The sequence below is a fragment of the Sceloporus occidentalis genome, unplaced genomic scaffold (genome assembly GCF_023333645.1).
Source record: "Sceloporus occidentalis isolate IW3139 unplaced genomic scaffold, rSceOcc1.0.p SCAF_15, whole genome shotgun sequence".
Lineage (NCBI taxonomy): Eukaryota > Metazoa > Chordata > Lepidosauria > Squamata > Phrynosomatidae > Sceloporus > Sceloporus occidentalis.
In genome coordinates, this window is record NW_028316995.1 from 1,265,844 (window position 1) to 1,337,932 (window position 72,089).

Sequence of the window (72,089 nt, forward strand, 5' to 3'; positions counted from 1 at the left end):
GCTCCTGGTATACGTCACTGTCTAACATCCTAATATCTATTCAGCAACATCTTTTACAGTGATACCACCCATGCATGAGTGTTTGGGGGCTAAAAGGGCACATTTGGGAAATGCGCTCCCCCCATTTTGGTCAGTCTGTGCCTATGCCCTATCTTTGAGCCCGGCCACTACAAGTTACCCCAAAAAACCATTCATTTTTTTTTTCATTCTAAGCCTGTTTAATGAAATGATGTGCCGTTGGACGTTAAGGGGCTAAATATACTTGTCTCCTTTATCGTGTTGATTCCATTTATGTATTTAAATGTTTCTATCATATCCCCCCTGTCACATCTTTCTTTCAAGCTATACATGCCAAGATCCTTTTTAACCTTTCCTAGTAAGTTTGATCCTGTAATCCAGTTTAGTAGCCGTTCTCTGCCATTTCTCCAACACATCTATATCCTTCTGGGGATCTGGTCTCCGGTTCTGTACACAATACTTCAAGTGAGGTCTCACCAGTGATCTGTACAACGGCATGAGCTCTTCCCTCTATCTACTACTAATACCTCTTGCTATACAACCAAGCATTCTGCTCGGGTTACCTGCTGCTCTGCTGCATTGTCTGCCTACCTTTAAATCCTCAGAAATAATTACCCCTAAATCCCTTTCCTCGCACGTTGAAGTTAGGACGGTATCAGATATTCTATACTCTGCCTGTGGGTGTTTATGCTCTAGGTGCATTACTTTGAGATGCTAAATGCAACATTTTTGTCTTTTACTATTTTGGCCGCTTCTGCGGAGTACCACAGTGTTTTCTTCGTTTCTTTGCACTTACTGACAAGCGTAATACAGTTGGCATTCAGTAATTCAGCTTTTAAATAATCCCTTTTCTCCTGGACTCCGTTTGAACGGCTCAAGACTGATAATTACTCCTTTGCACGTATTCTATTTTTTTTAATTTTTTTTTAAATCTCAAACTTTTGTTTTAGCTGGAATCCAGCGCAGGCTCTGCTGAACGCTGCATGCCGGGGTCTTTTAGCAAAGGGTCCCCATTGCTTTGAATAGGAGTACATTTCTGCCACTGATTGGCTGCTTAAAATGTCAATCAGTGACATGAACATGCTAGCACTGATCTCTCTGAGAGCTTAAGCTCTTCGTAGAGGAAGGAAGGTTATTTTTTGTTGTTGGAAGAATGTATATTAAAAAACGCTTAGCGTTACTCACAGAGTACTTCAATATGCACTCTTATATAGTAGGGGTGTCAGGGACATTAAACTGTCCCTTTTAAAGAAAATGCAATTTGGAATTGGCAATTAAAAAAAAAAAAAAATGCCGCTTACATGAAATATATATTTTTCTTTTAGGTAACAAGGTCTGCAAGCCTAGTGTTCTTTCTATGTTCCAACTAAACTCTTATCATAATGAGCGACCTGCCTTCGTGTGAAGATGGGGTGGCTTCTCAACTGAAAGGACATCAATTTTATTAAAGGTCTGGGATACAAGGTACTTTTTGCAATAAATATCACATGAAAACGGTTATTTGTATTTCTGTTTTAATGCTAGTAGCGCAGCATTATTGGCACGAGCCCAGCTTGTAACTAATGAAATCACGAGATTTGTTGTCTTACGTGCTTGGAAAATGTTGCACATAATTCAGTGTATGCGGTGTGTCTAAATTCATTGGCAAGTGGCACTTTTAACCAAAGAATTTGTATGATTAATTTGCCTGCATTTACCTTCACACGCTAAACGTATGATAAAGCAAAGTATGTTTTCTACGCAGAAGACATGGATGATGATGACGACTCCGGACTCTTTGATTTTATCGGGTGAGTTTTAAGCTATTGCAGTAAGTACGGTTTTCCTAATTGCGTTGTGATAATACCATTAAATTATGAATTAATGGTTGGGTATACTATCAATAAATAATAACAATGTGTTAATTACAATAATATATTGTTCTTTAATTGATTCAGTTTACAAATATAGGAAAGGACACTGATACAGTATATGAATTAATGAATGTTACGGTGTTCAGTCTATTCTATAACCCCTGAAGCTAGCCCATGAGGCAAACTAGTGGCAGTTTGTGGGTTCCCTGGGTTTTGGGGTTTATAGTAAGATCTTATTATTGTATATAATACAATTATAATGGAAGAATTGTGCAGCTGCCCAAAGCCTTACTAAATTGTTGGAAAGGATAGGCAAAAGGAGCAAAGTTGGAGGAAGTAAAAAAGAAAGGCTGATGTGCTGGCGGGAGGGTTACTGAGAAGATGGGGGCCAAGGAATTGGGAGCCTAGAGGTTGGGGCACTTGGTGTACTTGGGCGCCCCTGATTCAAGGCCATCTTGTATATTGGTTTTCTTATGTGGAAATATCCCAAAACTAAAAGCATGTCTTCTCCTATAGAAGTGACCCACAAGCATTGAATTTCTACCTACATGGACCTGGCAGTAAATCTGTAAGTTTTTTTTTGTGCTACTGCTTCTCTTCCAATGAACCTTCTGTTGTTGTTGGTTTTGCTCTCCTGCTTTCTTTTGCATTTGAGTTAATTATATTGTTAATGTACATTTTACACGCCATAGTTACGAACATGTTGATTTGTCCAGTATTCGCACTTATTGTCATATGATACCTGATGTGCCATGAGTAAAAAATGCTTAGCATGTAGTTAACCGGTATGTGAAGATCTGAATATTTATACCCATCATTCGGTTTGGATCCCTTAGCAGTTTCATCACATTTTATTATTTGCGCCTTACGTATTATAATTGCTGTACTGTGTGCCTCAAGTAAATGATTATTCTATACTTTCCAGGCCAACAATGAATTAACCAGCCCAAGTTTCCCTTCATCTAACTCAAATTCCATATTTGCCAATGCCAGTGTGAGTATCAATCCACGGCGTTTATTTTATAGTTTTTGTTGGATTTTTAAAAAACTATTTCCAGCATGTCTTGTTACTTCTACAAGGAGTAAGAAAGAAGAAGTTAAAATACATGACTAGTGGTGTTATTATCAGCTTCTAGGGTTTACTAATAATGCAAACCTCTAATATATTGTATGCCTTTTCTGAGAAGATCTTTGGTACACATTGCAGAATCTCACATTTATTAATGCAGATTATACAGAGATAGTTTTTAGGAATTTTATGGATTAGATTCTTTTGCCTACTAAAACAGTTATTTTTTTTATCTTTTTAATCATAGATTTTTAACTTTTTTATTTAACCTACTATTCTTATTATCTCTTAATTATATAGCGATTCTATAACAATTTACACAGTGCCTCTTACAGTACATTCATTTAAAAGTTATAACAAAACTTGAATTGACAAACTAAGATGAAAAAGAAGTAAAGAGGGCCCTTGCTTGCAAGTTTACAATCTAGAGAGAATGGAGTATAGGAAAACATAAGATATTGAGAGAGAGTGGCAGAGAACGCCTAATTGAAAGCGGGTAGTGTATCAGTAGGATGGAAGTTCTAGCTGAATGGGTTGTACGCTTCACTGAAAAAAGTGGATTTTAAGTTTTTTTTTCTTGAATCTTGAGAGGAAGGGTTAAAGCTAGAGGTTAGGTGAGTTCCAGAGGTATGGGGCAGCACAAGTTAAGTCTTGTATGTGTTAAAAGGAAGAGGTAATGAAGGAGGAGGAGAGCGTTAACTCATGGGGAGAGAGTAAACTTTGTCATGGGGAGTTTTCTTATGAGGGCAAATATGTATGGGGAAGCAGTGCCATGGAAAGCATTGTATGTTGGTCTGAGGATTTTGAATTTAATCCTTGATGCAATAAGGAGCCAAAGGATTCACAAAGCTGGAAGCAGACGTACAGCATTGTTGTAAGGGAGAGCTATAATAGCAGCTTCTGATCCACTTAACTAGATAGAAAGATGTTAATAAAAAAGCATTCATATCTATTGATTTTATGTAATTGTACACTATGACAACATAAGTTTCAAAACGGCAAATTTCATGTATTTCATTGAATTTTGGGGGCTTAAAAAATAATTTGGGTGTATTTTAAACGCGCTAATATTTTATGTGCTCTAATCCCTTAGCATGCTGATCCCAAATCGTCCATCAAAATTGTACACAATCAAATGGGGGAAACCTCCACCGATGGATTACAAATGTCAGATAGCCTTCAGTTCCTTCAAGAAGAACTTGAGTCTTCCTCTATGCCTGATCTCAATGAAGACATTCTGCAAAAATCACTAGACGAGGCCAATATTACAGAGCAGATTCTGGCAGAGGAGGCATATTTGGATGCCAGTATAGGCTCTGGCCAACAGTTTTCAAACGTTCCACTTCATCCACTTTCATCAGCATCCTTCACTCAGACAACAAACGTCCAAAATTACTCAGGTCAATCATTACATTCAGTAGGAGTGACCCATGGGCCAGTCGTACAGCAACAAGTGGGAACATCATTTCAAAGCAATACAGTAGGTGTACCGCACGGATTTATGCAACACGGGATTGTTCCTAACCAGCATGTATCTAACAGTAACCATAGTAGTTCCGGCCACATTCGTCTAATTAGCTCTATTAATAACCAAGCTCCAGTGATGACTATTAATAACTTGGATGGTTCTCAGATTATACTGAAAGGTGGACAGCAGGCAGCTTCAAATGCCGGCGGAGGACTGATGGGCCATCGGCAAACTCTCAACGGCAATACGGTGTTTGGAAGACCAAATCAAAGCCCAGGAGGACAAGTTACTGTACCGTTCAACAGCAGTAGCTTCCAGACATCTTTACCTGTCCATAACATTATTATCCACAGAGGATCGGCACCAAATGCTAACAAATCTCAAATTAACATTCAACCAAAGCCTATTCAGGTTGGACAGCAGGCTGCTTATAATGTTAATAATTATGGGATACAGCAGCATCATGTGCACCAAGGGGTTTCTTTTACCCATGGAAACCCTCCTCAGAGTTCAGTTTGCCAGCCAGTGGATTCTCATCAGCCAGACTCTCGAAAATCAGGCGGCCAGCAGCTAGGCGGCAGCATTGTGATCCAGTCTGCCATTGAGCAATCACACGGCCATTCAAACCAGTTCCTTATTCCTGCTGGCCTTTCTGTAAGTCCTGGTTCGGTCCAGCACATTCAGAACATGAACAATCCGCTTATTCAGACGCAGCTGTCCCACCTCAGTGGCCATCAGCTAGCGGCAGATCACTTAATGCAGAAGAGAAATGCAGCCGCCATGGTTAAACATTGTCAAACATACTCTGGGCAAATGCTAAACTGCCAAGGTACAGCTGTGCAGCTTATTCCTGGCCAGACATTCACAGGACCCGGAGGACAGGTCATTTTAAACCACGGACAAATGTCGCCTACAGTTTTACAGTTGTCTCCAGGCCAAGTAAATAACGCTCAAGGTAGATCAGCTTATCAGACTGGCTCCAGCATGCCTGCCCCCAACCGTTTCACAGTTGTAGGTTCTGGGACAGTTCTTCATAACATTGGATCATCATTCCAGACTTCTCCAGGTGGCGAACCTTGTATCGGCGACCAACAACAGCGCAGAATCCATACTGCAATGAGTCAGTCTCATGTTTCCAGCGCAAAATCTACCAGCATTTTCAGCAACGCTGCAGGCACTGAGAAGACGCACCTCTGCAGCCAGGTATGAAATATTAAGTTCTAAAGAAAGAAGTTGTGTGTTCATGTATGTTTATATGCTTTTGGAAGTTTATAATTCAGTGATTGTACAGAATATATAAATATATATATATATACTTATTTTGTTTTAATCCTCTGGTGACAGAAGAAAGTTATGAACCTTTCGCCAGTTTCCACCATGAAAACCCAGGATAGCCTGAGACAACCCCACATGCCAAGTATGATGAATAATGCATCAGGTAAGAAGTACACAAAACTGCTTTAATTTTAAATGTTAATACAATTTCAGAGTATGCACAGAAGTCACTTAAAGGTACATCCATACATTGTACCACCCGGATGTACTAGTAATGTATGGATTACAGGTTATTCTGTGTTTAAATTTGTACCTCGGTGGCATTTAGGAGATGGCATAAGGATAAAAAATTACAAGTATGACTGCCGGTACATGAGAGTCCACGCATTAACACGCACAAGTGCATATGTTACGTGACAGAACGGAGCGCTACCGTACAGCCCATTCAACAAATATAGAGTATTGATTATGCATTTACAGACAGCTATTCACAAATATATTAATTTGGTAATAAAAAAATCAAGAGGTCACTGCAGATGAGTGTAGCTAAGGTGCTGAGAGCAGTAAAAGGCAGGAGTGGACGGTTCGTAGTGAGCTGCAGTAATCCAAACAGGATATCCTACGGGAATGAGTTAGTGTTTTATGTGATGAAAGGACAAATTTTAGACATATTTCAAGGCTGCAGGATTTGATGAAGGGATATGAGGGGTAATGGAGGGTGGTGTAAAGTGTAATGCGAAGTAGCAAGCTCGGTCTGATGGGTAGATTGAGGAGTTCTCAACAGAGATGGAGATACCAGAAATTGTGAATAGAACCAGAATGTCAGTCTGTATATTATATAGCATCAGATAATGGGATATCTTCCAGGATGCCATTTCATAGAAACTTTTGGAAAGATAAGTTAGAAGCCAGACCTGGAGAAGTGAAGTAAATGAGCACAGTCAGAATTGAGATGGCACTGCAATCACAAAAAGTGATTAGTTTTTGAAGTAGTGTATGTAGGGAAGAGCGGCCCCAGAACTCAGCCTAGGCATTTACCAACAGAGAACAGCAAGGAAGATGAACAAGAGCCAGTGAGCAGTGAGGAGATCTTTAACCAGTTTGGTGAGAGTTGTCTCTGCTTATAGACTGAGGCAAGCTTGGAAAGCATCAAGCAGTGAGCTAAAGAAAAAGTAAGCGAGTCATCATTGTAGATTAAATGTCCCAGTAGTCTGATGGCCGGGACTGTAATTAGATGGAAGTGTATCAGTGGGAAAGGGTTAAGTAGATGGTTCAGTGTAAGTGTAAGGACACTAGAATAGGAGATGTAAGAGAATAGGGTCAAGTGGGCAGGTAATGAGGTGGGAGGTCAAGAGGACATCCAAGATGGACAGCAGAGATGTATAAACTGAGAATATTTTTTTGCATACATAATCTTTGGAGGTGGTGGGTCTGCTTGGAGTACAATAAAGGGGTAGAGAAGGTGGGGTTCAAGCGTTACATATGGGACTGAGGGTGGCGTGTGGTTGTACTGTGCTGTGACATCTGAGTAGGAGGCAGCAATGATATTAGAAAGTAGAGAAAGACAACGTCCGTTGGAGTGGGCCAATGTCACAAAACTCTCCGTAGGTTTGTCAAGTATAGAAAAAGACAACTAGATTTTAAACAATGCATATAAATATTTTCAAGCATTTCTTAAAATAGTTTGTTATCAGTTATATTTCTATTTTCTGCAGGTCCCAACTCTGGGAACAAGACACCTTTAGCTTCCACACAACAGGAATGTTTAATAGGATCTTCACTGCAGAATATGGAGGTTAGAACCCATTATCCACAATGTTTATAATAATGTACACCAGGGTAAAGTGCCGCGTTCAAGAGGTAAGCAGCACTCAATGGGGAAGAGTATGTATTGATACTGACGTTTCAGTGGCTGCTTTGCCCTTTAGACATCCACGACAGTAGCTTTCTATGGGAAACCCAAGGATGTGCGAGTGTCTGAGGTGCATGTAAAGTCTGCAGTGGATAATTTGCTAACCATAGTCAAAAAGATAAGAATTCATTGAAATATATCATCTTCTCCAGTATTGTTGACTAGATCTGCAGATATAATGAGAAATAATAAGTATAATTGTTTGTGGGGTAGAGCAGAATACCCCAATAATGTAAATGTAATAATAGATTGTAAGCTTGCGAGCAGGGCTCTCTCCACCAAATGTATCGGTTTGTCTTAGTCTGTCAATTCTTGTCTTGTCATATCCCTTGAATATATGTATTGTATCAAGCTCTGCGTAAACTGTTGGCGCTATATAAATAAAGGATAATAATAATAATAATAGTACAGATGCAGTTCACAAAACAAATGATAATCTAAAGATCAGTTAATGCGATTAGAAGCACATGCATCAATTACAATAATAATTTTTCCCTGTAAACGGAAATGAGGACTGATGAGGTCGCAACTAAATACCTTACAACAGTAATAATATAATTGTTGATAAATACGTAGGGTATTGTGGTAGTATTATTGGAACCCAGGAAACAAAATAAAGACTCTGTAAGTGTGTCTGTTATTAATTTTCTACTTTTGTTTAAATAGGCTGATGGAGTAGCAGCAGGACTGAGGAGGCCAGCAGTTCGACAGCTTTCAAAGGAAACCTTGTAGGTTTATGTTTGTTATCTAGTATGCAGTGAAATCAGTATATCATACAATGCCAAAATTCTACATATAATATTACTTGTGTAAATAACATTAATGCAATCGTCATATCGGTTTCTTATTGTAGAACTCTTCAGCATCTTCAGAAAGACCAGGAAGCGTGTGTGATGCCTGATAAATCTACGTTCAAGTCCTTAGATGATGCTGTTAAGAGACTTATCCCGTATCATTTGTTTAAAGGGTCACTACCAACTGATGATGATTTACAAAAAGGTACAGGGCACTGCTTGTTTCTTTCTGTACACATCCAGTATAGTTGGTTTAGGCTTACGCAGCTTTTTGTTAGCCATTTTGGTCATTTTTATGCTGTTCCTCATTTCAATTTCTAAACTGGGAGCTGTGTTTCTGGGTTGATTTAATAAACCATGGGTTTTGAGGGATGGGAATTTATCTATGTCCATATTTATTTGAGATCCTGTGTGTTGTATGTTTTATTTTTATTTCTCACTCAACCATTCTGCCTTTTTAATGGTCTGTCTGTTCTACTAAATTAATTATTCGATTAAAAGCTTGCTGTCTCCTCCTTTTTAGTGGACATTGAATTTGAAGCCATGGCCACACATCTTCTCAAGAAGACCCAGGCAATGTTTAATAAGTACCGCTTGCTCCTTTTGGATGATGCCATGGTTGGTAGCTAATGTGATTTCTTATTTTCTCTTTGAACAACCTTTTGATATTTATTGAGAACTGGATTGCATATTTGGAGAGCACGTGCTTCCATATAGCCACATTTACTTTTAATATTATCATTGGCACCAAGCAGTTATGTCATTCTCACTCGTCTGTCAAAGAACACAGAAGCTGGGAACTACATTTGCATTGTGATAATTGAAAAAGTAACACTCGTTTCAGCTGCAGAAGCAAGTGATGTTATAGTTTGTGTTATCGTAAATAATTTTTATCCTCACAGTTCACTAATTTTCCTTTAATTCACAATTTCTTCTGCTGGGGGATGTAGCATAATCTACTATTCTATTGTTGCTTTTATAACTAATGACAATCTGCAGCAATTTTTTTATTTTGCCTAAGCCTCAACTCAAAGCTTATTCTGCTAGACAACAATATAACAACACACAGTACGGGGCCAGCTTTTTAAAACTGATTCCTTACCCAGAGGTGTTGCTGGGTCTCAAAAACATCTGGGAGTAGAGCCCATGACAGATTTAAAAGAACTGGAGCAGCTCACATCCTTGGGTGGGCATGTAAAGGATATATATGATGCCAATGAGCATTGGGTATATAATATAAGCAATACATATATATAAAGGATGTATATGATGATGTCAGTGAGCAATCAGTATATACTATATGCAATGAAAAGTAACTTTATATGCAAAGCTTTATGCCTATAGAAATATCTAAAGGATGTATATGATGCCAATGATCCCCTGGATCTGCCACCCTAGGCCACAATGCGTTGTTGCATGAGACAGTTTAAAATGTAATATTCAAAGCAGTTTTTAATATCCATTGGACAATCTCTTTAAGAAATACAATGACGACATAAAAAGTAGGTGCATTTTTTAGATGTGGCTTCATGTGAGCTAGCAAGGCAGATCAACACAGAAATTTTTAAATGTTAATGTATTTAAATATAATGGATCTTAGACTCTGGTTACAGTGTTTTTGTTGTCTCGTATCAGCGGCTAGATCCTTCTGCAGAGATGGTGATGTTAGACCGAATGTTTAATCAGGATGAAAGAGCTGCTCTGACACGTGAAAAACGTATGTCGCTTGTTGATCCTGGTGAGTCCAAACATCTACACAAATTGCTAACAAAGATTTTTGTTACATATGGAGAATGAATGTCGGTGGAACGTTTAGGCTTGAGCTTCAAGTCCTTGTTTATTTGCTTTCAAAGTAATAAATTATATCTTCCAGATGGCTTCCTGACAGAATTTTGTTGCACCCCCAAATTCCAGGAAGAGTTTTCGAATGCAAACCTATCCAGAAGTTATGACATGGCCGATGCATCGGAAACGGTCGATATTCCTAAAGACCAAACGGATTTAACCGTGTCTCGAAATTCTGACACAAGTCGTGTAGTGCCTGATAAATGCGCAGCATCGCAGAAGCTCTCTGTGCACAGAGAAGGCCTTAATAAAGACGATCAGAAGAAAACAGGTTGTTTTCCAAGAAAACAGCAGGCAAGCCTTGATACGCAGAAATCCGAGAACCATGCTAAGTCCAGTGAATGTCCTTCGGAATTAGATATGAATTGTAAATCATCGAAGGACACGCAACATATCGCAAAGCCTCAGATCCCCACTGCTACCTTGAGGTCAAAACAGGAGACTGCAGATGTTAAACATCACCAGGAAATGTCCCCAGGTCCTTCAAGAAAACGTCAGGTCGAGCTGATGAACATTCCTGGAAGTCCTTGTAAGCGTTTCAAAGGTCAAAACGAATCTTTAAAAACAACAGTTAAAGACTCTTTGGAACTGAAATTAGGGGAAAAGCACTTACGAAAAGAGAACACTGGGAGCAGTTCTGAAAAATATTCACCAGCTGAATCAGAAGAACACTGTGCGGACAAAGCGGTTTCAGACGCTAGAGGAGGTCCAATGGAAACGGATTCTGTTTTAGAAGCAGCTGTGAATAGCATATTGGAGTGTTAAAGAAGAGAAGTTCTTCTATGTGACGTATATCATCAGTACCTTGGGAGCAATAGCGAAGGCTGTCTGACGAGAGACATAGGAAGATGGGAGTTTGGAGAAAACCTGCCATAGACAATCAGAACGGAGATTTTAAAAATATATTTTAGTTATATGTGGATTCAATACAAGTTGATTTAATGCAATGTTTGTCTTTAAGGGTGCAATCTTCTTTAAAACAAATATTTACTTGTCCGAGAACGGCAAAGATAAATTAAAGCAAATAGGTTTAGAGATTTTATTACAAAATAAAAAAGATTCCAATGAGCTTTTACCAACATCTAGGCATAGCGTTTGATACAAACATGTTAGTGTGCGAGAGGACAGCTTTCCTTAGCTTGACAATTGCCGTGTATCACCTATTAGAATTTAAGAATTCTATTTCAAAGTGAGATTGCACCTTCACTGAATTTATACCGACACCTAATGCTTTTGTTTAGAAAGTTGTTTTGGTCTCCAGAGCATGTGCAGTTAAAACTTTCACGTTCATATTCACAGTTAGAACTAACCCACTTACACAGCCCATTAAGCGTGCTTCTAGTGTTGTCACATGTTAGTTATTGTTAGTTATGTTGTGGCAGCGTGAAAGAGAACCAGCGCAGCTGTAAGCAATTCGTAGAACAAAAGATTCATAGTTAGGCGCCTAATGGGTTAAACTCAGCTGCCCATCAAAGTTACCAGATGAGAGAGGTGCAGTCATTTGGTCTGAATGAGGAGGAAGACCTAAATTGGCCAAAATATATATTTTTAACCATAGGACCTCATGTGCGTCAAAGGAATATTCAGCTCAGGACAAGCCCATGCAAGTGGCTCAGTAATAAAACAGCCCCAAAAAACCCTTTTGACAAAAAAATACACTCGGAGTTCACTATTCAGTCCTGTCAAACACTTATTCACCGGGTCGAATGCTTATTGTTTGCCCTCAAATTCTATATAACAATATAAAAGCATTCAAGGTCGAAATGATGCCTGAAGACAGTCAGATGTTCAAACCTGCTTGTAAAACGCACAATAGCTTTGAGGTGATGGCCCAAAACTCTTAAAATCAGAGCAGCCCAGGGAGAACTCTCTCTCTGACCCAAATTCCAGCCCTCCTATTGAGCAAAGGTTCCACTTGGCACAATTACTTCTATCTTCCCAACAATAAAGACACCATGGGGGACATTAACAACCCCATTCAGACATGACCATTTTAATCAACTGGCACCCTATGGAAGTACAAACTATGCCCCTGTAGGTATCCTGGTCCAACCATTCTGGTCTTCTGCTGTCAGAAACCTCAAATCCTAGTGCCTTCATTTGTCATCTCACATAAACGGGTTTTCTCTGGTCAGAAACGTACAAAGCCAGGCAGAAAATTGGTCCTTCATTCATGATCACTGTATGTGCACATAGTAACCATAAATATGTTGTCATTTTTTTTACCCAATTCTATTGTTTCCCGGTGACGTAAGATCCTATTGTCGTGATTCCGAACGTCGGCTCTAAAAGGCACATGTAACTGTAGATTTTTGAAGTTTACTGTGCTTGTGGAGCTCCTGGTTACAACACAGGCAGAAAAAAAAAAGTGCTTTAAATTTCCAAAAATGGGTCTAATAAACAAATCTATAATCGGAGTCGGAAGTAAATTCATGCCGCGTATGAGCCAATTCTTAACTGTCTGGTATGTGCTCATTTATTCAGTGGCTTGTGTAAAAAATACATTTGTGTAATGGGTACCCTGGTCAGGGCAGATGATATATTGTAAAAGGGACCGATGTGCTGTAACTGATTGAACACACAATATACGTAGACTTGAGCATATGTAGGCCCTAAATCTAGGCTAACCAGAAGTCTACTTTTTGTGAAGATGCTTATTGGAAATGTATATTCCGGGGCTGCCCTGTATAGTAAATGTTTTCTAAGCATGCCCAGGTAGAGGAGTCCTTTTGTTTATCTACTTATATTCCATAAATGTGTTTATACATCATGAATGACATCAAAGGGCCAGTAGTTGTGCATCATCGACTATGCCCATCGACTTGGATGTCTCATGATTTGCACCAAAGGCATTCTGATACAGCGAAGAGCATTCGAATCTAAAACCAACATTAAAAACGCATTCAATTGTGTCGAGTTTTGTAATGTGTAAGCTCCTTCTTGTGGTTTTAAAAGCATTCTTTGTTTTGAATGTCAAGAGGGTCCGCGTTGCGCACAATGACTATTCCCTGGGAAATGTTGCGATTTTCATGGCAACGTTTTGGGAATATTAAACCCTCAGCCAGTCCAAAAAAAAAAAAAAAAGGCACCCATTGATAAAAAAAAGCTCCCTAAATTATCATTACTGCATTTTCATGGAATAGAGAGTTTAGATTTATTTATGGTGGAATTACCCCGGCCTTCTTACCCTCCTTCTACTTTTAAGCGGTGAAGATAATTAACAAAATGTTACAGATTAAAATGTCAAGAATAGTTTAAAATCAGATAGTAGGAGGTTTAATTCTAGGAGCATCGGACGTGCTGTAGTAGGGTTTATTCTATCAGGAAAATAGTGATGTTTTTATTACTAGTCCCCATTCAACCTATACGATTATTCTAAATAATAGAAAAAAAAAGTTGAATCTTATTTGGAGAAGCACTTCTACATTTCAAGGGAGTCTGATTCCTACGTAATGTGCATATACATTGCGAGTAAATGCCTAATTTAACCCCTTGTGACACCCCCTAATGCATATTTAGTTCTACAAAAGCACATAAATATTTGCGTATGGTGTCGCACGGAGAAGAGTTGCTATATCTGTTTCTTTGCGATAGTTCTGGTGCAATTTCTTGGCATGTTCCACAGTCATGCATAAAGATAACGGCATAGAGTTCTACCACGTTAGCCGTAGAAGGTGAAACCTTTATTAGCCAATTGAAGTAAAATAGATTGCAAGCTTTTGAAACACTCTAGGCTTTGTTATTGTATAAATGTATGAGAAATTTCTGCTTAGAATGGATAATATGCCTGAAGAAGAGACCTTCTCTCCAAAGCTTGCAATCTATTACCAACCTGAAGTATAGTCTTAAGACTATCTAGGCTTTGTATAAATATACGAGCAAATTCTGCTTAGAATGTATATCTGTTATGTGTGTTAACTCCCCACTTAAATTGTACAGCGCTGTGTAATTCGTTGGCACTTAATACATAAAAGAATAATAATAATATGCCTGAAGAAGAGGCCTATTTAGTCTCCAAAGCTTGCAATCAAGTCACACATGAGAGTCCCTTTAACAACGCACATTCCATATATTCTATAGCATAACTGTAACATGCCATAGTTTCTTTTCTCTTGTTGTCATTGTCAGTGCTGTTGTGTGTTTAAGCCTAGACGCTATTCTATAATTTATTTTCTGTTGAACAGATTTGTACGGCTCTTTATATGTTTTATCTTCTTGATGTAGGCATTGGCAGTTCTTCCAGGTTACGAGGCATACGACGCTGATATTCCATATTATAGCTTAGAGTGTATCGGACACAGATATAGGAAATGTAAGTCCTGGCGGAAGCGTTTCGTTCACGATGTTAACACGCAAGGATAACCGACGTTTTGTTTTTATCGCCATCTTTTTGTTTGTGCCAATTTTAAATAGATCGCTGCATATTTGTACAAATTCAACATTCCTTTGTTTAAGAAAGTAATGCCAGTTTTAAATTTCTGTCCTATATTGAAGCACTTAAAGTCCATTCTTATCGCTTCTTGATGTTTTGTTAATACAGATGGGTTTGTTGGTTTATTTTACACAGAATTAAACAGTAATTATGGAAACCACTGCTTTTATTCTCTGGTTAATGGAGAGTTTGCTGTATCATTTTTTGCCCCTTCATTCAAATTGTTGGGATTTAAAACCTTTTAAACTCAAATTTTTAAAAAGTGCTCAGATTTTCACAAATCCTTTTCTTCTTTTATTACATTAAAGGGAAGTCATTTTAGGCGATGTAAGGAATCGTAGCACTGCGGACCCCGTACACTGTATTATGTATGGTCTTTGCCTTCAAGGCTCTGGATTCCTTTTAATACAAATCCATACTAGGAGCGTCTCAACGTTCTGGGTTATATTGTTATCGGGTAAACCTGTCTTTACAGCTCATCTCCCCCAGATCAGCGGGAATTTTGGGCATGCCCACCCCGTGTCAAATTAATAAAAACAGAAAGCACTTGGATCCGTTGCTGTTAATTACTAGAAGGTACTCCCCACCCCTCCATAAATGTTTGCCACCGATCATCATGGATATATTTTTAAACACCGTATACCTTTATTTTATTGCGGGCAGTGTAAATAATTTCCATTTTACAATCCATTTATTAAATTCAAGTTATCCATTTAAAACTCCTGTTTCCTTGGGCTGTATCGGTGTATAAACACTTTATACAATAAAAAAAACCCAATATATTTCCACCATATATCAATAATCAATGATCACCACATTCTCCAATAATATAAGATTACTGGAAAATCAATAAATACTTATTTCTTTCCTAAATGCAACATTAAGGCGATATGAAAAAATATCTCTGAAAACAGAAAGTTATACAGTTCGCCTTAATTTATTTGATGGCGTTTTGTGAAAATCATCCCAAACATTTCTATAGAAAGATAAACACTAAAAACGCCCTCTCACCCATCGTGTTATACTGAACTCTAACGGTTTTTCTTTTTGATTATCCTAAAATATGCCAGGCTTAAGCTTTTAATCCAAAAATAACCACACGGATGGTCTTTTTTTCCTATTGTTTTTGTAAATGTGTGTTTTCTACCATTTTGGTGTGTCTTATATACCATTATTCCAGAAAAAGTACTGAAATATATTCAAAAAATTGTATAGACGCACCCGCAGTTGAGGTCTAATAATTTTAGTTTCAGGACCCCCCCCTGCACATAATTATGTTACAGGATACATATGTTCTCCTACTGAAAGGATGGTTCATAGATATAGATCGGCTTGAAATTTTGTTTACTATCGTAAAATTCTTGACTAAAAGGAAAACCTTTTCATTTTTCATGATGGACTTTTTTTAACAAACAGCCACTGCCTTATACATTTTTATTTTTTATTTTCATCTGAATGTTCATCTTTCCTTGTTCTTCAGAATCCTTATTTTCATATAAATAGCAGATCATTTTATGTGCCCCTTTTTGTGTTTTCTAATGGTATAGTTCATGTTTTCAGACTATTTTATACTGCATATTTTTTCAAATTTTAATAAAAAATTTAAAACTGGCTATTACATTGATTTTAACTGGAGGGGGGCAACAGACGTTTGCAGTAGCCACAGCGGATTTTTTTTTTTCATAGTCACTTCTATAAAATGTATTTTATTTGCATAATTTGATTGATTTTGTTTTGCTGATATCCATTTGTTTGTATAGAGTATCTCACAAATTGCTTTGTATACATTTTGTAAAAAAATATTTATAAAATCTTTTTTGTAAAAAAACAAAACAAAAACGAAGAAATTGCTGTTTATTTTGTTATGTTGGGTGAAATACTGTTGAACGACGCAAACTGTAAATACATTGGTGAATCCGTTGTTAGAAAACTGTTTCGCTGTAAAATACACATTAAAATAATCATTGAAATACAAACCAAAGACTTGGGAAAAAGGTGCACCTGTGATATGTCTTCATTGAACCTGATGTAACGATCGAGGAGAGAAATATCAGCCGGGCTTTTGAAAAATCTAGAAGGGTTTCGGCTCGTTCCACAATAAAAAAAATAATAAAATATTTCTGTAAAAAGTTGAAAAGGATATCCACAAATGTATGAAACTTAACCCTTTGTATATTCAGCAAACTGGGAATTTTAGGGGAGTTTAACATTTCTACTCGCTCTGCGTCATAAAGGGACCCCATATAGGGTGCCTCTTCTGTGAGAAGGGCTGTGCAGACCCTGCCTAATGCATAGTTTAAGCAGGGTACATTTTTTACATTTTTTTTTTTTACTTAGATTTCCCCTTGATTTAATTATACATTGTACATTGTGAGCCCAGCTCGTCTTTCCTGGAAAGCTCACCGGCGATGGCCCTTCATGATACCTGGAGAAATCAGAAAGCTAGAATATTTAAGTCAGTTTGGTGAACTAAGTTGGCACGGGAGTATCTGACCAAAATGATTATTTTTGTTATAATTCCTTAATTTGTTATTCTTTTACCCCTTTTCAAATTACTTGGCTTTGATGTTTCCTGGAAGGAAGGCTGTGAAAATAGTAGCTCCCCATTTGTTGTTGAAGTGGAACATCCATGACTTTCGGCATTTGGTGTGGCACAGGGTTCGTAAAAACCCGTGGGAATTCAACACTAGTGCTATCTGTTGGCTGCCCCTTGGTCTGGTCATTTGCACGTAACTATAAAGCATTAGGCCAGGGTTGTTAATGGGATTATCTCAATCTGAATGGACAAGTCTACTACAAGAGAAGACCCTGGCTGGGGCTACCAAATACACAAACCATTCTGTGATTGACAGATAATTTATCCATTGTACTTGGTCTCTGCCAGACTTTCCCATTGATCTCATTGCTAGAGGAGAATGAAAAATCTGAAAGCATAGCACACTTGGCATTGCATTTTTTCAACACACACACACACTAAAATCTATTTTTTGGGTATTTCTAGGTCTAAACGATAATTTTCAGGGGACTATGCATCCCCTGATGACATTGTATAAACTGATAGCAGCTGGTTAGATCACTTTAACATTATATCAATGTTTATGATAGATTAATGTCCAAATCAAATTATTGGCCTCGATGTGACACCCCTTCCCATATGATCAACTCACACCCAGTATATGCTTTCACAGCCATATGTATTGCACTGGGACATGTGACTGCTGCGCGACTTAATGGTATATTTGGTGTTCTTTTGCTGCCATCTCATGGGGCAGTATGAAATGACATGCCCTGCTTGGTAGAGAAAATGCTTGATTGCATTATTATACATCAGGGGTGTCCAACCTGCGGCCCTCAAGCTGCTGCAGGACTACATCTCCCAAAATGCTCTTTCAGCTAAGTGGCTGGCAGAGGAGTATAGGAGATGTAGTCCTGCAGCAGCTGAAGGGCCGCAGGTTGGACACCCTTGTTATATATTGATACCTTTATGGAGCATCATCAGATTCCATAGCGCTATTACAACATGGCAGATTGAAAATTAGCATTTAAATGGACTGTACAGAAAATTATATATATACATGTTAAGATTTACTGGTACATGAGATGAGAACCCTTCACTTAGGAAGCTTACAGTATGTTATGAGGTTGAGGGGGAATGGGACAGATGATGAGGGGCTGCCTGGACAAGGCTATTTTAATAATGTAATGTGGAGATCTCAAAGGTTTAGAAACAGATTATTCTTTTCAGAATGCAGGTTTTTAGGATGAGGAGGTCAGAACGTGTGCTTTTCTGAATAGGTGGGTTGTTAATCAATGTTTAAAATAAGAATAAGTAGGTAAGAGCCTGACAGAATGAGGTAGGGAATTCCAGATATTAGAGGCAACATAGGGAAAGGCCTGGAGATGCAAGCATGAAGAAGCAAGACGAACAGAAGCAAGTTGTGAGGAGAGAGAGGAAGATGGTCAGGAGAGTATTTGGAGAAAACAACAGATTGAAAAAAAATAAACTCCTGATCCTTACCTATAGAACCCATAATATCTCTGCTGTCATCTCACTTGGGACAGCCGTGTTAGTCCAGTAGTGTAAAGGTGAGTACTCCAATATAAAGTATTGGACTAACGTTTTAAAGAAGAGCTTTCGAGCTCATGAAGCCAAAAGCAATGCTAACCACAAAGCATCTAAGCAAGACATGGGGTTAAGGTCAAAAATTAGTTTATCCAGTGTGAGAAGAATATTAAAGGGGTAAATTTAGTGAGAAGCATAAGTGGCTTCAGGATGCAAAATAGGATTTATAAATAAAATAGACATTTGGGTGGGTTAGTGCTTGGTTTCAGATGGTGGTCTGCAGAGGGCTTGGAATGTCTCAGAAAAGCTACAAGAGGGAAAGAGAGATGAATAAGAGAAGTTTTAAGTTAGAAAAAGGGACGAGGTTATGGCTGTAGGAGGCCAGAGGGAAGGGGTTAAGACAAAGGAATGCAACATTTGGCCAACAAAAAGAAACAATGTCCACAAAATCCATACTTGGTAGATATACAGGAAAAACATGCATAAAAATACAAAATATTAATTGGTAAACTTACAGATCGAGTAAGTAAAGTCCAAATGAGGTTGAATACGTTTTTGATTCTTTCAAGGGTCTCTCTTAGGATGTTTCAGGAAAGTTACAAGCGGAGAAGGATGTGACTGGAATCCTATGTCCATGTTTAGTCTGGTGTCCTTAGTGTTGAAATGGTTAATCATCTTTATTTAAAAAATATGTATATTTGTAAAACTGGATGCAATTATATCAAAGTGCAAAAAGATAAAGTGCAAAATAACATACCAAGTGACATACAAATAGTGCAAGGACAGCACAGGCAGACATCCAGGGTTCAATTCCCCAATGTTTCTACTCAGGACTACAAAATTTCCTCCAAAGATGCTCATCTGTTCAAATCACCTTTGAAGGCGGAAGGTCTGTTTAAACCAGCTCTTGCAGTAACATTATAGACCGTTGTATTGATGTATGCTTATTTTAGAGCCCCTGTTTTACAGTACTTCTTGTACAGTACACACCATATTTGACAGTGTTTGCCTTGTGACATTAATCTGACTTTTCTGTGAAAGGAACTGCTATACCTATCTTTGCTTTTTTCTTTTTAAAATTAATTATATAATAGGTATGTGCAAAATGGGCCAAAAATTATGGGACCCATCCATTTTCGGGCAACAACTTACATTCCCAGACAAATTTTTTGGATAAAAATTGGGGGGGGGAGGGATTTTTAATTCAAGAATGAAACTCGTTGCCCGGTACCCACATTCACTCTCATTCACACTCACTTTCTAAATGTTTTCCTAACTTTTCTGCCAACCTCTTCCGTACCTTATTGTTCTTCATCTTCTCTCTTCTTTCTACCTTCTGTGTTTCATCTTCTCTCCTTTATCTTTTATCTTCTATCTTTTTCCCCATCTCCGCGGAGATAACCTGGTGCGAACCTCCGGTTATGTCCTCTCTCCCAATCCTCCAATATACCACTGCCGTTGGTTGTAAGGAATATATATATGCAATATGTGTAGCAAAAAGTTGCGTATGTAATAAGTTTATAATTTATATTTATGTTTAACGTGTTTACTGACCTTCTTTTTTGCTTCATCTACAAAGTCCTACTTAACACAAGTTGCTCAATACCCTACTGACAATACAATAAATGTTACACAAATACATTGGGGCTCCCCCTTTAAAGACTCACTTAAGAAGAGGATGACTTTTTGAACAGATATTAGCTTCCCCAATCACATGGGAAAATCTAGAGACAATACGAAGCACAGATCTTCTTGCTTTTTTGTATGTTGTATTTTTGATTTCTATCTCGTTCTTTATTATAAGTAAACACACAGTTTATTGTTTTCTAGCGGCGTTTGACCTAGGAATGAACTCACATCTGCCGCCGGTTTATTTTTCTCTCTTTATCTCCTTCGCTTTTGTTATAGTGACCCGAGAGAAATGCGTATTTTTATTTTGATAACTTGGCTTGATTTTCCTATCCAAACACAAAAGGCCCCTATCTTGGTGACAGCGCCTCCTAATAACACCGAGACTCCTATTATCCCAATGTCACCGGGTGAACTCACAATCCTAAATACCATATTGTCTCTTAAAGGAACACGTGACCGACAACGAAATGCATGGATGTGCTTTTATATGTTATTAAAAACTTTCCCCGGAATACGAACATGACCTGGATCTCCCCCTAAAACTAATGTGCGGTTGCCAAAAGGCACAAGCAAGTAAAATAGGATCCAGAGGCCACCTGTTGGACCTTTTCCTCTGAATGAGAAGTGGGAGAAGCTACAAGAGAAAAAAAAGAGATGGGAAAAGACTCAGAAACACCAATCTAGCCAGACTATCAGGAAAACATTCTCCTTGTTGGAGGAGAGTATGGCAATTACTAGACCTTGCACTGTCTGTGTGCCTTGAGGAGTGGTTGAGAACCAAAAGGTTTCTCTTGTGGTGACGCAATAATGGTTCTTACAACGGTCTTTATAAAACCCTTTACCATCACCTCTATTCACGCAGGGATTTAACTCGTGATCTCACAGTGAAGATAGATGATTGGATATCATTACATCAGAGTAGATTACGATAGGGGTCAGGTGTAGGCTTTGTCACCGTAAGAACCTGCCCACTTACCTTCGAGACACTGCGATTTGGGTAAAAACTCTGAGAATCTGTTTCAGGTATGTAGGCGATACAGCTTTGGACTACCTATCACAATACCACATTGATTTGATCCATCAAAATAATACAGCAGGTGTTTTTTTTAACCCCTTAAGGACAATGGGCGGTCCCTAAACCCATTTAAAACAATGCATTTTGAGCCCGTACATGCACGGGCTTTGTCATTAAGGGGTTAAAAAAAGTGGCAAATTGAAACATTGGTGGAATATTCCTTTTAGTAATTAAAGGCTATCCTTTGAAAGCAGCAGCACTCCCTCCCTGACTTGCGAGTGAACTCTCTTTGCTTCCTGTTAAATATTAAACGCGACTTTTCGACAGACTGCTAAATATGAGAACAGCGTGATTCTTAATAGCATAAATAATTGAGTTGGGAGACATTTTAAGATGAAAGAACACTTCAAGGGATTGAGTGCCGGCAGCGGCCACGCCGCGAGGGGAGTCACACCAGAGCCATCGGTATGTGGCGGCAGATGTCATGTGTCGAGACCGTGAAAGACAACGCTGGGATGCCAAAGCACCATATGTGTCAGAGAATAAAAATAAAGAAAGTACGGGCCATCTCGCTGCCTGCACATTAACGCAAATGCCAGATTGGAATGTATTAAAGGGACACTCCAGGCATCACACACACTCTAATGCTTAAGAAAGCTCAGAGGTCTCTTTAGATTTCCGTGTTGTCGACCTTGCAAATGCATGGCGGAACTCTACGGAATCCATATTCATTTGAACCTTACAAAATGTATTCTCTTTGCAAACCAGGTCTCGTATGTCTATGGATTTTTTCTTTGAATAACAAAATTCTGTTATGTGACTGCTTAAAAAATAACTATTTTATGGCTTGGAGAAGGTGATAATACCTCGGTGAGACGGAGCAACTTCTGCAAAGACAGCGAAACCACAGAATGGGCTTAGTCCTCTTGTGAACGTTAGCCATATTTTCTCATAGCCCGGACTAAGTAGATATCTGGATTGGAACTCAAGAAAAATTAAATCACAATAAAAAACAAAAAAATGTCTCTCACCACACATTACATAATACTATTTATTTGAAGCATTTATTATTATTATTATTTATTGTTTTATATAACACCATCATATCCCGCTGTACAATGGGTATTTATTTTGAAAATCAATACACAGCTAAGAATTATCCTTGTGACACATTGTGTTCTACTAACTTAAATCTGACTTTCATACTGGATTACTTAGAAATATGTAAAATGACCTTATTATATATATATATATATTTCATATTTTCATAAATTCCATAAAAGGTTTTTTTTTTTCTATAGTCATCCTTGGAAAATTCTAGGAATGTTGGAAAATGGCATTTATCTCAGACAAAACAACCTTATAAAAGAAACATGTCGTTCAATATTGCCATTGGAAACATTTCATTAACTAGGTTGAAATGCTGAATCTGCAGACTATAGGGTTAAACGCTTCAAAGGGACAGAAGTATACATCTTTGAGAAAGCCCAAAATACTTATTCAGTAATAAGTCAGGTGGTCCGTCGGGTTAAGGTTTAATCCGACTGACCATACCTCACTCGCATGCTAACACTTGCAACGTAACTAGCAGATTTGGTGAGGAAAAAAAACCATGAAATAAACCAAAAAAGTAACAGGGCTCCTGAGGAACTTTATTTATGTAAAAAGTAAGTAAAAAATCATTAAAAAATTATAGCCTGGATGAGCGGATTGAATATTTTCTGCTGTAAAGTGTCTCTCTAGCATCTTATTCATGAGAACATATAGCTCGATTAAAACTTCTATAGGTATTTATAATCATGTATTTACATCAGGCACTGCTTTAGGCCTGAGCTGGGACAGAGCCCCCCAACCTCCCCATTTGTAGATGCTGGTCCACCATGGATGTGCCGCATCAGGTGAACGATGGATGTCGTGCCCTCAGTAGGGTAAATGGGCAAGTAGAGGAGATGACAGGACATCTCCCCTGTAACTGGCCCAGGGAGCTTGACTTCCCAATTGGGCCTCCATTTTGTCTGCCCTTTATCTAGTCAGTCTAGGCCACAGTATGCTGCTCTCTATATTTATGATGTTGGCTCTTACTCAGTGAATAAGACAACGGATTCGATTCAATGCTTTGAATGGAAATAGAAAAATATTGGATAAAACCAGAGACCCAGATCTATTACCCAAGATAAAATATATCACTTTTTTTTTTTAAATCACATTTTTTCCATTGTAATGTATTCGAGGATTGTTATTTTATTACTTGTGATAGATTTATCTCCAGCATTGAATCCAATAAGCATGATTTTATTACACCTCAAGGTATCAGTAGGCCACTTACAGAGATGTAAAAGTCATTTTTTTGAAGAGGAATTAGTACGTGATTTCCACAGCAGAACGGACGTATATATATATATATATATATATATATATATATATATATATATATATATAGCGGAGAGCTCAGGAAAGCAGCCAGGGTGGTTTTTATAGACACTCAAACATATGGCAATAAAAAAACCAATTCCCTCATGGTGAATAATGCTAGACCTCCATGAACTTAGAGAGAATTATTCTGTGGGATCGAATTCCATGGAATATCCTCATCACAGTTGTAGTAATCCTGCCTTTTCTGTTTCTGTCTTTTACAATGAAATCCATGTTTTATTGCTAAAGGGATCCTTTACTAACGGGATAGTAACGTTTCATGCAAGAAAGTTCAAATTAAATAATGCTATTGCCCTAAACGTAAGCAGGATTTCTTGGATGAAAAATAAATATATATATATATATATACATATATATATATATAAATATCACAAAATATGGACACTGTCATTGAGGAAAAGACTGGAATCAACAATCTACCCTGGCCCTTTAAACATCGTGGCCAATAAATGACAGGTGTGTGCCTTCTGGATACGTATAGCCACATGCTACACTTCATTGTATATAGAAATATAGCAGATGAAAGCCTATATGTCACAGATGGTCACATGCTGCATTATTACGTTGGTTGCCTTATCAAAAATATTGAAGTGGTCTAGGGAGGGTCATTGGGATCTGGACCTGCCTTGGTTCCTCTATGCCAAGGCAACAGAAGACCGAGCATCTCTTCTATGTCAGATTCTGAGAAGAACGCTCTTGATGTTGGGTGGGATGGCAGAGTGAAAGGATCTGAAATGTATGATTACGTAATATATCCAACCTTTCTTTTAGTGAACGCTACTTAGGGTTGATTGAACATTTGGACCTGTACTAAAAAACATGTTGGAAAAAAGAAATTAAGGTCTAGGAGTATCTTCAGGGGTGAACCCAGGGTAGTAGACTCTGGATTTGATACCCCCCCCCCAACTAAACACACGTGAAGAATAACATACAAACTCACTCTAACACCCAATGGGTGCATCCACTTTAATACACCTCTGTATATATTACGCTACTTCGAATGTAAATGTTTTTTTTAAAAAAGCCAACAAAATATTATGTAGATTTACCACTTTCTATGTATAATTGTGTGCCTTTTTGTTCTCGAATGTACCTTTTGCTGTTACTGTCACATTACAATTTTGACACAATACATTTTATCCCTTTTTGGCTTCCTTTAATACATTTATAAATTACACCCAATGAGTTTCATAAATAAAATAATAAAATAGATAACTACACTACTGAACTGGTCAATATCCGTGATTTACACTGAAAAATATTTAAAATCACAAAAAATGTTTGTTCGTGACATTTTCTCATAAAACTTTAGTAAGTCTTTCTTTTCAGCTAAACATTTTTTTTCCTTTAGCCAGGGGACTGGTAAGTCTCTTAGATTTCAGCAATAAAGCACATTTAAGGTCAAAGCTTTACATTTCAGATATGTTTCATATACGTGCGACTTTCCCCAAATCTTTTTCCAACAGCCAAGTCTATTTCTCACTGTCCAGAACATACTATGGTGTTTCCTACTAAAAAGTTACCAGATGTTATTTGGGATATATATATATATATAAGTTGAAACCTTACAATATTTCTACATCTAAATATATAAATTGTACCCATCTGAATTGTCCGTATTTGAATATGATGCAGTATTGTTACAAGTTCATACTTGAAGGTGTTTCTGACATAAATCACTGGTATTTATGTTCGGAAGCACTCATGATTTTGGCAGCGGTAGTTTGGAAAGATTGTAGCTTGTTCAATATTTGTTTAGTCTTGCCAGCGGATTCATCAGCAAACAAAGTACCACAGATGCAATTTATAATTTCCGTGACATTTTGTAATCTAAACTTTATTAGACCTGAGATAATGCTGTGATCAAACCAAGAGATTGCAAATCCAGATGCGGCTAATCAGTATATCAGAAAAGCACTTTATTCAAATAAATACTCAATTTATTATTATAGAATTATGTATGCATTATATTTTTAGCAGAGAAAGTTCTTCTTGGGTCATAACATTTTATTGGATGCAAACTTTTTTTAAAAAAAAATAAAAATGGAAACGTTACTTTAAAGCTGCTGTTCTATTCTGCAAATTTTTTATTTACATTTTTTTTAATTTTTATTTTATTTAAATTTTTTAATCTTATTTAAATTTTTTTATTTAAATTTTAATTTTACCTTAGTAAATAAACAAAAAAATAAAGAGGAATTTTTAAGGAAGGAATTTTGTGTTTTTCAGCGCTAGCCTATCATTGCCTGCTTTTATGTCACATGACAAATCATTATTCCCTGAAATTTCTGAATGAGGCATGTAGTTAAAAATTTACTTTTTGGAAGGGTTCTGGCTTTCAACATTATTAGGCATGATGCTTCTAATGCTGCATTTAGGTCTAAAAGTGTTTTTAAGTGGCATTAAAAGGGAAACTCCAGTCATCTTATTTATATTTTCATGGTGTCCCTTCTGCAAATGCATGGAGGGATTTGCCCCCCTATGAATTTGCCCCCCTATGAATTTGCCCATTGCCCTGCCCCCACAGCTATTATATGTGCAGATGTGTTTGTCCGAACGTATCTTCCTGAATGCGATAAACTTACCACCAACTCTGGCTCCAGTGCCAACTTTATGCTCGGGGGTCTGTTTAGACCCCCATGCACATGCATGGAATGTTTTCCCATGATTTCTATGGGAATGCTTTCCTGTCATTGATTGGCTGCTTCAAGCAGCCAATCAGTGGCAAGAATTGTCAAACAATGGAGTACTACGTATACTGTTATAATTATTATTATTAACGGAGTATAAAACCCGCCAATACGATGTATATTTTATATTAAAACTGCCAATAGGATGTGCAAAAACTGCCAATTTACGATGTGGTAGGATATATATATAATAATAGATTTCAGCCCTTTACTGAGAAGAATAAGGCACTTTGGGCATTCATCAAAACATCTAATTCCTTTTTTCTGCACTAGTTTAATATTTCACATGCCATTCAAAAGACAGGACCCATGTACGAACATGTGGGAATAGAGCATAATCACGTATGCACAGAAGCAAATTAGTATGATATGTTTTATGTCTCATGGGACCTATGAAAAAAAGAAGCACAAAAATCTCAAAAACTCTAGCATAGGAAAAAAAAATCTAATACAATGTTCATTTTTCAGTGGTTTTAAAAATATTTCTTTTGTGGTAAAAGGTCAAATTGAGTTATACATGTTTTTGTTGGAGTTTATGTTTGCCTTGATAAATATATTTGTAGCTGGATTACCAAAAAACAGTAGCCTACCACAAACACCGTCTGGTTTGGCAACGTGGAAGCAACACGAAATTGAAGTTTAACCCAGTGGTCTGTCCTTGGTTTGCTAATGTAACCTGACGTCTAGAAATTCAATGCTTTCAAGTCAAAAGGTCAATAACACTGCTCAGAGAATTTCTACTTCAATCCCTTCATACCACTAATTAGAAACAGTAACATTAACAGCTCCAAATTTGTGGTACAAAAAAATTATTTTCACCTTTTTCTCACAGTTCTGGAATCAGCGACAAACCATCACATTTCTGTAAACCATAATCCTCAGAATGTTTCATTGTTAACATCTTGTAATGTAGAGGAAATATATTAAAACATATTATTTTTGGAAAATATTCACATATATTTTTAAGGAAACATATTTTCTCTTTTTAAGAGGAAATATTATTTTTGGAAAACTTTCCTTTAACATTACATTGTGTTGAGATTTCCAGATGCAAATATTCCAAATTATATTAAACAACCGTTTCTCATAATATCTGTGCAGAGCTAACAGTGGCCACTAGGTGGCGAGAGAGGGTTGAAAATCTTTTAAGATGGCTCAAAGACTTAATTCCTTGTTTAGAATGTTCTGCGCTTCAGGCCTTTTCTTGCAGAAATCACGTTTTTAGGAAGTTGTAACTTTCCCTTTCCCTATTTAGCTGTAGAATGTTCTTTTCCCGAGCAATAAGCACACTCGAACATTTTTATAAGGCTCTCTGTCAATACATGGTTTCCAGGAAAATATGTAAATTTCTCAAGCTATTTCCTCCCGCACCGTATTAAAAAACGGCGGTAATACACACGCAACATTTTACGATAGAGGAAAGTATTTTAAAATGAAGTGCTGAAACTTAACTCAACTTCAATTAGATTGTATGGCTTATGAGATCAGTAATTAAATGAAATATTTTACGACCTAGAAAATTTAATGTTTCCAATATTACCATCCCTTCTGCATACTTCTCTTATTTGATGAAAATCTCATTATAACTCGTGTTTCTTTACATCCAGTTAAAGGTGATATTAAAGAAGTAAAATTTAAATAAAATGAGCAAAGGCATAAGAAAAAAAAAGATAAAAAAAATAAATGGAATAATAACAATAGTTTAGTTATTGTGTCCAATAAGGGAAACACCAATCTCCAAATGTTTGGTTAGAGCGTCCACTTAAAATGTTGAGATGTTAAAAAAGTAAAGACATAGGCTGGGACTTGTTGGGGGTTATATTTAAAATGTCTGAGTATGCCGCAGTATGAGGAATTTTCATGTATAAGGGACAAGGCTACTTCACATGATTCCCCTAAGGGGTGATGACCTTGGTCAGGCTTAAAGGTACGATGTCTCACTAACTACCCTTGTATTAAAGGGACTTTAAAATTGTAAAAAAAAGACTTGAGAGCTGCAGCTCTCTGCCACCCATGTGCTTGAAGCAGGCAATTAGTAGCTGGAAAGGGATCGTATTGAGCAGAGGGCTCAAAGTTAGACCCCTTGTGCCGTTTGCCAAGTCAGTGTTGGACCCGACTGGCAGTAAGTATATAATCTCAGTAGATATGTTCGGCCAAATGCATCTTATGTATGGACAATATGCAGAATCCCTCCATCCATTTGAAAGGGGGACACCATGTAAATTTAAAGGGATCTCTCATCATACGCATTCAAGTACATATTGTAAGCGTGCGAGCCGAGCCTCTCCACCTAATGTATTGTCTTGTCTTGTCAAACCCCTTGAATATATGTATTGTATTAAGCGCTGCATAAACTGTTGGTGCTATATAAATAAAAGATAATAATAATAATATGATGGCTGGAGTGTCCCTTTAAGTTGTTTCTTCTCTAAAACTCTACTTAATTGTCTACCAACAGTATCATCATTTTGTTGCTGCATGGCGGGCAGTATGTGGCAAGTATTTACGATTGTAAACTACGCCAACAATGTAAAATGTATGTTGTATGCAAGGAAATAACTATACGAAAGATACAGTTGTATAACACCATTACAATGATAAAGACTAAATAATAACCATTTTTAGAGAAGGAAAGGTGCATTAATTCCCAACACAAGGTGTTCCGGAGATCCTCATTACCTAGCAGTCCTGTGTAAATAAACGCTCTGTTGCCAATTATCACTTACATTTGATTTGCGCACACTTCAAAGAAGCCCCCATCTTTCAATTTAGTTATTTGACACAAGTATCTTTCCAGCCCAAGAATGACGGGAATGTGTTTATCCGGAATCATGATCTTGTTTTATATCGGTTACACATTACCGGGGGGCATGGATGCTTAAGAATATTTAAAAAAAAAAAAAAAAAAGAAAATCACCTCCTGTCATTTCTGATTGGTTATTTTTTTCATTGAAAAATATTTTATTTGAAGAAAATGAGTGCAGGACTGGGGGCTCATGCAAATTTCAACCAGGAGATCTTTTTATTAACAAATATGAACTTGATCTGCAGTAGCAGTAAAAGGACGTCTACTACCCTCTGCAGGGTAGAAGAGTGAGCCCTGCCACAGACATGGGCAGGGGTGAGGGATCAGCAGGGTGGTGATCTCTTTGAATGAAAAATACATATTCTGGAAGTCATTTAGAGTGGCAGAAGAAACGTTTACTTGAAAATTGATGACCCATCTATGGATATTCTTTTTCCATCTATGGATTTTCTTTAGCGATTGGAATGGGCTCACAGTGTGATACTGAAGCACTTTATGTTTTAATGTATGTGATAGAACACCTAGTGATTGTTTGATGTTGTCCAGGTACCAGGGTCAGTTGGAGTATCAAACATGGTCCCTTTAGATTCGTACGGCAGGTTAGGTTTCTATCTCCTCTTAATCCAATAAGAATCACATTAAGTTACACTAAACTCTTGATGGCCGCATTTTGGACCAGGACCACTAAAGCACTTCTGAAACAGGGAAGCTATGGGGGTTCCCTATGGCCTTTACTTATAAGACAGGCAAACTGGTGTTCCAGATGTTGTGGACTATCATTCCCACTGTAAATCACCAGTCATTCTCTTAGGGGTGTTTTGGTGAGCTCTGGCACTCCAGCTCTTCTGAATGAGAACTATCTTCATAATGAGCCAGCCAATCATTTTTGGGAATAAATAATATTATCGGCAATCAAATGTCAAATGTTAACTTTAATAAATTATTAATAAAAAAATATAAAATAAGCTTTTTAATAGAAGCTAAGAGGGTAGACAAGTTCTGCCATTTTGGCTGCAATGGATTACGACTTTCATGAAGTTTAACTATAGCTCTTAGTCATTTATTCTGCTTTGTTTTGTTATATATATATATATATATATATATATATATATATATATAACATTTATTTTTCTTCCATTTCTGTAATATATTTGGCAGACACCTCTGTTTTGGGGGGGCTACAATAAGAAAAACATATGTAGGAGATATATCTTCTTCCTCCGCATCTGCTATATGAACTTAAGACTTGTTTTACAAAGTAATTACTTAAGGTGATGGAGTTAAGGCACTTTGTCAAGTTATTAATTAATGTAAAAAAAAAAACTCAAACAGAAAAAATTTATGACACTTTGCAACAATGTTTGACAAATGAAAAGGTTCATACGATTATAATTAAGTCAGGTCCCCACATATGTGAAATTTTACACCAGATAAAGACATATAATACACACGTGTTAGCGCCGCACCTGGGCTGCTTTCTCGTCTCTGTTAGGGTCAAGAAAAGTATAACCGGTCTAAAGGAAGGTATTTTAGAAAACTACAGAGGTGCGTTTCGATCAGCTGTTCCTTACTTGTTGTCTTCTATTTTCCTTGCCGGCAGCTAGTATTGAATAATTAGATTTATTATTGATCAGTAAATTCCTTAAGATAATCATTTCAAATGATTACAATGCGATTGTTATGTACTATGATTTTCAGACGAACCCCTCGTTTTTTCTTTGAGTAATAAATACAGTGTTATATAGAGCTGTTTGGCTACTTCTTTTGTTCCAGTAAGCCTCCTTTATATGCAGATCTGTCACCAGATGTTAAACGTAGGATGGGTTTCCATCATCAAACACCACATGGAGACAATTCTTTATGGCAGTGCTACTGAAGTCCTACTTGTACAAAATCCTTTTTTTTTTTTTTTTTTTCACCTTGACTGCCTTTTAAGCTGTAGCTCTAGAAAATTGTCCCGGAATAAGTATATTCTGACCCTGACTTTTATTTCTGCCCATTGCAAAACTTAAACATACTGGAAATGGCCTTTGTTTTAAAATTAAAGAAAAATCATTATCTGGGGGGTCAAATGGTATCCATGTTACTGTAACCAACAGTTCTGTAGCAATGTGCGGTATGTACTTACAACCAAACGTTGTGCTGTAATGCCGGTAAAATTGGCTCAAGGACGTAAGGGCAAATTGCCAATAAAATTACCTCTACGGCGTGACACTGGTTATCAGTCAATTATAATCAACAGTGAAGGTAAGTGAGAGTCCTGCCATCGATTTAGCTTCAAAAAGCCGCTAAAGCCAAAATCTTCTATTTGAAAACAATGACATACTGCGTTACTCGCCTAGTTACCCAAGTCTGTCTTATCGTAGAGATATTTATATTGTGTATATATGCCAGCTCTCCCAAAACTCCCTCATCGAATATACCTTTGATTGACTTGGGAACTGTTGGAAGTGGATCCCATAATACAGCTTTACTTGAGAGCATGGCATTTTGTTTTTCTTCTAAAAAGACTTCCCAGAACTGCTTGCCACTCTCTTTTTCTACCATGACAGCCATGAAAGCACAAGGGATGAATTTTTCAGGCATAGGAAAATCTGCGGCTTTGATTTATTATTGCAAGAGAGAAAGAAGAAAGCATCACTCAAAGCATCTATTGGAAAGTATCAGTAGAGTGTCACATCCATGCGGTGCTGCGGCCATTTTGTAGCCATGTTGCCACTGGTGTTGAAGGTCTGTGTCACAGCCTTTGTAGCAGTGGGGTGGGGGTGTTATGGTTTGAGGGTCCATCAACAATAGAAAAGTATCTCTGGGTCTCCTTAAGGACCCGGCCTTCATGAGATTGTGACGTGCTGAGATTGTGGCGTGCTGAGATTGTGGCGTGCTGAGATTGTGGCGTGCTGAGATTGTGGCGTGCTGAGATTGTGGCGTGCTGAGATTGTGACGTTCTGAGATTGTGACGTGCTGAGATTGTGGCGTGCTGAGATTGTGACGTGCTGAGATTGTGACGTGCTGAGATTGTGGCGTGCTGAGATTGTGACGTGCTGAGATTGTGGCGTGCTGAGATTGTGGCGTGCTGAGATTGTGACGTGCTGAGATTGTGACGTGCTGACTGCGTCTTTGTGCTAAGGTAATCTTTATTGATTTGTTCTGCAATCTTTTAAAAGGTCAAAGGTTTTATCTAAAACTTTGATATTAGGTGTCATTTGTAAGCGTTACAATGACCGGACGTTTAAACAGTCTGCTAGGTTACAAAAATGTATCTAGACGTAACACTTAAATTAACTTTTAAACAATAAACACCGTAAGATTTTGGCTAATTTTCCTAATACGGCACAAACCATATTTTTTTCATTTTCACCATGCGCAAATAATCTTGTTGTTTCTTTCTATATATTACAAACCAGAAGGCAGTATACTAATGTGATCTCACGTCCCATCCATAGCTTTGAAGCCTCACTGCAGTATTTCTGCACATTTCATGACCAGCGGACCTAAAAACTCAATAGAAAAAATGATTACCTTCATAATAGATATTTTTTTTGTTACACACGATAACTGAAAAGGTGGATTATCTTCATATACTCAACCGAGGGTCTTCAATAAGTGTTACTCATTCTAGGAGGGTACCTCTACCTTTTGATCGTTTTATTTAAGAGGTTGCTAGTGACCCATATATATTTAGGAAACCTCTATGAGTTATTAGGACTATGGACAAAGTCAAAGGCAAAATAGAACCCTCGTCCATAGAAAATCTCAGTTTTCCTGGGGTTTATTGCTTTAATTACGTACGGCCAACTTTTTATACTGGACATACATATTGGCATGTCATTACCAGGAGGGTGGCAGATAAATGGAACAGCCTCCCATCAGAAGTGGTAGAGGCTTCTACATTGAGAGAGTTGGGACAGGCATACGGCTATCTTGAATCTCAGTCACAACCAAGGACTGATTAAGGTCTGAGCCTCTACATCGTGAAGAATGAGAAGAGTAGACGGGACGAACAGGTCATATCTGCCACCAAGTTCTATTCTTCTATTAAGTAACATTTTTTTGCTTCTGTAATAGTACAGTATGCTTCATGCATCTTTTAAACATCAGCTAATCAATAACGGCTAACAGTCAATAGGAACATTGTTGGTAAAAATAAAAGAAAGTCCAAATGTTCTATGCATATATTTAACATCGTTGTACAAAAACATTCATTCTAAGACAGATTTTTCAGGCAACAGCTTAAATCCCGCATCTGAACGTGGAAGGATAACTCAGTCCTGGAAAGTATGCAAATTTCCCAACGCTGAAGCACCGTGAGTATCATAAATCCCATCTCTCTCATTATAAATTGGGTGTTATGGGAGATGCAGCGTTCTCTTTTAAGAAATCCAGGTCTGAAAGTGATTTCTTCACTGATAAGGTTCAAAGCCTTCTTCCTCGGCCATCTTTGCCAAATTTAAAAAAAAAAAAAGGGGAAAACTTCTCTTTAAGTCGAATGCCTTTGTGTGCAGACACTTCCAAGATAAATAGGAACGAAAAGAAAGAAAAATGAAAGAAACATGGCACCAAGACAACTATTCAAACCAACGCCAAGGACGCGTAATATTTTCATTACGGACACAGAGAATCCATATTACTGCGAATTACTAAACGATTACAAATCCGATTGTATTAAATATGTTTAAATTGAATTAATTACTCAATTTTTTTTTAGGATAATTCTAATCGTGGTATACATTGTAACTTTATAGTTGGTAATTCTTTAACACTGAGCGCTACAGTCCCCAGAAAGCGAAAGCAATTATGTCATTAGAATTTTAACAATATCCCAGAGATTTAAGGACCGGGGTCAAGTTCTCATGCATTTTTTAGGAGTTACATGGATGTAAAGGGCATGCCAACTGCATGTTTATCACTTTTAGTATCAGATAAGCTTGTTTTAATAAGCCACGGAAATATGCGGCTATTGGATGGGATATTTGAAAGGAAGTCGGCTTTACTCATATTTGTTGGTGGATATATTCTCTTAATTGCACATAATCCTTAGCTGGATGCAAATTCGTCACCGTTCAGTTCACTTTAACAATCCGTTACTGAGTCAAATAAAAGACATGGGGGGCTTCATACGCTGACGGTTTGCCAAAACCCTTAGAAAGTAAATCATTTTTTGGGAGGAAATTTTTGGTGCAGAGTGTTTCATTGTATTAAATGGAAAAATAAAATGTTAAATGTAAGTAATTGTATAGTTATGTGAAAAAGGAGGCAGGGAGGCAAGGATCCCTGTGACAAAATAAATTGCAGTGGATTTGGCTTTAAACTGCAGACTTTATGAAGTGACAACCCTGAAATAGTTAATTAAGTAGAATCAGTAGATACTCACCTCCACCACAAAGCTTCAGGGATGTCTCAAAAGGCAAGCAAGTGTAGCTCTACTTAGTTTGGCGCACGCTCACCCTACATCTGCTTGAGAAGTTTCTTAATTTCCTTTGGTCATGCCCACGCTGGCGATATGGCAAACCAGGCAGTTGCCAATGGGCCAGTGGCTAGTGGCACCACAGACTTACCTGAATACACATAGCCACACATTGAAAGAGAGTATGAGCGTAGCATGTGGTCGTGGATATACAGCCAGCACGTACACCGTTTAGTGGTCGCCGGGTTATATCGCAAGTGTTGATCTTCATCACTAGTCTGGCCCTGCCTTAGGCCCGTGCCCTACCTTCAGCATATTCTTCTTGGGGTAAAACCCAACAATTCTGTTTCATTTCTAGAATTTTTTTTATCTTCTCAAAACATTGAAGTTTTTCCTAAAGTTTAAGTTAAAGCTTAAACAAAGACTATGTTGACAATATTTAACATTGAAAAAAATAACGAACTTTAAAAAAAAAAAAGTTATATTTTCATTAAAAAAATGAACAAGATATCGCGAATCCATAGATATTAACTGAAAGCATTTCCACAGCGAAAAATGCTAAATAAAAATGAGACATTGATATTTACCATTCCGTCTTTGAAAAGTTGGTTGGTAGGTAAAAGAGACTTAAATATGTGACCTTGTCAGGACCGTGCTGGAACATTAATTTCCTCCAGAGTCGCATGACAATTACCAAGGTGAGGCTGACTTGCATGACATACCTATATAGCATTTAAACTACCAAAACAAAGGAAATGTCAGGGCACACATTGTATTTATCATCTGGGGAATATTCTAATGTATGGTTATATACAAGGAGCCCACAAAACTGATTTACTAGCTTTTACTTAAAAGCACTCAGTGCCACTCATCTGCAGTTCGCCTTTTCTTTGTGTTTGCGATTACATATTCCATAGATGCAGCCACATAAATAAATGTAGTTCTCGATAATATAGAAACTCATAAAGCTGATATGAAAAAAAAAAAAAATGACCAACAAGCATTCAATGTTTCTCTAAACTTTTGGAGCTTTAACAGTCCATTCATAAAGTATCTAGAAAACGTTAATCGGCTGTAGTGTTGGTTCTGATTAATCAGAAATACGCCAGTACGCGGTTATTTACCGTGGGTTAGGGACGCCGAGCACAGCTAGGTGTGTATGATGAGTTTAACTGCCCGACGCGAAGGACCAGAGACTAAAGGTTAGTCCATTCTATCGATAACGGAATATATCACCCAACGGGGCAATCAGAGAAAAACTATCAAAGTCTTGTTGAGATACATTTAATATTTTTTTTATAAGAGGGAAAAATTTTCGAGCTTTGATTTTAAAGACCCAAATGGTTTCATACTTTCAGTTTATTTTTCATTTGTTGTTTTTTGTAGTTAGATGCTGGCTGTCTGTGTAATTATTGTTACAGTAAAACATGCATTTTTGATAAATAGAAGAAATCCAACGTATTCTTAACTCTTTCAGCCTCTCTAAATGTACCTGGGAACTTCCCATGTGGGCTACCTGGAGGTCTCCCTCTTCTAGGGTAGTGGCTTCATGAAAGGGTAGGGCTGTACATATGGGTGGGGCCACCTTAGACAGCCTTCGGTGGTTGGAGAGTGGGAGGGGAGTGGGCGGGGGTGGGCGTGACCAAACATCACCCTCCTGTCCGGAGAAAGAACAAAATGACCCTGAGAGTTCCCAGTTGTGTCCCTAAATCCCTAAAAAATACTTTTTAATAGAATATCAGTACAGATATTTACAAACCATTCCCGAGGGCCATTTCAAACATTGTCTGTGACGCAATGAAAAAGAATACAGAATTGTATGCAGACAAAACTCCTACATTTTACTCTCCCATAGACTAATTAAACCTATGCAATTGTATTTACAGATTAAAGTAAGTATTATTTATGTATTAAAAACCCACCTTAACCTTAACTTCCTGTTCCCAGGATCTGTTTGATTATTTTTCCCCTAATTTTAAGTTGCTGATTGCAGTTGATTGGTTCATGCAGGCCCTTTATAGGTGAGTGGGAAGAAGAGAGGAAGCTTTAGGGCAAGATATTGATCAGGTAATGCAGCCACAAATTGTAACATCCATAAAATTAACTTTTAAGCTAAATATCTCCAAAACAATTACTGAACACTGAAAACAAAACCCATAAGCTACAGATAATAGAAAAATCCAGTTATAATGAGTGAACGAGGCAGTTCTCCATTAAAACGGAATGGCCTCAGGTGTGTTTTTTGGAGACAGGTAATTAAACCCTTCCTTTAACACACATAAAGGTTGTGACAGCAGCATGTCTTATACACCCACCGGATATATCTCGTATTGTTAGGAGCTTGCTCTGCCTTAAGAGTAGAGCTCGTGTCACAAACCAGGGTAATAATAAGCGGTGGTCGTGGTTGTGAGGGTTATAAGCAGAGGTGGAGGTTGTAGACAGAGGTTCAAATGTCAAAACTGGAAAACAGGCCCATGTTCAGGGTCATAAGTACATCAATTTTCTGTCCAGGTCACAGCCAAGGTCAAAGCCCTTAATATACAATAGTAATCATTTAGTTGCTCAGCACAAAGAAGGGTTTGTTCTTGGGGAATACAGAAACATACTATAGGCTACAGGCTATAGGAACTAGCCAAGTCAGCTCAAAGTTATACACTAATGAATTGTCATGATGATGGCCTGGGTCTCACCTGTGTTTAGGGATATTACAGCCAACCATTATTAATGTGTTAATTGTGTTTGAGTGACATCCCGAAAAGCAGAGAATGTACATTTCAAGGCATTAAAAACAAAAGTTTATTTAATTAAATTATTCATTTAAAAAAAATAAATTAAGATTTTAATTCCAAGGTGATATGCGGTATAGAGTTGCCTTTACGTGAAGGTGACAAATAATTATATTCCTTCTGCTACATCTCTTCCTGAATTCAGAGTTAATTAAATGATCTGAAGAATCACATTGCTGCTGCATGTCATCATCGGTAAAAGAGCAAGCTAGCAGGTGAAAAGAGATAAATAATACAATGGAAAACTTTAGTATACAAGGGAGTCAGTAAATCTCATACATAGAAAACATTGAAAAAGGGACATATGGCCCTGAGCCATTCTTACCTTAGGGGGTCTGAGACACTTGTCCTGTGGGACCCCTCAAAAGCTGCTTGGTAATCTTTAAAAGATTCCCCAGCTGCCGGCATATAACTTTGTGTATGGCAGCCGTTAGCTACTGACAACAAATATGTGGCCCACTAGGGAATGCTTGCCCAGGGACCACTTATCATTAAAAAAGGCACTTGCACACTTTTTGAGAATGGATAATTCATAAAAAACACATACAGAAAAGGGCATGACCATCAGAAAAAACATATAAAACATATAAAAACATGAATGGCATCATCCACTGTATATTTATATTGTGTAATCAAATAATGTTTCTGCAGCAATTAAACTTTTTGAGGCACTGTTGATGCCTTAAGATGCCTACTTAAATTATACAGATCTTTATACAGTTTTATAGAGGTTTAGTGATGAACATATACCTTCTGGTAAAATTGGGGCCGTTTCTCACTTTCTTATCTGTTTGAAATACATAAAAATATTTTATTCACTAACTATTTATGGAATACGTCATTTTTTAAATCCCTCATTACAGCTTTGTGGCAGCTTTGTTAAAAGCGACTATTTTAGTGATATTCTGACACGTGTCCTGCGTGTACAGCGAAACTAAAGCTATGAATCACTGTTCCACTAAAAAGTTATAAGATGTCTTTGAAAATAATAGAAAAATAATTGTTTTCAATTAACAAAAACATGCCCTTGGGGTAACTGCTGTGCGAAACAGATTGAGAATACTTTAATGTGGAAATTAATGTCATGTGCTCAGAAGATGTATTCTTATACTAATTAAAAAATAGATTTTTTTTTTAATTTAGCACGTCTTATGGTCTTTTTGAATAATATTTTAAGAAGGTTTCGTAACATGCTTTTTTTTGTCACATCACAAGCACTAATTATTTTTTCAAAACGCTCTGTCTAATGTATATTATCTAATCTAAAGATATGGGTAATTTTGTTTTCCTTTATTTTGAAAACACTCCATTCCTTAAAAATACCTATTTTGGGAGGCTTAACATTTAAAAGATACATTCTTTTCATCAAGATGTATTTTTGGTAAATGACGAGTCTTTGCGTTCTTTTTGGTCAGTTTTCACCATTTTTCGTCTTTACATGTTAGTCTGGGTTCTTATGTGATGAGTGGTTGATGCGCTCTTGGAGGAATTTAGGTTACTCCTGGGAAAGGCCACCACCGTTCCAACTTTTCCCCATTTTAAGATAACACCGTGGTTCTCTGGAGGCCCAGAGTCTTAGAAATGGCTTTGTACCCCTTTCCAGACTGACAGATGTCAATGACTTTATTTCTTGTCTGTTCTTGACTTTCTTTAGTTCGCGGCATCATGTGCTGGTTTTTTTGAGACCTTTTAGCTGACTTCACTTTGCAAGTCGGGTTCTATTTATTTGATATTTAGATTCAACAGCACCGGCACCAATTATCAATTACATTTGGTTAATTGTTTGATTTTGTAACTAGGGGGGCAATTACTTTTTCACATAGGTATGGTAAATATTAAAATTAGTTCGATGATCTGAAACGTGTCAAATATGCAAAAATGAAAGAAATCGGGTTATGGAGATAATTAAAGATCACATTAACATTACACGGGGTTTGCTGGATCCATTGTCAAATATTGATTTCCAAACAGTAGCTGATAATACCAGTTTTGATTGCAAGGTTTTCAGTAGTATCATTTTCTTTTCAGGAGAGAATATACTGGTTGCTTTGTGGGTGTTGGTATATGTGTAGACAAGAACAAATGGGATAGACAATTATCAGTACATGCAGCTTAGGGATACAAAAATGTCTTCAAGAGTCGCATTAACTGATTTGCATGACCGGAGAACTCTGGGTGAAGCACCAGTTCTCCGGGTCAAGACCCGAATCCTCCGGGTCGCAAGATGACGTTAGGGCCTTTCTTGATGACGTTGGGGGTGTTCCCTTTAAATGGAAAGGCCCCAACGTCATCGGGAACGCCCCTCACGGCAGCAGGACCGCCCACTGACAGCAGTGGGACCCCCAAATGACATCAGTGGGCAGTCCTGGCCGCGTCCTGCAAAGGCACGCTCCGGGTAGCCGGAGCTCAGAAGTTCCCCGGTCTGCTGATTTGTTAAATGCGTGCCACATACCGGTAGCCTATATAATGTAAGGATGTGTGGGCACATGAATATGCTGTACACGCTGCATAAAAGATAATGACTCACAAGCACTATAGTCATAAAACTCCCAGATTCTGTTCAAAAATGGTCCCATCATCATCAACCCTTTCTTGGTTCAAGAGGGGTAAGTGCCTTCCATCGTTAGTGTCCAGATGGGCTGCTAACTTAAAGACACCTAGAGCATCAAGAAAGAAAATGTCAGATATAGAGATATATTTCCAGAATCTGAATATATTTTATACCTACCATGCATTCAGTGTTTGCTTCTTAAATATTTTTCATTAATTCTTAGCAGAAGCCAAACTTTTTTCATAAAAATTCTGAAAATATGTTTCTTTGTCTACTGGATAATTATAACAGAGGGCAATTGAATAAATATATCTATATACTTTATATTTGTGTCTACAATATTCATACGAAAAGTTTTACTAGGTATGTATCAGACGTGAGCCTTTTATATCCTTAAAACCATAATATAGTTTGCACAAAATGAGAGAGAAAAAATGCATTAAACTCTCTGGTACATAATGTGCAAAATAGATTTAATCGAGAAGGGTTAAATACTATATAATTAAAGAAACCAATAAAAAGTGCAAAACTGAAAAAAAAATATAAGGCAATCTGACATGACAGACAGGTTGGATAAAATGACTGTTATTCTACGCTGTAAATAGTCCAATTTATATAGATTATCAAAATCACCTTCGTTTATGAATAGAACACTATCCAGTTAATGGATATTATAAATGATAACCAGATGTCTGACATTAATTATTATTTACATTTGTACATCACATAACGTTGACCTTTGCTGCTGCAAACTGGCGTCACATACGGTTTCTTCATCTCGTATTATTAAGTTGAATTTGAACAGAAATCTAAAAAGAGTTGCCCTTTGAGTCCATGGTTTTGATGTGTAATATTTGTATATTTATATTTTGCTACCCTGTTAATTACAAATGTAATGTCTTAGACCCATGGACATATGGTTGTCATTTATAACAACCCTTATTAAATATTAGAAGCTGTTTTTTTATACAATTTGTGGACTTTGTGCTTTATAAACACAGGTGTGAGCTTTGGAGTTAGACTGAGAATCTAGCCTTTTAAATAAAGAAAGAGCGTAATTTCCCATTTAACTAGAATTTTTCATATGTCATCGAATTGCATTCAGTGGTTTAAGGGTAGCATGACCATCTGTCCCAATTATCAGAGGACAGTTCCCTCACTGAGACTTCTGCCCCCTCAAATTCTCGCTCTGTCGGAGGTAACCTCTAAATCCCTATTAAGATCAAAGGTAGGGTATATTTCAAAAGTCTTTTCATAAATTAAAGAATGGGATGGATTCAATATGAGAGATAAATCTATCACATGTAATGGAATCCTTGCATGTCCTCAGTTTTAATTAGACTTGGGCACCAGGGGGCTCTTCGTGTTCGTCTTCGTGCTCGTCTTCGGGGAAAAAAAAATCTTCGTATTCCGCGAATATTCGCCCGTTCCTGTCTTCTCTTCGGGCGAATATTCGCGGACATTCTTCGTGCTCGTTTAATCTTCGTTTTCCTCCTGGTTGCCTAGCAGGGGTTAATACGGGGTTAATAACACATCACAGCAGCAGCAGCTGCCGTGAAGGTACGTGTGTGCAGCTCTATTGGTCGTTTCGGCAGGGGGCTGGTCTGGCATCAACGAGTGAATTGCAGAACTGCAGAATGCACTTCATTCGTTGATGGCAGGCGAGCCCCCTGCCGAAACGACCAATAGAGTTGCACACACATACCGAGGTGTACTGTCCATAGATGTTTAATAAAAGAATAGGGAATATTTTACATTTTTAAATTGATTTTGGACCACTTTACATGCCTAACATTTGCTACCTATTTACAATGGCATACTTTGCAACAACCCAACTTACTTATTGGACAGGACTGGAAAATAGCAGGACTGTCCACTAGACTTGGGCACCAGGGGGCTCTTCGTGTTCGTCTTCGTGCTCGTCTTCGGGGAAAAAAAAATCTTCGTATTCCGCGAATATTCGCCCGTTCCTGTCTTCTCTTCGGGCGAATATTCGCGGACATTCTTCGTGCTCGTTTAATCTTCGTTTTCCTCCTGGTTGCCTAGCAGGGGTTAATACGGGGTTAATAACACATCACAGCAGCAGCAGCTGCCGTGAAGGTACGTGTGTGCAGCTCTATTGGTCGTTTCGGCAGGGGGCTGGTCTGGCATCAACGAGTGAATTGCAGAACTGCAGAATGCACTTCATTCGTTGATGGCAGGCGAGCCCCCTGCCGAAACGACCAATAGAGTTGCACACACATACCGAGGTGTACTGTCCATAGATGTTTAATAAAAGAATAGGGAATATTTTACATTTTTAAATTGATTTTGGACCACTTTACATGCCTAACATTTGCTACCTATTTACAATGGCATACTTTGCAACAACCCAACTTACTTATTGGACAGGACTGGAAAATAGCAGGACTGTCCACCAAAATCTTGGGTGTGTTGGCAGGTATGCTGATGGAAAAATGTTGGACAAGAACTAAAAAATAGCTTAGGGTTAATGTACGGTTATGTTTAAGATTAGTAGCAGTGCACTGGTTTGGTTAAAGATGGATTATGTCTAAATAATAATAATTAAATTTTAATGTTTTTTTTTAAAAAAAAATAGGGGTTTATTTAAATGTATTTTAAAGTTAGATTTATTATTTAGTACTTGATTATATTTATTAAATGTTTATAGTAGCGTTACCTACCGAGCTATAACTACCTATGTGTATTTGCATTTTGCATACCTAGTTTAGCTAAATTAGATGGGACAGGACTGGAAAAAAGCAGGACTGTCCCTGAAAAAGTTGGGTCTGTTGGCAGGTATGTGGATGGAAAAATGTTATAGGGTGAAGTGTGAGTTATAGTGTTAATGTAATGCTATTAGTGAGTGAAGGCCAGGGCAAATAACAAGGAAAAGGTCCTTGTGTTTTGTGCATTGTAAGTGTGTGTGTATGTGTGTTATGTGTGATGTCACTGTGTGTTATATGTGTTATATGTGTTATTGTGTGTGTTATGTTTGGTTGGTTGTGTATCAGAAGGAAAATAATGAAATGGAAAAGGAAATGGGAAAGGCAAATGAGTGGGCAATTGGCGACCCGCTCACCTGTTTCACCCCAGGGCAAAGCACCCAAACACTGTCAGTCTTAGACGTTTGGCAGCAGACTTCCAGAGCTCAGACACAAGGCCCTAGCGTAAGCTGGCCACTCCGGCGGAGGTAGCAGGCGTTGCCACACCGCAAACAGAGGCAGCCAGGGGGGAGAAACTGCCCTTACCATTAGGGACATTTTGGGCATGACTCTAGCCAGGAAGCGAACTGGCAGAGAAGAGATGCTGGCACCACCACCAGCAGCAGCATTGAAAAGGCGAATGAGTGGGCAATTGGCGACCCACTCACCTGTTTCACCCCAGGGCAAAGCACCCAAACACTGTCAGTCTTAGACGTTTGGCAGCAGACTTCCAGAGCTCAGACACAAGGCCCTAGCGTAAGCTGGCCACTCCGGCGGAGGTAGCAGGCGTTGCCACACCGCAGACAGAGGCAGCCAGGGGGGAGAAACTGCCCTTACAATTAGGGACATTTTGGGCATGACTCTAGCCAGGAAGCGAACTGGCAGAGAAGAGATGCTGGCACCACCACCACCACCACCACCACCAGCAGCATTGAAAAATTGGAAAGGCGAATGAGAGGGCAATTGGCGACCCGCTCACCTGTTTCACCCCAGGGCAAAGCACCCAAACACTGTCAGTCTTAGACGTTTGGCAGCAGACTTCCAGAGCTCAGACACAAGGCCCTAGCGTAAGCTGGCCACTCCGGCGGAGGTAGCAGGCGTTGCCACACCGCAGACAGAGGCAGCCAGGGGGGAGAAACTGCCCTTACAATTAGGGACATTTGAGGCATGACACTAGCCAGGAAGCGAACTGGCAGAGAAGAGATGCTGGCACCACCACCAGCAGCAGCATTGAAAAGGCGAATGAGTGGGCAATTGGCGACCCACTCACCTGTTTCACCCCAGGGCAAAGCACCCAAACACTGTCAGTCTTAGACGTTTGGCAGCAGACTTCCAGAGCTCAGACACAAGGCCCTAGCGTAAGCTGGCCACTCCGGCGGAGGTAGCAGGCGTTGCCACACCGCAGACAGAGGCAGCCAGGGGGGAGAAACTGCCCTTACAATTAGGGACATTTTGGGCATGACTCTAGCCAGGAAGCGAACTGGCAGAGAAGAGATGCTGGCACCACCACCACCACCACCACCACCAGCAGCATTGAAAAATTGGAAAGGCGAATGAGAGGGCAATTGGCGACCCGCTCACCTGTTTCACCCCAGGGCAAAGCACCCAAACACTGTCAGTCTTAGACGTTTGGCAGCAGACTTCCAGAGCTCAGACACAAGGCCCTAGCGTAAATTGGCTACACCAGCGGAGGTAGCAGGCATTGCCACACCGCAGCAAGTGCAACCAGGGGGAGAAACTACCTTAAACATTAGAGAGAAAAAATTTAACTTTCCAAGCTAAGAGCTGGGTAACCCAATTTGGGCAGATTGAATTTAAGAAAGGCAATCTGCTCCATCAGATGAGGTGCCATGCGTGAGCGCTGTGGACTCAGTATGTTTCCAGTCATAGAAAACACGCGCTCACTTTGAACAGTGGTTGGCGGACATGATAGAAGCTGCTGCGCAACCCATGAGAGTGCAGGCCACACACTCTTCTTTTCATCCCAGTAGCTAAGAGGATCAACATTAGGAGCAGAAGGAACTTCACAGAGGTAAAGTTTGACCATTTCAGCAGCACTACTCTCCTTTCTGCTGCTAGCTCTGTCAGATGGTCCAACTATACTGCCAAGTGCCTCTTCCCAAAACGCAGCTGCTCCACTCAGCTGTGTTGTGCTGCTTGTGGCACTGCTGCTGATGCTGCTGCTAGGGGTAGCAGACCACATCATCTCTTCCTCCTCCTGCACCTCACCCTCCTCGGACAGCATTCCCATTTTACGCTGCCAGTCACGCACCTTGTTGACCAATTGCTCCCGGTAGCTACTGAGAACATTGAATTTCAAAGCTAGCTTTCCCTTAATTCTTGGATCACAAAGGCACGCTAGCATCATTTCGGGACTCTCTTCCATTCGCTTGCGAAGGTGTACTTTTAGCAGATCCTTCAGCTTCCTGACTATGGCTGCTACGTCAGGATGTAGAGTGCCACCTTGAACAGCCTCACGGTTTCCAAGGAACACATCCATCTTGCTGCCTAGATGGGAGAACACTGGGATTACCTGGGCCAGACTGGCAGTGTTTGAGCTTAAATTTTCTGTGGCATCCCTGAATGGTTTAAGGACTGCCACTAGCTGGGCGATCACTGTCCAATCCTCCCTATTCAATGGAGAGGTAATCCCAATATTGTGCTCTGAGGCAAGATTATGGATTGCCCTCTGCTGCTCCAAAATCCTCTCTAGCATGTCTAACGTGGAGTTCCACCGTGTACTGACATCCTGACGTAGGCAGTGTACGGGAAGACCTGACCTCTCTTGCTCTTCCCTCAAAAGTTGGCTAGCCTTAACACTATGGTGAAAGTGCCCAGCGATCTTTCTGCAGCGGGACAGAACTACTGCTGCCACATTAGTTCCTTCTGACATTGCTGCCTTCACTACAAGATGGATGATGTGGGCTGCACAGCGCACACCAACAATATGACCATCTCGCAGCGCTTTCACCATATTGGCACCTCCGTCAGTTACCACAAAACCAACTTCAACATTGGTGCCCGCCTCTGCTCCCACCCAAAGGCTAAACATTTTCCTAATCGCATGCAGAATATTTTGGGAAGTGTGCTTTTCATCCATCACTTCTGCATGGAGAAGGAATGATCGGTAGCCTGCTGCAGCAACTTCCTTAGACACACCGGGCTGCCACCAGTGTGCTGTCAAAGAAAGAAAGGCATGCTGGGCGCTAGGTGCACTCCACAAATCTGTAGTGAAATGAACACACTGACCAGCAGCCTTGGAAAGCTCCTCTTTCACTGCTGCAACACAGGACCGATACAGCGAGGGGACAATGTTCCTGCTGAAAGTGGAACGTGACGGAACTGTGTATTGTGGAGCCACAGCCGCCATCAATTGTTTGAAAGGCTCCCCTTCAATCATGGAGAAGGATGCCCCTCCAACAGCAATGAACTGACCAATAAGTCGCGTTACTTTATTGGCCTGCTGTTTGGGCATCGTTCTCTTGGAGTGGAATGCCCCAAATTCTTCCAGGGTGGGCTGGGCATGCAGTGCTCCAACCTGCCTTGGTCTCTGGCTGCCAGCACTAGTTGCTGCTGCTGCTGCTGCTGCTATTGGCTCAGAAGAAGAAGCTGTTGGGGTTTTTCCACGGCCACCAGCTATGCTGCCTGCACTAAGTTTTACCTCTGCATCTTTCCCCAATAGCACAGCGTTGTGTTGAGTGCTGAGGTGATGCTTCATGCTAGCACTGGTAAAATGGCCAGACACTTTCCCTCTGCTTATTAGCTTCCCACAATGTTTGCACTTTCCATAGCGCCCTTCTTCAACATTTTCAAAGTGCTCCCAAATTGGGGCGCGCATAGCCTTGGAGTGTGCCTTGGGTGCTGCTCTTACTGCTCGGGGTGGATGAACAGAGGCAGAACTAGTGGTGGTGGGACTGGTGGTAACAGTACTGGCCATAGTGGGACTGCTAATTGCTTTAGATTTGCTAGGTTTTGCTGCTGCTGCTGGTGGTGGTGATGGTGATGATCGTAGCGGAGAAGGTGGAGGCTCAGGGGAAAATTGTGCACTAGTCATTTGGACACTGCTCCCTGAGGAATCTGATTCCTGACCACTCATCTCCTCTACTTCCTCTGGCTCATAGTCTAGCTCTTCATTAGCCAGATCGAATGGAATTCCTGCTAGGCTGGAGCTAAGACTGATATCGTCGTGAGACTCGTGACTAGTAGTAGTGCGAGCAGGAAGAATAGACTCTGCACTTGGCCTCTCAGTCTCAGGCTCCTCTGCTACCTCGCTAGGTGGAGTTCCACTATGTGTAGCCCTCTCTCTAACTGTCTTTACAAAAATTTTGTAAGGACTTGGTGGCTTGCTAGAGGTACTAGGAGGACATGGCGTGGCGGTACCAGTGGGAACAGTAGGCGCAGCACTAGTGGTGGTAGAGGCGGGGGTGGTGGTGGTGGTGGTTTTCCCTACAAAGGAATGAGATCGCTTTGGTTTGGGACCCCTCTGAGTCTTGCTGCTAATTTGGCTCTGCTTGGTACCTTGCATGCTGCTGGTGGATGGGGAAGATGCTGCTTGGGGCAAAAGGCACTTCTTTTTAGTCACTGGGCTGGTACTACTTGTGCTACCCTTTAACTTTGAACGTGCTTCTGGTGCTTTAGGCTTTCCGTAAAAAACCATAGAGCTTGTGGGCCTAGCCGCACTACTACTGCCTGCTTTTGGTGCCTTTCCTTTACTTGATGATCCTTCAAGCAATGCTTCCCCAAATGATAAGCGAGAGCTTGGCCTACTTGGCCGACTAGACTGACGCAAAGGCTGCATCTTAGAGCTGGTGGTGGTGCTGGTGGTGGTGCTGGTGGTGGTGGTGGTGGTGGTAGATGGAGCTTGTCCCTCCTTAGTCCCAAAAGGAGGATCCATTTCAAATTTTGTGTTGTGTGTGTAGTGTAGTGTAGTGTAGTGTAGTGTAGTGTTTAAAAAACTATAAAAAAAAAAATAAAAAAATAAAAATAAAAAAAAGGAAAAACGAATTAAAGACAAAAAAATTAGAGGAAGTTCTCTTCAGTGCTACTGCTTAAAAAGTAAAACTATGCACTACTGCACTGTGCTGTGTGCAATCTGCCAAAATCCTAAAGTTATTGAAATTATTAACTCAAGATTAACTATTTAATAACTAGCAGTATTTTATTTTTAATTTGAATTTACACGGGCCTAAGAGCTTAGCCTACCACTATGCTAGCCTAAAGCTATATTTCCTTACTATAAGTCTACCTCTAGGCAGACGCTCTCAAACCCACTAAGCTAAAGTGAGGTTAAATCAGATTCAGTATATGATTTATTAATTAATATTAAGTTATATAATATTAATAGATTAGAACTAATTTACTTATATATTATGTATTATAGATAGAAGAATATAGATTATGAATTAGAATTTAGAATTAGAATTACTTATATTATAGATTATGAATTAGAATATTATTATTTATAATATATTATAGATTAAGATTAAAGAAGATTAGAATTATTTTAGTACTACAGCTAGTAGCTTGAAGCTTTGCTTAGTACAGCTCGTCACAGTCAATTTTTCTTGAAAAGAATTAGAAATAAAATAAAATGTCACAGCAAAACAGTTATCTTCACTGCTTGCTGCACTCACTAGCCCAACAAGTTCACTTCACTGATGGACTGAGGTGAGCAAAACACTAAGGGTACTTTTAATAAAATTGAAATAAAATGTAAAATAAATGAGAAAATCTTTGCAAAACAGTTAACGTCACTGCTTGCTGATCAAAAAAAAACACAGCACTTATGCGGCTGCACTCACTAGCCCAACAAGTTCACTTCACTGATGGACTGAGGTGAGCAAAACAAATGAAATAAAATGAAAGATTAATTAAGAAAAATTGACTTGGTCTCTTACTGTTGCTAAAACAAAGCACAAACTATAGAGCTGCAGCACCAGTACTAATAAGATTAGCTGAACTATACGCTAGTAGTAATTAATTAATATTATTACTTTTATTTATAGCTAATTTAATTAACTATTAAGATAAGAAAGAATTAGAGAATTATTGATATTACTGATTTTAGATTAGACACTAGTAGATGTTCTGAATGTCTACAGTACACTCTACACTAGTATACTATTACTAACTATAACTGACAAATATATATATAATTTTATAATGAATTCAATTATTAATTATATTAATTAATATTACTGATTTTAAATTAGACACTAGTAGATGAATGTCTACAGTACACTCTACACTAGTATACTATAGTATATATATATATGACTGACAAATATATATATATATATAATATTATAATGAACTATTAAATTATAGATTCTATTAAATTGTAATTTATAAATTCTATTTAATTTATTTAAGCAGGACAGGCAATAGGCACTAGTGCCAGCCCAGGGCAAGGGCACCCCAGTGCCACTGAGGCACTGGGTGCACTGTCAACTCAACAGCACTTACACTAAAGTTGATGACAAATTAATTTTAAAAAAATTAAATTAATCAAATTATTATTATTAAATATATTAATTAAGTAGCACTGAAGTGAGGATGAAGTACACAGTGAGAAATGGCAGGCTAAGGCTTACCAGTCTCACACAGAACAGAACAATCTCTCTCTGTAACGCTCGGATGCAGCACAGCAGTGTTGCCAAAGCAGTCACAGCGAAAAATGAATGGATCTCTCAGGCAAGCTCTGGTCTTATAAAGGCGCCTTCAGAATTCAAAAAACAGCAGCACAGGCATTGGACGAGACCCTTAGCGTTACGTCACAAGAGTGAGCTGATTGGACAGACGAGGATCAGCTCACTCCTGTTTGAAATTTTGGCGGTTGCGCGGCAAAAACGAAGACGATCACGAAGAATCTTCGAATCTTCGTGATTGTGAGTCTTCGTCTTCGCCTACGGTTTGCCGGCACTGTATTCTGTTCTACGTTCCTTCGGAACGAACAAAAAAACGGCCTCTTCGTGCTCGTTTTCATGTTCGCCCGAAGACGAATGCACAAGTCTACTGTCCACCAAAATCTTGGGTGTGTTGGCAGGTATGCTGATGGAAAAATGTTGGACAAGAACTAAAAAATAGCTTAGGGTTAATGTACGGTTATGTTTAAGATTAGTAGCAGTGCACTGGTTTGGTTAAAGATGGATTATGTCTAAATAATAATAATTAAATTTTAATGTTTTTTTTTAAAAAAAAATAGGGGTTTATTTAAATGTATTTTAAAGTTAGATTTATTATTTAGTACTTGATTATATTTATTAAATGTTTATAGTAGCGTTACCTACCGAGCTATAACTACCTATGTGTATTTGCATTTTGCATACCTAGTTTAGCTAAATTAGATGGGACAGGACTGGAAAAAAGCAGGACTGTCCCTGAAAAAGTTGGGTCTGTTGGCAGGTATGTGGATGGAAAAATGTTATAGGGTGAAGTGTGAGTTATAGTGTTAATGTAATGCTATTAGTGAGTGAAGGCCAGGGCAAATAACAAGGAAAAGGTCCTTGTGTTTTGTGCATTGTAAGTGTGTGTGTATGTGTGTTATGTGTGATGTCACTGTGTGTTATATGTGTTATATGTGTTATTGTGTGTGTTATGTTTGGTTGGTTGTGTATCAGAAGGAAAATAATGAAATGGAAAAGGAAATGGGAAAGGCAAATGAGTGGGCAATTGGCGACCCGCTCACCTGTTTCACCCCAGGGCAAAGCACCCAAACACTGTCAGTCTTAGACGTTTGGCAGCAGACTTCCAGAGCTCAGACACAAGGCCCTAGCGTAAGCTGGCCACTCCGGCGGAGGTAGCAGGCGTTGCCACACCGCAAACAGAGGCAGCCAGGGGGGAGAAACTGCCCTTACCATTAGGGACATTTTGGGCATGACTCTAGCCAGGAAGCGAACTGGCAGAGAAGAGATGCTGGCACCACCACCAGCAGCAGCATTGAAAAGGCGAATGAGTGGGCAATTGGCGACCCACTCACCTGTTTCACCCCAGGGCAAAGCACCCAAACACTGTCAGTCTTAGACGTTTGGCAGCAGACTTCCAGAGCTCAGACACAAGGCCCTAGCGTAAGCTGGCCACTCCGGCGGAGGTAGCAGGCGTTGCCACACCGCAGACAGAGGCAGCCAGGGGGGAGAAACTGCCCTTACAATTAGGGACATTTTGGGCATGACTCTAGCCAGGAAGCGAACTGGCAGAGAAGAGATGCTGGCACCACCACCACCACCACCACCACCAGCAGCATTGAAAAATTGGAAAGGCGAATGAGAGGGCAATTGGCGACCCGCTCACCTGTTTCACCCCAGGGCAAAGCACCCAAACACTGTCAGTCTTAGACGTTTGGCAGCAGACTTCCAGAGCTCAGACACAAGGCCCTAGCGTAAGCTGGCCACTCCGGCGGAGGTAGCAGGCGTTGCCACACCGCAGACAGAGGCAGCCAGGGGGGAGAAACTGCCCTTACAATTAGGGACATTTGAGGCATGACACTAGCCAGGAAGCGAACTGGCAGAGAAGAGATGCTGGCACCACCACCAGCAGCAGCATTGAAAAGGCGAATGAGTGGGCAATTGGCGACCCACTCACCTGTTTCACCCCAGGGCAAAGCACCCAAACACTGTCAGTCTTAGACGTTTGGCAGCAGACTTCCAGAGCTCAGACACAAGGCCCTAGCGTAAGCTGGCCACTCCGGCGGAGGTAGCAGGCGTTGCCACACCGCAGACAGAGGCAGCCAGGGGGGAGAAACTGCCCTTACAATTAGGGACATTTTGGGCATGACTCTAGCCAGGAAGCGAACTGGCAGAGAAGAGATGCTGGCACCACCACCACCACCACCACCACCAGCAGCATTGAAAAATTGGAAAGGCGAATGAGAGGGCAATTGGCGACCCGCTCACCTGTTTCACCCCAGGGCAAAGCACCCAAACACTGTCAGTCTTAGACGTTTGGCAGCAGACTTCCAGAGCTCAGACACAAGGCCCTAGCGTAAGCTGGCCACTCCGGCGGAGGTAGCAGGCGTTGCCACACCGCAGACAGAGGCAGCCAGGGGGGAGAAACTGCCCTTACAATTAGGGACATTTGAGGCATGACACTAGCCAGGAAGCGAACTGGCAGAGAAGAGATGCTGGCACCACCACCAGCAGCAGCATTGAAAAGGCGAATGAGTGGGCAATTGGCGACCCACTCACCTGTTTCACCCCAGGGCAAAGCACCCAAACACTGTCAGTCTTAGACGTTTGGCAGCAGACTTCCAGAGCTCAGACACAAGGCCCTAGCGTAAGCTGGCCACTCCGGCGGAGGTAGCAGGCGTTGCCACACCGCAGACAGAGGCAGCCAGGGGGGAGAAACTGCCCTTACAATTAGGGACATTTTGGGCATGACTCTAGCCAGGAAGCGAACTGGCAGAGAAGAGATGCTGGCACCACCACCACCACCACCACCACCAGCAGCATTGAAAAATTGGAAAGGCGAATGAGAGGGCAATTGGCGACCCGCTCACCTGTTTCACCCCAGGGCAAAGCACCCAAACACTGTCAGTCTTAGACGTTTGGCAGCAGACTTCCAGAGCTCAGACACAAGGCCCTAGCGTAAATTGGCTACACCAGCGGAGGTAGCAGGCATTGCCACACCGCAGCAAGTGCAACCAGGGGGAGAAACTACCTTAAACATTAGAGAGAAAAAATTTAACTTTCCAAGCTAAGAGCTGGGTAACCCAATTTGGGCAGATTGAATTTAAGAAAGGCAATCTGCTCCATCAGATGAGGTGCCATGCGTGAGCGCTGTGGACTCAGTATGTTTCCAGTCATAGAAAACACGCGCTCACTTTGAACAGTGGTTGGCGGACATGATAGAAGCTGCTGCGCAACCCATGAGAGTGCAGGCCACACACTCTTCTTTTCATCCCAGTAGCTAAGAGGATCAACATTAGGAGCAGAAGGAACTTCACAGAGGTAAAGTTTGACCATTTCAGCAGCACTACTCTCCTTTCTGCTGCTAGCTCTGTCAGATGGTCCAACTATACTGCCAAGTGCCTCTTCCCAAAACGCAGCTGCTCCACTCAGCTGTGTTGTGCTGCTTGTGGCACTGCTGCTGATGCTGCTGCTAGGGGTAGCAGACCACATCATCTCTTCCTCCTCCTGCACCTCACCCTCCTCGGACAGCATTCCCATTTTACGCTGCCAGTCACGCACCTTGTTGACCAATTGCTCCCGGTAGCTACTGAGAACATTGAATTTCAAAGCTAGCTTTCCCTTAATTCTTGGATCACAAAGGCACGCTAGCATCATTTCGGGACTCTCTTCCATTCGCTTGCGAAGGTGTACTTTTAGCAGATCCTTCAGCTTCCTGACTATGGCTGCTACGTCAGGATGTAGAGTGCCACCTTGAACAGCCTCACGGTTTCCAAGGAACACATCCATCTTGCTGCCTAGATGGGAGAACACTGGGATTACCTGGGCCAGACTGGCAGTGTTTGAGCTTAAATTTTCTGTGGCATCCCTGAATGGTTTAAGGACTGCCACTAGCTGGGCGATCACTGTCCAATCCTCCCTATTCAATGGAGAGGTAATCCCAATATTGTGCTCTGAGGCAAGATTATGGATTGCCCTCTGCTGCTCCAAAATCCTCTCTAGCATGTCTAACGTGGAGTTCCACCGTGTACTGACATCCTGACGTAGGCAGTGTACGGGAAGACCTGACCTCTCTTGCTCTTCCCTCAAAAGTTGGCTAGCCTTAACACTATGGTGAAAGTGCCCAGCGATCTTTCTGCAGCGGGACAGAACTACTGCTGCCACATTAGTTCCTTCTGACATTGCTGCCTTCACTACAAGATGGATGATGTGGGCTGCACAGCGCACACCAACAATATGACCATCTCGCAGCGCTTTCACCATATTGGCACCTCCGTCAGTTACCACAAAACCAACTTCAACATTGGTGCCCGCCTCTGCTCCCACCCAAAGGCTAAACATTTTCCTAATCGCATGCAGAATATTTTGGGAAGTGTGCTTTTCATCCATCACTTCTGCATGGAGAAGGAATGATCGGTAGCCTGCTGCAGCAACTTCCTTAGACACACCGGGCTGCCACCAGTGTGCTGTCAAAGAAAGAAAGGCATGCTGGGCGCTAGGTGCACTCCACAAATCTGTAGTGAAATGAACACACTGACCAGCAGCCTTGGAAAGCTCCTCTTTCACTGCTGCAACACAGGACCGATACAGCGAGGGGACAATGTTCCTGCTGAAAGTGGAACGTGACGGAACTGTGTATTGTGGAGCCACAGCCGCCATCAATTGTTTGAAAGGCTCCCCTTCAATCATGGAGAAGGATGCCCCTCCAACAGCAATGAACTGACCAATAAGTCGCGTTACTTTATTGGCCTGCTGTTTGGGCATCGTTCTCTTGGAGTGGAATGCCCCAAATTCTTCCAGGGTGGGCTGGGCATGCAGTGCTCCAACCTGCCTTGGTCTCTGGCTGCCAGCACTAGTTGCTGCTGCTGCTGCTGCTGCTATTGGCTCAGAAGAAGAAGCTGTTGGGGTTTTTCCACGGCCACCAGCTATGCTGCCTGCACTAAGTTTTACCTCTGCATCTTTCCCCAATAGCACAGCGTTGTGTTGAGTGCTGAGGTGATGCTTCATGCTAGCACTGGTAAAATGGCCAGACACTTTCCCTCTGCTTATTAGCTTCCCACAATGTTTGCACTTTCCATAGCGCCCTTCTTCAACATTTTCAAAGTGCTCCCAAATTGGGGCGCGCATAGCCTTGGAGTGTGCCTTGGGTGCTGCTCTTACTGCTCGGGGTGGATGAACAGAGGCAGAACTAGTGGTGGTGGGACTGGTGGTAACAGTACTGGCCATAGTGGGACTGCTAATTGCTTTAGATTTGCTAGGTTTTGCTGCTGCTGCTGGTGGTGGTGATGGTGATGATCGTAGCGGAGAAGGTGGAGGCTCAGGGGAAAATTGTGCACTAGTCATTTGGACACTGCTCCCTGAGGAATCTGATTCCTGACCACTCATCTCCTCTACTTCCTCTGGCTCATAGTCTAGCTCTTCATTAGCCAGATCGAATGGAATTCCTGCTAGGCTGGAGCTAAGACTGATATCGTCGTGAGACTCGTGACTAGTAGTAGTGCGAGCAGGAAGAATAGACTCTGCACTTGGCCTCTCAGTCTCAGGCTCCTCTGCTACCTCGCTAGGTGGAGTTCCACTATGTGTAGCCCTCTCTCTAACTGTCTTTACAAAAATTTTGTAAGGACTTGGTGGCTTGCTAGAGGTACTAGGAGGACATGGCGTGGCGGTACCAGTGGGAACAGTAGGCGCAGCACTAGTGGTGGTAGAGGCGGGGGTGGTGGTGGTGGTGGTTTTCCCTACAAAGGAATGAGATCGCTTTGGTTTGGGACCCCTCTGAGTCTTGCTGCTAATTTGGCTCTGCTTGGTACCTTGCATGCTGCTGGTGGATGGGGAAGATGCTGCTTGGGGCAAAAGGCACTTCTTTTTAGTCACTGGGCTGGTACTACTTGTGCTACCCTTTAACTTTGAACGTGCTTCTGGTGCTTTAGGCTTTCCGTAAAAAACCATAGAGCTTGTGGGCCTAGCCGCACTACTACTGCCTGCTTTTGGTGCCTTTCCTTTACTTGATGATCCTTCAAGCAATGCTTCCCCAAATGATAAGCGAGAGCTTGGCCTACTTGGCCGACTAGACTGACGCAAAGGCTGCATCTTAGAGCTGGTGGTGGTGCTGGTGGTGGTGCTGGTGGTGGTGGTGGTGGTGGTAGATGGAGCTTGTCCCTCCTTAGTCCCAAAAGGAGGATCCATTTCAAATTTTGTGTTGTGTGTGTAGTGTAGTGTAGTGTAGTGTAGTGTAGTGTTTAAAAAACTATAAAAAAAAAAATAAAAAAATAAAAATAAAAAAAAGGAAAAACGAATTAAAGACAAAAAAATTAGAGGAAGTTCTCTTCAGTGCTACTGCTTAAAAAGTAAAACTATGCACTACTGCACTGTGCTGTGTGCAATCTGCCAAAATCCTAAAGTTATTGAAATTATTAACTCAAGATTAACTATTTAATAACTAGCAGTATTTTATTTTTAATTTGAATTTACACGGGCCTAAGAGCTTAGCCTACCACTATGCTAGCCTAAAGCTATATTTCCTTACTATAAGTCTACCTCTAGGCAGACGCTCTCAAACCCACTAAGCTAAAGTGAGGTTAAATCAGATTCAGTATATGATTTATTAATTAATATTAAGTTATATAATATTAATAGATTAGAACTAATTTACTTATATATTATGTATTATAGATAGAAGAATATAGATTATGAATTAGAATTTAGAATTAGAATTACTTATATTATAGATTATGAATTAGAATATTATTATTTATAATATATTATAGATTAAGATTAAAGAAGATTAGAATTATTTTAGTACTACAGCTAGTAGCTTGAAGCTTTGCTTAGTACAGCTCGTCACAGTCAATTTTTCTTGAAAAGAATTAGAAATAAAATAAAATGTCACAGCAAAACAGTTATCTTCACTGCTTGCTGCACTCACTAGCCCAACAAGTTCACTTCACTGATGGACTGAGGTGAGCAAAACACTAAGGGTACTTTTAATAAAATTGAAATAAAATGTAAAATAAATGAGAAAATCTTTGCAAAACAGTTAACGTCACTGCTTGCTGATCAAAAAAAAACACAGCACTTATGCGGCTGCACTCACTAGCCCAACAAGTTCACTTCACTGATGGACTGAGGTGAGCAAAACAAATGAAATAAAATGAAAGATTAATTAAGAAAAATTGACTTGGTCTCTTACTGTTGCTAAAACAAAGCACAAACTATAGAGCTGCAGCACCAGTACTAATAAGATTAGCTGAACTATACGCTAGTAGTAATTAATTAATATTATTACTTTTATTTATAGCTAATTTAATTAACTATTAAGATAAGAAAGAATTAGAGAATTATTGATATTACTGATTTTAGATTAGACACTAGTAGATGTTCTGAATGTCTACAGTACACTCTACACTAGTATACTATTACTAACTATAACTGACAAATATATATATAATTTTATAATGAATTCAATTATTAATTATATTAATTAATATTACTGATTTTAAATTAGACACTAGTAGATGAATGTCTACAGTACACTCTACACTAGTATACTATAGTATATATATATATGACTGACAAATATATATATATATATAATATTATAATGAACTATTAAATTATAGATTCTATTAAATTGTAATTTATAAATTCTATTTAATTTATTTAAGCAGGACAGGCAATAGGCACTAGTGCCAGCCCAGGGCAAGGGCACCCCAGTGCCACTGAGGCACTGGGTGCACTGTCAACTCAACAGCACTTACACTAAAGTTGATGACAAATTAATTTTAAAAAAATTAAATTAATCAAATTATTATTATTAAATATATTAATTAAGTAGCACTGAAGTGAGGATGAAGTACACAGTGAGAAATGGCAGGCTAAGGCTTACCAGTCTCACACAGAACAGAACAATCTCTCTCTGTAACGCTCGGATGCAGCACAGCAGTGTTGCCAAAGCAGTCACAGCGAAAAATGAATGGATCTCTCAGGCAAGCTCTGGTCTTATAAAGGCGCCTTCAGAATTCAAAAAACAGCAGCACAGGCATTGGACGAGACCCTTAGCGTTACGTCACAAGAGTGAGCTGATTGGACAGACGAGGATCAGCTCACTCCTGTTTGAAATTTTGGCGGTTGCGCGGCAAAAACGAAGACGATCACGAAGAATCTTCGAATCTTCGTGATTGTGAGTCTTCGTCTTCGCCTACGGTTTGCCGGCACTGTATTCTGTTCTACGTTCCTTCGGAACGAACAAAAAAACGGCCTCTTCGTGCTCGTTTTCATGTTCGCCCGAAGACGAATGCACAAGTCTAGTTTTAATCTAACTTTTTTCATCGCCATCTATGGGAGAATTGCTTTTCTTCAAATATTTTGAAAACAGCCCAATCTATTTTCTGGAATATCACCCACAAGAGGTACAACTGCGATGCTAAATAATAGAAAAACTAGACAGTAAAACTGCACAATATTACAGCACTTCAATTGGGTTGAGGTCTCCGTCATTGCAACACCTTGATTATTTTCTTTTTCAGACATTCTGTTGTAAATTGTCTGGTGTACTTTGGGATCATGGTCCTGTTGAATGACCCAATTTCGGCCAAGCTCTAGCTGTCGGACAGGTGGCCTCACATTTGACTCTAGAATACTGTGGCATCCCGAGGAGTTTATGGTCGACCTAATGACTGCAACGTTCCCAAGTTCCGTGGCTACACAACAAGCCTAAATCATCACCCCTCCACTACCATGCTTGACAGTTGATATGAGGTGTTTGTGGTAATATGCTGTGTTTGGTTTTTGCTAAAGGTGATTCTGCACATTGTGGCCAAACATCTCAGGGTCTCATCTGCCCAAAATACATTTTTCCAGAACTCTTGTGGTTTGATCAGATGTAACTTTGCAAACCTAAGCCGTGCTGCCATGTTCTTTTTAGATAAAAGATGCTTTGTCCTGGGAACCCTTTCAAACAAAACCATACTTGTTCAATCTTTTTTTTAAATGTACTGTCATGAACTTTAACATTGTGACATTTAACACGCTAACTGAGGCCTGCAGAGTCTGAGATGTTGGGTTTGTTGCAATTTTTCTGAGCATTCCACAGTCATAACTGTGAATTTGCTGGGATGTCTACTCCTGGGAAGATTGGCAACTGTCGTGAAAGTTTTCCACTTTCCAATAATCTTTGTGGACTTTAAAGTGTTCGGAAATTGCCTTATAACCCTCCCCAGATTGGTGGGCAGCAATCATTGCTTCTCTAAGATCATTGCTGGTGTCATGTGTTGTTGTTCACCTGAGGTTGTATTTACCTAACGGTTGTTATTATGTCCTGATATGTAAAGCCATAGAATTCGAAGAGGGTTTACTTTCTTTTCCACACAACTGTATATATATATATATATATATATATATACTGCAAAAAAATAGTCATTGTTTAATAAAAATAGGCATAGGTACCGCTGTATTTGCCTGAAGATCTTATAGAACAAATAATGCTCTTCAGGGGAAGGGTTGCCCTTTCTGGCGTGGGAGACACTCACCTTGCACGTCTCTAGAGCCTGTTTACAGAATGTAATGAGTGAGTGTGCCTAGTTTGGATAATTAAGATGGGATGAGGGGGCAATTGTTCATCTGCCCCCGAGGTCAACCCACCCCTGATGCAAAGGATAGTTCCCTGAAGCCGAAACACCAGTGAAAAATTCATGAATTAGTGTTGGGCTGCCAAGGTCAATGAGAACAGTCTGTTAAAGAAATGCAAAAATCATTAATTAGCCTACAAATTAGGTGATATTTGTGTAACATATCAATGCAATGACTCTCTCACTGCAGCTAAAAATCTTTAAAAAGCTGACCAAAAGGTCCTCCTTTCTTTCCACAGCAATTGTTTTTATTTTTATAAAAACACAAAGAATGTCTGATGCTTCACAGGCATGTTCGTCAAAAAATGTACAAAGATGTTCTGTCTACTTTCTATCCTTATACCAAACCTATAATTCTGGCTATTGCTATGAGACTTTATTTATAGTTCAGAAAAATGTGTCTCTGTTTCTTGCTTGCTTTAATGAACCAGCAGAAAAGCCAAGTTCCTCAACTCTTTAAAAATCATTTTTTAAAGTACAAAAGGGTGCTTTGATGGTTGTTCATGCTCCCCTCCAAAATATGCACCTATTACAATTCATAATATACAGTATATCCTTCTGGGTGAAGATGTTTGAAGTAGAACCTACTGCATTATTAGCAAAACCTCCAAAACCTCAAACCAAATAACCGGCCAGTCCAAGGGTTGACTAATTTAAATAGCCCTGCCAAACCACCCATATATAATTTGCCCTCCCAGGTAGCAGGACTACCCTCCTGCCAGCTGTATTTTTTTTAACAACAGATTCACTTTTCCTGGAATTTTGTGCTGTCCAACAAGTAAGTGGAAGTGTCCTTTGATATGAATATTACGAGCTTTGGCCCGGGTCAACCATATTACTCAAGTAAACGACGCAGGAGAACATGTTTTCCGGTTAGAGTCATAAGAATATCATTGATGGGTGGAAAAGTTTGTTAGTGCCGTACATCAATAAAAAAATTGAGGTAGCTATTCACCAAAGAGTGAGTTTGGAGGAGAGTTGGACATATCAATCCCCTGAGATCTTCATACATGATCATGGGAAAACCACAGTGGGCTTCTCCTCCAGGATTCTCCCTTGCTGCCTTAAAGTCATTGGTGCATGTTTTCAACTCCTCTACTTCCCTATGCATTTTGAACGGCCGACCCTGGTATTCATCTCCTGCCCACGGCTCAAAGCTGGTTCTACATAAGGCATAGTGAATTCGTCCCAACGACTTTTAAGAAAGCACCTCCTATTATATATTTCTTTATGTAGGGCCAGGTCAGTCTTTCTTGCAGAAAGAACCCTGTGAGGTTGGACATCCCAGACACAAAGTGTCACACAAGTGTCATACATGAATCAAACATACGGTCCTTTTTGTTACGAGTGTTCCGTGATTACACAAGGGTTGTTATAATGTAATAACATTAACACTAGACAATAACACTAGAATTCAGATCTGGTGGCAACCAGATGTGTAATTTAGTTCTACGGACGAGAATCAGATATCCAGCTATATTGTAAAAGGCTCATTCAGCACGGATCTGATAATCTCAATCTGTGAGGTTTGCTGCCAGCCGAAAGCCCAACATAGGCTTTTTAATAAAATATAAACCTCCTTTTTTCAGTGCAGATCTTTCCGATTCTAGCACATTGCCATCATTTTAAAGGAATCCTGCTTTCCCTCCAGGACCACAGATGATTGCTGTGTTTATTTATCCTTGCGTTCCTTCCTGTTTCTGTTACCGTGATTGGCAGCTGCACAATATGATTTCCTGACTTTTAAAGGTGTGATTTTCCTGCCTTATTTTCCTATGTCATGTTATATTGCATTTCAAGTCATAACACCCACTTTTTTTCTCCCCCCCCTTAGACGTTCATGCCCCATCAGACTTTTCTAGAATTCGATTCGAGGCAAAATGATTTACACATAAAATAAATAAAACTTAACTTATGTCTTTGATCATTTTATACCTAAGATAATGATTTGTGGAGCCAAGCTCAAAATAGTGGTAAGGTGTAAGAGAATTAAATGCTTACAATTGCACAAAATCTTGATTCTTGATTTCTTCTGGGTGTTCCACAGTATATTCCGTCCTTACGGAGTGATGTGATTGCTTATAGAGACATTTTTAGGATACAAAGGTAATATTTTCATCTGCCTGCCTAAAACTGTCTAACTTAATAATTGGGATTATTGGGACTGATTTTAAAGGCTTTAACATTTTTGCTTTCTGAGAAAAGAGTCAAATGTTTTCCCTAATTGTAATGTATTTTTATTTAATAGTTAATCTGTGCCATTGAAAGTACATTTTTATAATAAACGATGCATAATAAATGAATAGATTATGTGTGAACTATTTTTCAGATGCCACCAAAACAGGATGCCGGTAAATATATATATGAAAATGTTGTGTATTTTCAACTTATATTTAATCATTATATATATTTATTTATTTATTTATTTATTTTTTCTTCAGTGAGCATAACCAGTAAGTAAATAATTTAGACACCGTTCATAGCACATAGCAGCCATTTGGTATCATGACGCAAGTATAAATGGTACAGAAAGCCTATAATGATTTTTCTTTATCCTTCCTATACCCATACAGATCAAATAAGCCACAAATGACTTTTGGAACCTGTGCCTCATAATGAACACACACAACTTGTAAGAAAACCACATCAAGGTCTTTATATGTAAGCAGCTCGGTTCTAACAACAGCCTACAAGTCATTAGGACGACCCGGAATAGACGGCTGTAGAAGAGAATGTGTTCTCTTTGTCGTAAAAAGTGTTTTGTTAATGTGGAGTTTTGCTACTGTAGGGTACAGGACATAACAACTTTCACTTTGTATGCATTCGTACAAGGGTTTTATTTCACTTATAGAGTTCAAATCAATAATGTTACATCTATTTAAAAAAAGCAATTTTATAAAACGCCACCCCACTTTGGTTTATTTTTCTACTTGTCTTGTGCCATAGAGGAACATCTGTTAGGATTTATATTTGTAGAAAAGTGCATCAACGGGACATAGAAATTGCTTAAAATAAAGATGATATTAAGCTAGCAAATGTTCTCACTGCTTATATATATATATATATATATATATATATAATTTCTGAGTGTGTGTGCTAAAGCACAGGCACCAAAACATGAAACATGGTGGCAATTCAAATTATTTCTTACCCGTCAAGTCGTGATAGTTAACTGATGTCCAGAGTCAAAGTTTCTGTATTAGTAGTAATAATAATAATTATAACAGTTCTCCCTTTCTCTGGGAATTTGGAGTTGACACAATTACGCTGTAATTAGGGGGTTCGCTAGGAAGTGACACAGAAAATTGTGTCAATATTAATCAGGTCTAGTGATGTGGAGTAATACAAAAACAGAGATTGTATATTCCCTGGCAGCTTGTATTGCTCAAACATGAAAAAAAAAAGCCCCTCGATAATAAAAAGGCCACTTATGATAAATGCTCCGCTCTTTTTGACTTGTGGAGACAGACTGACTGTCAACTTTTTTCCCACAAACATTATGAAAAATAGCGTAGAAATAAAAGCAGCAAAAATTCTTGAATATTATCCCGTTACATAACTAAAGGTTGGTAATGCATCTCTTGAATAAATATGTAGAAAATCCAAGCCAGAACTAAACAAGTAGCCATAAACTCATAATATAGATGTGTTATTTGGAATGGTAGGATAAATAATAATATAAAAAATATAATTTTTTTTAGAACTGTGGAACCACCGCTTGGTCTACAGCAACCGATTCGGGGAAAAACAATGGATGCCCAAACTAATTCTGTACTGGTGACACTTCTACACTTTAGTCTCTTGTTCAGGAAAACATATTTCAGTTTATTAATCAATATTTCAGGGTGCCTTCGAAGTTCTTTATTAACGAGAGCTGTTAATGGTGGCCCCAATAGATTTTTTTATATCTTGCATGGATCACCTCCGCCATTCCATTCTGCAGATTCTAACAGGAAAATGTTGTGCATCTAAATGTCCGATGAGATAGGAGCACGGACACACGATAAGTGCATTGAGTGGGTGACTAACCTGGGCCAGACGCGGTGTGGTGTATAGGGGTGGCCATCTTGGATTGGCCCACTCCGTTTGTCGGCTTGGCGCTCCTGATGCACAAAAATAAAAACGGACGATCTGAGCGCCCCATTCTCTCCCCTCGCGGGATGACAGAAAGGATCAGAAAGGACACGCCAGCCTCTCCAAATGTTGAAACTAGAAGTTTCCATTTTCAGTCCATGCGGGCATCAGTAGGTAGGTTTTTCTCATTGTTATACATTACATTTATTTAATAAGCTTCAGCATACTCTGTAGGGCAGTTACAATAAGGGGCAGTGAAATGAACAATACTATGAGAGCAGGGGAGGGCTGGCAGCCTAAGGCCTCGGGGGCAAGTCAAGTCAAGTGGCCCATTGTGCCACCAAATCAGCCCATCTTTTCCTGATTTTCTAACGCATATTGATTATAAAAATACAAATATGATTCAAATGTGGTTTAACATAAGTAAATTTAATAGCAACAAAGGATGGTAAAAAAACGCAAAACCTAATGTCCCCCTGATGCTCAGCCAGGTAAATGTCCCCCATGATACTGGCTGAGAATTATGGGACGTATAGTACACAGCAGCAGGGAAAGTGTTTTTAAGGCTAATATGAGTACCCTACCAGGATCAAGTGGGCCCATACACTCTCAAATATTAATTCCCTGGAAGAGCTGATTGGGGACAGAGCTGACACATGGGAGCTGAATGTGGACAGTAATGACATGGGGGGCTGAAAGGGGACAGAGGTGACACTGGGAGGGGCTGATTTGGGGACAGAGGTGACACTGGGAGGGGCTGATTGGGGACAGAGGTGACACTGGGGAGTTGAATGGGGACAGCAATGACATGGGGGGCTTAAAGGGGACAGAGGTGACACTGGAGAGCTGAATGGGGACAGTAATGACATGGGGGGCTGAATGGGGATAGTAATGACACTGGGAGGGGCTGATTGTGGACAGAGGTAACACCGGGAGGGTATGATTGGGGACACAGGTAACACTGGGGATCTGAATGTGGACAGCAATGACATGGGGGTGCTGAATGCAGACAAAGGTGACACTGGGAGGGGCTGATTGGGGACAGAGGTGATACTAGAGAGCTGAATAGGGACAGCAATGACATGGGGGGACTGAAAGGGGACAGAGGTGACACTGGGAGGGGCTGATTGGGGACGGAGGTGACACTACCGTTTTTTTTTTGTTTTTTTTTAACGAATACAAAAAAATATATCATTTGTATAAAAATAGATTGGTTTAATAACCTTGTACTTCTTCCACTTCTTTGTGTAGACCTCCGTCCCCTCGTTGCTGCAGACTGCCGTTTTCTACGTCGTGTCACTGACATCCGGTGCTCCAGCAGTCTGAGTGCGAGGGGGCGGAGCCTTCACTCCTGACGCTGCTCCCATCACTATGCGGCCAATCTAATCTAAACGGCCGATGCGTGCTGCTGATGCCACCGGCCCGAGCTTCTTTAATACTTTTTTTTTTTTACATTTATTATGGCAAGCCAATCCGGCTTGCCATATTAAATAAAAAAAAATTAAAGTAGCGCCGGCTGGCGGCATCAGCAGCACACATCGGCCGTTATTGGCCGCATAGTGACGGGAGCAGCGTGAGGGATGAAAGCTCCGTGCGAGGGGGCGAAGCTTTCAACCCTCACGCTGGCATTGCTCCCATCACTAGGCGGCCGCTGGGTGCTGATGCTGCTGGCCGGCGCTGCTTTAATACCTTTTTTTTATTTAATATGGCAAGGCGGATCGGCTATAGTAGCGCCGCCCGGCGGCATCAGCACCCAGCGGCCGTTTAGATTAGTTTTTGGGTGGCCTGGGGGGCAATTGCCCCCTGCCCCCCGGCCCAGCCTGCCCCTGTATGAGAGGTACAGAGGTAGAAAGGGTGGCTTCGCTTGTGAGCTTTTAGTTGCTAGATGATTTCTTCACGATGCAGGTTGCGGGTATTCAGAGGATAGATTTTATGGATCTCTGAACAGATGGGTTTTTAGTGAACAAATATGAAGCAGTGTGACTGAACGGGGTAGGGACACAGTATGGATAAAATCCAGGATAAGCAAGCGGGAAGAGGTGATAATGTCAGAAGAGAGACGTGAGCTCTGGAAAAAGCTAGAGGGTGGTTGGGCGAGTGCTTGGAGATCGCAGAAGAAATACAGAGGGGCACAGTGTTGTTTTGTTGGTTACAGAAGTTGGTTCCTGAAGGTATGGCAATAGAGGCACTGGCTCAGTGAGTCTAGGAGAGGCAGGGCCAGACTGGCAATGATGGGGCGGCCCTGGCACTTTAAAGCCAGCGGCCACCTGATGACCTAAGGAGAGGTTTTCAGAACGTTTTGACAATTTTGTCCCTAATGCAGTCATTTATTATGTTTTTTGTTTTTTTTTTTTAGCAGCAGGGAGAGGCAGATTTTACCAACATTACCTCGATCCAATATGGTTCTTGGGTTTTATATGGAATATGCTGTGTCAATTAATTGATCAATAGATATTCAATACATTTCCAAACTAGCATGTAACAAGATGAGATATGTTTAGCTTAGAAATATGTTTTAATTATATTTTGCATATACTGGAACTCATAACAGTTGTAGAAAGGCTGTGGATTTCACCATACCTCTTTTACTCCAATGCTTGAATACAAGCTACATGTAATTTATATGTTAATGAGTGAGCACATTTACTTACTAATTACCAATCCTTTAAAAGCCTTTATAGTAATTGATTTAAGTTGTTTTACAGGACATTGCGTTGTCATATTCTTTGTACCTTGCCACTAATCTTTAGAATAGCAAACAACTGCTATTAAAAAAACAAACATCTTGCACCGTGCCATTTAATTCCTGGATATAGTCATAAACCCCCAAAATGTTTCTTTTTAAAGGAACTTGTTAATAATTCAAGGGGTTTATGTCTAACCATCTGCCATTCCCGCAGTGCGCATACCAATGACGTTCATATAACTCTCGTTTGGGATGATGTGAGGCCAAAATTGGCTTTAAATGAGGAAGGGAACCATTATTTAATCAATAGAATTACGTCGATTTAAGAAATTTGTCTCTAGTGTAAATAAAAGGAATAAAGTTGCACAGTGTGAAGCCGAAATGAAATTACTTACAGATCTGTGAGATAAAGAGGAGGCAAAGATTCTGCCAAAACCATAGATATATTTAAAAAAAGGGAATCAAATAGTGATAACGACAAGATGTACTTTCTGTTATTATTCAGTTTCATTGATTGGAGATTGCTTTGAAGGGTATAGATATAAGGATCCATAGGGGCTCTAGGGCAACATTCTTACCTAGTAACCTGTCCTAGAATAGTTATTATATATACAGTATATTAACACACAAAAAATACAGGGCAAGCACACCCTAAAAAGCATTCACATAAGATTCGGAGGTGCTGCTGAAATGACCCACATGTACAAAGCAAGAGGACAGCAAAATACTATTTAAATGCACCTATCTGAAGCACCACACATGTAAGGACCAGGCTGTTTTTTACTTTTTGTACCCTTTGGGACCAAGGCTGTTTTAACACTTTTGCGGTGCTCGTGTTTAGATGTAATTTTCTCCTCACCCATTTAGTGAACCCACACAAGTTATATATTGTTTTTTTTCAGGACAAGAAGGGCTTTTTTCAGATACCATTGATTTTATCATATTATCTAATTTCCTATAAAAAAAATATGATGAAAAATTCAAAAAAACCCACTTTTTCTCACTTTTATTTGAAAAATCTTTTACTCCTCCAAAAAAGCTAGTGATAAAACCTACTAAATAGATGCTACTATTTGTCCTGAGTTTAGAAATACCCAATGTTTTTATGTTATTTTGCTTTTTCCTGCAAGTTATTGGGCAATAAGTACAAGTAGCTTTTTGCTATTTCAAAACCAATTTTGGTGTCTCTGCAAATTCACCTGCACCAAGTGGGTCCCCATCTGGGCTCCCTTATCACCCAGCAGCAGGTATCTATATACATTTTCACTGCAGTGATTGCCCTATTTGCCCCATTGTTAATACACAGGTGAACCCTCTTTCTCCAAGTCTCTTTTTATGGGCAGGGGAGAGGCATTTGGCAATATTCACCCCCTACCCAGCTGGGAGTGCTCCAGTAACCTGCCCTAGGAAGTCCCCACGTGTGGATGTAAGGGCACCGAATTTCTTTATTTTTATTAGACATCTCATTTTTTTACTTTCCTAGCAGTCATTTTTTCATTGTATCTAAACTGTTATCTTTTGGAATATATTGTTTCTGTACAGTCATCAGTCCCCAGTAGTAAACTACATACGAATGCCACCTTTCCTGTTCAAGGGACTTTGGGGTGGGAATTATAAGAATTTCTTTTTCTAATGTATATCTATAGGAATTGTCATTTTAATGCAAGTAAGTTAAGTTATTAAACATTTTCAATATTTTATTTAAGTTACTCTTTTAACCCCTTAAGGACAATGGGCGGTCCCTAAACCCATTAAAAAAATGCATTTTGAGGCCGTACATGTACAGGGTTTGTCATTAAGGGGTTAAACACACATCTTTAGTTGAGTAAGGTGTGGACCTAATTAGAAAAATATGATAGTGTTATGAAACTGGAAATGAACCTGGGATGATGCTTTATATCTACAAACTTTACTTAAATGATGATAGCAGGCGGGTATTTACCGTATTTGCTCGATTATAAGACGACCCTGATTATAAGACGACCCCCCAAAATCTGAATATTAACTTAGGAAAAAAGAAAAGGCCTGAATATAAGACGACCCTAAAGGAAAAAAGTTTTACCAGTAAATGTTAATTCATGTAAACTATTTTTTTTAATAAAAGCTATGATTGAGAAAAATATTTTTTTTGTTTTTATTTCTTGTATTTTCCAGCCTGTCCCCCAGTTACGCACATCTGCCCCCAGGCTTGCCACTCCAATATGGCACTGTGGCCCATGATATGCCTTTTAACCCTCTATATGCCACTGTGCCCCATGGTATGCCTTTTGACCCCCTATATGCCACTCTGCCTCCAGAAATGCCTTATACCCCTATATCCCATTCTGGCATTTAGGGGGTTAAAATGCATATTATGGGGCAGAGTGGCATATAGGGAGGTATAAGGCATTTCAGGAGGCAGAGTGGCATTAAGGGAGTTAAAAGGCATTGTATAGAGCACTCTGCCTCCAGAAATGCCTTATACCCCTATATGCCACTCTGGCATTTAGGGGGTTAAAAGGCATATTATGGGGCAGAGTGGCATATAGGGAGGTATAAGGCATTTCAGGAGGCAGAGTGCTCTATTAAATGCCCCCTTAACGCCACTCCAGAAATGCCCTATGCCCCCATTTAACTAACACACACACACACACACACACTCTCTCCCCTCCCCTCCCCTCCCCTCCCCTCCCCTCCCCTCTCTCCCCTCTCTCCTCTCTCTCCTCTCTCCCCTCTCAGCCCTCTCTTACCGGTGCTTCCAGCCGGGGCAGCGGGTTGACGTCGCCTTCTGCTGCAGCCGGAAGGAGGTGGAGTTGGCAGCGGGGGTTTGTATGCGTCCGTCGCGTATACTTTCCCCGGCTGTCAGAGATCAGAGATCTCTGACAGTCGGGGAAGGTCTACGCGACGGACGCAGACAACCCCCGCTGCTAGCCACACCTCCTTCCGGCTGCAGCGGACGTTGTCTACGCGGATCGCGTAGACGTCAACCCGCTGCCCCGGCAATACAGCAGGAAGCACCGGTAAGTGTGTATGATGGGGGGGGGGGTGAGACAGGAGGATCCAGGTCCCCTGCAGCGGTGCGGGGGATCTGGATCTTAGTCTCCTAATCAGACTCTATTTGAGGTCTGATTAGAAGACGACCCCGATTAGAAGACGAGGGGTATTTTTCAGAGCATTTGCTCTGAAAAAAACCTCGTCTTATAATCGAGCAAATACGGTAAGTACGGTAACTTCTGGCGTAATCTAAAAAAATAAAGAACATGTAAATAAGTCTATGGAACTCTAAATCCTATATACTATAAAATATTGCCTCCAAATTATTAAATTATTATTTGTCATATAGTAGGTTTTTTTATGATGGATGGAAGCTAACAGATGGTGATGTTTTACACTATTTTACCCCATACTAATCCTTGATATCTCTAAAGATTTACATAAACTATAAAAAGCGTATAGCGAAATTCCAGGGGGAAATTCAAATATTAGTCATAACAGGAAGACCAAGGAACAAGGGAAGGCTTTGCTGTTGCTTAAATAATTCCGCCACAGTACTCAGTTTTCATTATCAGAACTTGAAATTCTAGACAGTCAGGAAGGTTGAGGTAACTTCATGTACATTAATAAATATATCGTATCATATACAACCTCGATATAAAACGTGCTGAGTGTGACCAACGTCAACATTTTTCAAAATCTGATTTCCACGCTTTATTAAATTATAATTTCCAAAGAATGTAAAGGAGATGGTGGTGGAAGAAGTTTAATATCCTTTCGAAGTGTTAAAGAAATGGCAGACTAGATGGGCTGAATGATTCGTATCTGCCAGTTTAGATTCTAACCTAGTTACAGTTTATAACTAAACAGCGCTGTATGAAGTGCATTTGACACCCGGGGCTGATCATTTTTACCCCCCTTATTACGGAAAATTTGAACAACCTACAGCGCAGGTTTCTTCATCTTAGCATCAAAGAAGGAAATCAATGATCTCCCCAACCTGCCGTGTTTCTCCATTGGTGGGACAGGTCAGTCTGCCTCTGGAGGGAAATGTCATTGTGATGAACACCTTGTCGACCTCTTGACGTGGCGTCAGCCCTCTCAACAGCAGGCACCCTCACACTCGGACCCCCACTACCCTGACCTTGGTAAGCCAAGGCCCTAAGGTTTCTAACTGGGCCCTAAGGTTTCTAGTTCTCAAGGCAACCTAGGCATTTGCTACTTCTTGCATGCAATTGCTTGCAAGACAGAACCTTGGGGGTGCCATTACCAATTACTACCCTTAGGTAGACCCCTAGCTTTCTCATATAGTTAGCCAGCTACAAAGAGGTGAAGGTACATACTGGATCTTTTTTGGTAGTCACAATACCGTTCTACCTACATTTTATACCTTTATATTAGTATAATATGGTAAATGGCATAGGTATCATGAAAATATTTATTTGCCTCTAAAACACAGTTATACTAGAATTATTTGTTAAATTACAAATTACGAAAGTTCAATCGCTTGAACCATTGTAGAGAGTTTCAAAACACCTTGTTGGGTTCTCATGGTCCCTGTAATTTCTCATGTTCCGATAACATCTGGTATTCACAAATAAACAAGGAACCGTTCGCCTTGATTTTATACATTATTTTTTCTGTCAATTCCTTATTTATTCCAGACTTGAAAGACTCAGCATTCAGTGAATCAACACACAGTTCTAGGAATGCATTATACCAAGTTGCTGACAAGTTTCCCAAGGTCTTTGACACTAGGACTGGGTGCCTGTGTCACACGGCAGGGATTTCCATTGAAGCCTGTGGTTTTTAGTTCTCATCTGACCTTTGACATCACTCTTTTTATAAAATAAAACACTCTTCTAATTAATATAATGTTGTTTAATGCTTAAGTAAGTTGCTGCCAAATATGAATTTATATGGTGTAAAGGTTTTTTCCCGGTTCATAACAGTTTATTGTTAGTGATACATATTGAGCTGTTACTGCTATATAATGTTTAATGGCTCTCACATTAACCATTATTGGATGTTATTATAACTGCAAATAACGAATTGTGTTAAGTGCTTTTGCAAAATGTAATCACAAAGGTTGTTTTTTGCAGCATAATAATACACAAAGGTACACATCATGCTTTCAGTAAATAATATGTAAACCCCCAAACATTTCAGATGTAGAACCCAGGATATGAAAAACCCCTTCCCTGTGATATCATTATTGGCACCAAATTCATAATAAAAACGCCAGCAACTCACTATTTAGTTGCTTAGTTGTTGGCTGGTTATTCCTCCTTACACTGGGCGTTTTGCATCACTCTGTTTGATCTTCTGTGTACCGACTCCTGGCTTGTATCTCTCTGGCTACCCTCAACCTTTGGCTATTGTGACCCAAATCTGAAACCTCTTTTGCCCTTTTACAACTTGCCTAAACAATTTGGGTAGTAACTCTCTCCTTTGGGTTCTCCTCCTGAGTAATGAAGGTTTTTTTTGTTCTCCTGCATTGTGGAACCCAACTTGAACCATTTCCAGCGTCACAGACAGTTCTGTGAAAATTCCACACAAAACGGACAAAACCGTCTAAAATCTGCAGTCGTTTTCAGTTCCACTCTTTCCCACACCCTGAATGTCTCTGCTGACCACTTCTGCTTCCGTGTCTTGCAGCTCTGCTTCTGTTTCTTGCATCTACTTGTTCTTCATCTTCTTGTTCTTCTCTTCTTTCATCATCCGCATCTCCGAAATAGAGGAGCTCCCTGTGATGTCCTCTTGCCCGATGGAAGGGGTGGGATAGAGGACGTCCATGGTTGTTCGCTGAGAGGTTAGATGCGGAAGAAGAGAGAAGAGAGAAAAGAGATCATGCAGAACAAGAAGATGTGAGACACGGAAGCAGAATTGCGAGACATGGAAACAGTGTCAGCAGAGAAGGTAGGGGGACATTCAGGGAGAATGCGAGAGAGATGTACTTTACTATACCCTCCACTTCTGCACAAAGACTAAAGGATCAGCTGTGATCAGCAAGTGGGTGTAATTTGACCACAATGGGCATCATAAAGCCCCTTCCCTTTTCCCTATATGAATGCCCTATAAACATGATAGTCTAAGCACATAGCTAGTTTGTAGTCTCTTGAGAGATGACTACATTTTAGAATTAAGAAAACAACTATAAACTAATTCTACAAACAAATGTATCATATAAATCGTCAGCTTGAAAACACGATACCAATGACCTGTTATAAAAGATGCGTCATAAAGTGATTTTTTTTAAAATGACCTCTGTTGGTTGAATTAATGGTCGAATTCTCCTCAGAAAAAGTTATTTCCTTTAATAGATTATGCGCATAATCGAGACAAGGCACACAACACAC

The 72,089-nt window shown here is 39.8% G+C and overlaps 1 protein-coding gene across 1 annotated transcript; it reads left to right on the forward strand.

Moving 5' to 3' along the window:
* The first annotated feature begins 1,767 nt into the window (after window positions 1-1,767).
* On the forward strand, window positions 1,768-10,999 carry LOC149303128 (BRD4-interacting chromatin-remodeling complex-associated protein-like). Its single transcript, XM_089481339.1, has 11 exons — window positions 1,768-1,808; window positions 2,391-2,439; window positions 2,797-2,865; window positions 4,034-5,611; window positions 5,753-5,846; window positions 7,399-7,478; window positions 8,262-8,323; window positions 8,449-8,594; window positions 8,913-9,007; window positions 10,025-10,127; window positions 10,263-10,999. The coding sequence occupies exons 1-11, from the start codon at window positions 1,768-1,770 to the stop codon at window positions 10,997-10,999; spliced, it is 3,054 nt and encodes a 1,017-aa protein (XP_089337465.1).
* The last annotated feature ends 61,090 nt before the right edge of the window (window positions 11,000-72,089 follow it).

Excerpts from the sequence above, each read along its gene's own strand:
- LOC149303128 (XM_089481339.1), top strand. The coding sequence starts at position 1,768 with ATGGATGATGATGACGACTCCGGACTCTTTGATTTTATCGG. Across the intron at positions 2,866-4,033 it reads CCATATTTGCCAATGCCAGT|CATGCTGATCCCAAATCGTC; the intron begins GTGAGTATCAAT and ends CTAATCCCTTAG. Across the intron at positions 5,612-5,752 it reads AGACGCACCTCTGCAGCCAG|AAGAAAGTTATGAACCTTTC; the intron begins GTATGAAATATT and ends CTCTGGTGACAG.